The sequence below is a fragment of the Ptychodera flava genome (genome assembly GCF_041260155.1).
Source record: "Ptychodera flava strain L36383 chromosome 3 unlocalized genomic scaffold, AS_Pfla_20210202 Scaffold_27__1_contigs__length_13241970_pilon, whole genome shotgun sequence".
NCBI classification, from domain to species: Eukaryota; Metazoa; Hemichordata; class Enteropneusta; family Ptychoderidae; genus Ptychodera; species Ptychodera flava.
Window position 1 is genome coordinate 4,088,878 of NW_027248281.1, and position 72,089 is coordinate 4,160,966.

The 72,089-nt window shown below is 38.1% G+C and overlaps 3 protein-coding genes across 4 annotated transcripts; 1 reads left to right on the top strand and 2 right to left on the bottom strand.

The window, feature by feature from the left end:
• The first annotated feature begins 2,367 nt into the window (after positions 1-2,367).
• Positions 2,368-14,202, top strand: LOC139126489 (uncharacterized). Its single transcript, XM_070692545.1, has 2 exons — positions 2,368-2,685; positions 11,011-14,202. Exon 2 carries the CDS (start codon positions 11,154-11,156, stop codon positions 12,759-12,761), a length of 1,608 nt encoding a protein of 535 aa, XP_070548646.1. The 5' UTR covers positions 2,368-2,685; positions 11,011-11,153; the 3' UTR covers positions 12,762-14,202.
• A 2,263-nt stretch (positions 14,203-16,465) lies between these two features.
• Positions 16,466-40,610, bottom strand: LOC139126251 (poly(3-hydroxybutyrate) depolymerase-like). The gene is made up of 11 exons (XM_070692295.1): positions 40,397-40,610; positions 39,733-39,855; positions 38,862-39,059; positions 38,124-38,215; positions 19,773-19,886; positions 19,483-19,518; positions 18,857-18,962; positions 18,566-18,608; positions 18,035-18,160; positions 17,239-17,264; positions 16,466-16,722 (listed from the first exon to the last, which is right to left on the bottom strand). Exons 1-11 carry the CDS (start codon positions 40,500-40,502, stop codon positions 16,568-16,570), a joined length of 1,125 nt encoding a protein of 374 aa, XP_070548396.1. The 5' UTR covers positions 40,503-40,610; the 3' UTR covers positions 16,466-16,567.
• Positions 40,611-46,660: 6,050 nt separating this feature from the next.
• Positions 46,661-53,237, bottom strand: LOC139126165 (poly(3-hydroxybutyrate) depolymerase-like). 2 transcript variants are annotated; one of them, XM_070692213.1, is made up of 11 exons: positions 53,067-53,235; positions 52,464-52,586; positions 51,842-52,039; positions 51,448-51,539; positions 50,612-50,725; positions 48,643-48,675; positions 48,248-48,353; positions 47,876-47,918; positions 47,567-47,692; positions 47,343-47,368; positions 46,661-46,895 (listed from the first exon to the last, which is right to left on the bottom strand). In XM_070692213.1, the coding sequence occupies exons 1-11, from the start codon at positions 53,161-53,163 to the stop codon at positions 46,723-46,725; spliced, it is 1,131 nt and encodes a 376-aa protein (XP_070548314.1). In that variant the 5' UTR covers positions 53,164-53,235; the 3' UTR covers positions 46,661-46,722. The 2 variants fall into 2 exon arrangements, with proteins under 2 accessions (XP_070548314.1, XP_070548315.1); XM_070692214.1 differs by lacking the exon at positions 47,343-47,368 and having other exon boundaries at positions 53,067-53,237.
• Positions 53,238-72,089: the final 18,852 nt, after the last annotated feature.

A 72,089-nucleotide genomic window follows, 5' to 3' on the forward strand; every position in this document is an offset into this window, starting at 1 on the left:
GTGAGCAACATTCCGGTCACCTCACAGTGGACGTTGGGCACCTCCACTTTACTGACATCAGCGCCGCGTACCTATGAGGGGTGACTTGAAGGTTGTTCATGCCTTATGTTTTGGCGACGTGTCTTCTGAATTCGGCCGAATATCACACGAAAATTCATACCTGATACTCATCTGCTTACAAAATGCTCATTTCCTGTGATTTTCGGCCGAGTTCGAGAGACACCTGGCCAAAACATAAGCGTGAGCAACATTCCAGTCATCCCTCATGGGTAGGCGGCGCCAACGTCAGTAAAGTGGAGGTACCCAAGAGGTGACCGGAATGTTGCTCACCCCCAGGTTTGGCGAGGTGTCCGTCGAATTCGGCCGAAAATCACACGAAACGAGCGTTTTTGAATCAGATAAAGTATCAGGTATGAAATTTTAGAATGATAGGAACGATCGACGGTTGCATGATAGATGAACTTGCTAATTTTCACAGTGAAATCGGACACGGAATGTGACATGGCGTGGTTTTTATAGCCATTCTGTTTCCAGACTTGGGGTATTTCTCGCTTCTGTACTCTCGTCTATGGGGCGAATAGTCCCAGCGCTGAATAGCTCTCCAAACGACTGTGCACAGTCCCTCGTGGGCTATTCAGCTCTGGGAATATTCGCCCCACAGACGAGTGTACAGAAGCGAGAAACAACCAAAGTCAGGAAGGGTCACCAAGGCTAGGCCTTTAGGCTTGCCTAGCGAGATCCTGTGACTGCTTGTACCCTGTTATCAGGGTTATACACAATAGTTGATACTCCCTGCGTCGCGTCCTGTGCCGTGCCGATTTTATCCCTTGCCGATTTCGTCCCCGCACATGCGCAGACTATCCAACATGGTTTCTATTCATAAAACGGCCCCAGACATGTAGCCCCGAATCTAAAGCCACTTTCTTCTATGTCAGCCGTTTCGACTTTTTGTTGAGAAGCATTCTTATCATAGCCTGTCAAATCATATACTTGTACCGAAATTCCTGCAGATGAAACAGTATGGTCGATAATGGGGCGCAAACTGGCAAGATCGCGTACGCATCCGAGATTGTACGAAAGAAATTTTAGCGTGAACTTGGATTTTCAGTCGAGGGTCGAAATCGGCAACTGCAGAACCGAAATCGGCAGCTATAGCAGTTCTATGTTTCAAGTAAATAACATCGATTAATGCACTTCCCCAAACTTATAATACATCTTTAACTAATTTAGACACATAAAATTGACCACCGGATAGATTGTACGAAAGAATTTTGGCGTGAACTTGGATTTTGAGTCGAGGGTCGAAATCGGCAACTGCAGAACCGAAATCGGCAGCTATAGCAGTTCTATGTTCATAGTAAATTCCCGGAGTAAATTACACCGATTGATGCACCAAACTTATAATACATTTTCAACTTATTTAGACACATAAAATTGACCACCGGATTGATTGTACGAAAGAATTTTAGCGTGAACTTGGATTTTCAGTCGAGGGTCGAAATCGGCAACTGCAGAACCGAAATCGGCAGCTATAGCAGTTCTATGTTTCAAGTAAATAACATCGATTGATGCACTTCCCCAAACTTATAATACATTTTCAACTAATTTAGACACATAAAATTGACCACCGGATAGATTGTACGAAAGAATTTTAGCGTGAACTTCAAGTTGATTTTGAGTCGAGGGTCGAAATCGGCAACTGCAGAACCGAAATCGGCAGCTATAGCAGTTCTATGTTTCAAGTAAATTACACCGATTGATGCACTTCCCCAAACTTATAATACATTTTCAACTAATGTAGACACATAAAAATGACCACCGCATAGATTATATACGAAAGAAATTTTAGCGTGAACTTCGTTTTTCAGTCGAGGGTCGAAATCGGCAACTCGGCAGCTATAGCAGTTCTATGTTCCAAGTAGGCCTAAATTCCCGGAGTAAATTACACCGATTGATCCATAGACTTTCCGTTTTTAAGGTCTATGATTGATCCAAACTTATTTACATTTTCAACTTATTTAGACACATAAAAGTGACCACCGGATTGATTTATACGGAAGAAATTTAGCGTGAACTTGGATTTTGAGTCGAGAGTCAAAATTGGCAACTGCAGGACCGAAATCGGCAGAAATTTTAGCGTGAACTTGAATTTTGCGTCGAGGGTCGAAATCGGCAACCAGAACCGAAATCGGCAGCTATAGCTGCCGATCTTATCCCAGTGAAGCCCTGTTGGATAGTCTGCGCATGCGCGGGGACAAAATCGGCAAGGGATAAAATCGGCACGGCACCGGCGCGTCATGGCACTGGGCATGCAGGATCGAAGTGCCTACGGCGCAAAGTATTGTGGGAAAGTGCCACAGGCAGGTCATCGTTTCCGGGTCATACAAGGTCATATTAGCAAGCAGACAAGGAAGTGCAACAACTGTAAATTTGGGATGGCTTCACCTCACGGGATGTGTTATTTGTGATGAAGTGATGGTACATCTTATCAAACATGTGAGTGGAAGAAGTCAAAACCGTTACATAAATGTGACTGTATAATCACCACGAAAACGACGAAGGCGGACAAGTTAAACGTGATCAAACTCTTGATCGCAAAGATTGATTGCGGAAGTGAAAAAAAATGTTTTGTCAGAATCACCAAATCCAGCTGCAAGTATAACATGCACCGTTAACTAGCTAAAGGTAAGTATCATGGTGACTTATTCATGTAATTAGCAAAGTGAGGATGACATCCACAACGTAGTCTTGGCAGGTATATGTTTGCCCTCCGTACGATGCTGTGTGTTCGATGTTCCCAACATTGTACGGCCACCACAGAGGCCGTACAACGCCGGGAACATACAGCATCGTACGCGGGGCTTGGTCTATGCATAGACATTAATGTCTATGGTCTATGGTTCTAGCCTAGCTGCATGCACACTTTTAGCCCTACGATGAGGCGGGCCATGCTTTTTAGGTGAGAGAGGTCCCAAAACCAAAAACTAAAACCATGGAACACCTCACCGTAGGGCTACAAGTTTACAGCCAATGGGAGCCTAGTCCATAGGTACTGCCAGTAGTAGTATACTAGTAAACGTTTTCAGATTTAGCACTGGACATGCATTTGGTCTGTATTTGTTTGTAGCATCGCATGAGCCAGCAGTCTCAGTCTGCATGTGGTCAGATCCTGGAGGGGACATGACAGCTTTTTGCCATACAAATTTCTGCAAGAGCTTTTGCCAGCCTAATGAGTTAGTGGGTGTGTGTGTCAATATGTACTGACTGATAACAATGAATTTTAAATTTGACGCCTAAACCAAGCATGGCCAGTGATAGGACAGAAACGCCGTTCCACTTATCATGAACAACCCCACCAAGTGTAACAATTTGTTTATCGGGTCATAAACGTTATTTTCGGCAGATCGTCCAACTTCAGATAGATGTAAGCTGAGCACAATCACCTTAGTTTTCTAGACAAAGCAAAACGAAAATTTTCAATGGCGCTTTACACAGTGTCGCATGACGATGCTTTCTCAAACAAGCAGGTCTTTGATGCTGAATGATTATGACTAGAAAGTCTATTCACAAGGAAGCAGCGGCATTCATCTGTGTAGTCGTAGCTCTCGTTTTTTCCCGGACGAATATGGATTGCAACGGGAAACTCCGAATCGTACAACAGAAAAAAGGAGTTTTTCCGTCGCAACGTACGAGAGCTATGGCTGCTGCTACGGCTACATATTAGAGAGAACGATCGTCATAATTTGAGTCTTGTTGGTTGAGTTTTAAGAGAAACTTCGTCACTTGAACGGAGAGATCTGAATTCTAGTTTATGAAATCGAAAACTTTAGTGTATCCACAGTCCACTCACAACAAGACTGGTTTGTAATAGTGTAATACTGTTAGTAAAATCATCTTGGGGTTATTGGAGGAGAACAGACAAAATTGAGACATGATTCTTGAAGTTGGCGTGCAATGTTGTGAGCGCTAGGGAAAAGGATTCGCTTTCATAGCCTGTACCCGGGCCGTACCTTGATCCCAGCTTTGTACTTAGCTGGCGGTTAACTGTTTTTATCTTTTCTCTAATGTAAGCCTAGTATATCCATGTGAGATATATATGTGGTCCTATTTTGATATATTGTAGTCTAATTTGCTCACGTGTTGACACACGTGGGCATATGTTGCAGCGATGTCTGTCTGTCTGTGTGTCTGTGTGTCTGTCTGTCTGTCTGTCTGTCTGTGTGCTCAATATCTCAAAAACGGCTCATCAGATCAGAATCAAATCCAGCACATACATTCAGTTGCAAATGGCAAGAAATGATTAGTTTTTGGTGGGTGTGGCTTGCTTACTTTTTGCTCATTTGCATAATTAATGATTTTAGAAAAAACGGCTATACATTAAGAACGACTGCACACAATTTGATGAGATTTGCTACAAATGTTAATCACATCAAGATATATCAGCTGTGCAAGTTATTAAGGGATGGACGTGAAAGATAATTACTAATTTGCATATTTGATGAAATCTACTAATTAGGCATATATATCTGAATTACTTGATCAAAATTGACGAAACTTGGTATGCATATTGAGGATACTATGATTTAACATTACTGAATGTCAATAAGCATTTTTACTTCATCCAAATCCTAATTTGCATATTTAATGGCCTTTTGAAATTAAGGATATATATTTGAATTTACATGACCAAAATTGATGAAACTTGCTATGTACATTATAGATGCTATGATAGAACATTATTAAATGTCATTAAGCATTTTACTTCAGCCAATTCCTAATTTGCATATTTTATTAACTTTCTTAATTAGGGGTATTTATCTGAATTGACGAGACCAAAGTTGATGAAACTTGCTATGTACATTAACCCTTTTCCTGCCAGACAGTAATAACTGTATCACTTCCCCATCAGCCAAGTCAGTAAAAAGCGGTATTGAGCCAAAACATGACGTATTTTCACCCACTTGGTTTGGTAGTTATAGCATCTTTTGTCCAAAAAAAATCAACTTTAACAGTATTATGTTTTCAACAAGCCTTCAGATGTACAGTATTATGTTAAAATACATCATATGGAATACGTTGTGTTTCATTAATTTTAACCATCTTGACCTGATGGTGAAATATGGACTTGGCAGGAAAGGGTTTTAAAGATACTATGATAGAACTTTATTGAAAGTCATTAAGCATTTGAACATTAGCCAATTCCTTATTTGCATATTTAATGAACTTTCATAATTTGGGATATTTATCTGTATTGACTAGACCAAAGTTGACGAAACTTGCTTTTTACATAAATATACTATGATACGACGTTACTGAAAGTCATAAGCATTTTTACTTCATGCAGCTCCTAATTTGCATATTTAATGAATTTTTGAAATTAGGGATATATATTTGAATTTACATGACCAAAATTGATAAAACTTGCTATGTACATTAAAGATACTATTATGTAGGCTAACATTATTGAAAGGCATTAAGCATTTTTGCTTCAGCCAATTCCTAATTTGTATATTAATGAACTTTCCTAATTAGGGATATATACTTGGATTTATTTGATCAAAGTTGGCATAACATGCTATGTACATTGATGATTATACCAGGTTATACCAATATTGATAGTCATTTCACACTTAAGTTTTCGTGTCAGCTAATTTATAGTTTGCATATCTAATGAGCTTTCAAAGTTTGGAATATATAGTTTGAAGGACTTGACCAAAGGCATGCAATTACACTTGCTATATAAAGTGGTGATACAACAGTCAAAGAAATTAACTATTTCTATTTCAGCTAATTGCGTATTTGAATACTTAATGGCCTATAAAGTTAATCTACGGTGAATATTGTTCATTATGTTGATCATAATACTTTCAATGAAGTTGCAAACATGTGGCAAAGGTTCAAATTTACACATAACTTCAATATATAATGAAACACGTGAGCATTTACAGTTCATATCTGGTTTTAATATGCTGACTAACTCATTATATTGAATCACAGACAAACAGAAAAAATGCTACCAGTACATGCTGGCTACGCCGCGAACACATGGAAGCTGTACGCAACTCATGACATTCAAGTCACTTGAACTGGACCATTGAGACTTGTCATACCGTCGCAACGATCGACATGAATGCAAGTGTAGCACTTGTCGCTGACGCGTACTGCATACCATACAATGTCAGCACAGAGCATACGGACATAAGCGAGCGCGTTCATGTACGGCCGTGGTTTGAGGGACTGTGGGGCTTAAAATACACGAAATTATCATGTGTGGCAAGGCATTTCTTTTCATTTTCCACCAAAATTGGTGACTTTGGTATTTTACAACATAACATGTACTTTAATAGTTTGCTAGTATCCGTTTAAACTAATATCGTTTGGTGTCTCTGTTCTCAGCTACCGACAATCCAGTCGTTGTGGACTGACCTGGTGGGAGTGCAGAGAAATACTTAGAAGAGCCAAGTGTAGAATTAGGAATAAAGTCGAGATAATTTGTTTGCGTTCCTGCCAGCCTTATCCGAAGCATTCTTTGTAGTTTTATCGCCCTCGTTCACGCTGAATATTCATAGACGTGGGCACTATCCGGTTCTCAGGGCCTGACCGGATAGTGCCCACGTCAAAATTTGTATGGCCAAAAGCTGGAATGGAGCAATCCTATGGTAGGAGTATATACCACAGGTTTAATCCTCTTTTGCCTCATGTAGACTATTTACTTTTGATGAAATATAGACCTTTACCCTTATTTTTTACTCTAGCGTGACTATTGCGATTTTTTAGTCATCATAGCGTTTTTGACATTGGTGTATAGCCTAAATAGTAAATAGGCCAAAGGCCTAGGCCAAAATGTGGACTTTTGACACCCCTCCCCATTGAAAGACCACTTGTGTTCATCACGGTAGTAGTTTGAAGTGACTGGATACACCTGTACCAAATTCAGAGCAAAGGTGCACCTGCCAGGGTGAGATGGTAGCGCAACACGGTTGATACCCTTATGGAAGTAAAAAAAATACAGGTTAACACAGACATGTGTTACAGAGCTTTTGTGTGATTATGCAGTGTGGAATAGAGTATTCTTCTGGCTCTTAATAAAGGCCTGTCTTGTAGAGGAACACCACTAATGCCCTACACTAGTACACATAGTGGGTTGAGGGATTTTTTTTGCCAAAATACTGATGTTATTTGTAATTTCAATGTCCTTCTTTACTTTACAAAAAAATTCGAAAAAATTCGAAGTGATTAGAATGCAAGTTCTAATACACATCTTTTTGTAAGTTTTGCTCTGTTAAAAGTCACATAATATTATCGTTCAGCTACTGTAAACCAAGGTTACATTTAGGACAGATAAATAAGGCAATCAGTCACAAAATTTTCCCTAACAGTACTAATAGTTGCATCTGTAAACGACAAACAAAGGTGAAGAAAGGTTGGGTCACAATTAGGACCAACAGTAGCGTCAAGGTCAAAGTAGTGGCATAGAAGGGTCAGTCGAAGTAATGGCATAGAAGGGTCACAGTCAAAGTAATGGCACATTGTACGAGATACATTGTAATGGCTGAGTTTAACCCTATCCTGCCAACTTCATACCGGTATATCAACAACATTTGCTGATTAAAACCAGTGAGACATAATATATAGGGCTCATTTGTTGCATTTCAGCCAGATATAAACGTTTGAAGGCCCTTGAAAACAAAGATACTGTAAATGCGATTTTTATTGACACTAAATGTTCCTGTTAGATACCACATGCCAAGTAGGTCAGAACAGACATACATGATGATGATACTGATATAGGTTTTGACTCAATACCACTTTTTACTGGCTTTGCAGATGATAGGCCTGGCACAAGAGCATCAAGGAAGTATTTTCCGCTGTTAATAATGTCTCTGAAACAGACATTATTGAATTTTGTATTCAAATCTCATGAATCACATTTCTGGTGTATTTTTATTTTTAAACATACATTAGCGAATAAACTATGATGATGATGATGATGAAATGATACATTAATTAACAGGACAATGTAATTATCAGTATATTTATTTGCACTTTTAACATGATGGCATTCATTTATTGGCGTTCAGGTACTACAAGTCCTAAAGCTAGGGAACTAGGTGAGTTGATATGTCAATACTAAACATGTCAAGTCCTCTGTAATGGCCAAGTTGTAGTAATAATAATGTAATAAGTTGTAAAACCATCACTGACTAATATTCGAGCATAGAGTATAGGTAGACTCTCTCAAAGTCCAGCAGGTTGCTTGCTTGCAATATCCATCTGGCTGTACTGAGCTGTGTAGAGGTCAGCTTAGGTGATCCATGTAGCCCATAGCAGTGATCCAGTGTAGCCCATAGCTCAGTGAGCTGGTGTAGCTCACAGCTCAGTGATCCGGTGTAGCCCATAGCTCAGTGATTTGGTGTAACCCTGGCTCAGTGATCCAGTGTAGCCCATTGCTCAGTGATCCGGTCTAGCCCACATCTCAGTGATCCGGTGTAGCCCATAGCTCAGTGATCCGGTCTAGCCCATAGCTCAGTGACCCGGTGTAGCCCACAGCTTAGTGATCCAGTCTAGCCCATAGGTCAGTGATTTGGTGTAGCACACAGCTCAGTGATCCAGTGTAGACCACAGCTCAGTGATCCAGTGTAGCCCATTGCTCAGTGATCCGGTGTAGCGCACAGCTTAGTGATCCAGTGTAGTGCACAGCTCAGTGATCCAGTGTAGCCCATAGCTCAGTGATTTGGTGTAGCCCTCAAACTTACAAAAAATAATCAAAAGTGACAGTGACTGGCCCTAAACAGCTTGGCTTGACAGAGATAAATATTTAACAACATGGTATTAATCATTTTACATTCTGCATGGCAATATTAATTAACATGTATTCTAATCTGAATCAAATACTGTATCAGAATTTGGTCAAAAGATATTGGCGTTTAGTCTTAATGTTAAAGTGTTACAGTTAATAAAGAAAGACAAAACTCTAATTGTGCACATCTACTCCAATGCTAGCATATTATTTCATATCATAATTCTTGTTGACCTACTTCTCCTTTTTGAAACGACATTTTGAAAGAAATAGATAAGAAACATAACTAGACAAGACAGGTTGGAGTACATTGTCGTCTTTGTGATACAGCTGACAAACACTCTCATTATCTACCTCAATAAGTGTGCAAAGATTCGAGTAGCAAAAATACAGAACAGATTTGCTTTATTCACATTTTGTGCTTCATGCCCAATAGAAAAGGGAATCAAATTTCTTTTTCTGCTAGACTTCTTTTATTGTTGTAAATCACTGTAAAAACAGGCAAATAAAATTCAAATCAGTCACTTTGTGATTGTTACATTGAGGTATTTACTAGGATTTGATGCACTTCAGATCAATATTGGGTAGTTCACCTGTGAATCTATACACATTGTCTTTGTATGTTTACCTTGTCAGTTACAATGCAGTGATCAAAGAGCCTTTCTGTGCATTTCAATGCATTGACGTATTGCACAACTGTACAACGCTTGACAGTGCATCTTGTAAAGAGAAAAATATGCGCAGTTAAGTGATGTCGCTGTTTTTGCTGTGATTTTTTTTAAGAAAGATAAATAGCGTTGGAATTTCTGCATCAGTTTTGTTGAATTCATGATACAATTAACATCTTGATATTACACAATAAGGAGCTCTAGCATAACCACAGGTACTAACTTTACAGGCTGCATGAGTTTGATTTCCTGTGAAATGTTTTGAAAGATGTTTTCTCATTTGGTCACAATACAAGTAGTCAGTTCATTTTTTACAATTATTGTAGCTATTATACAAACACGATTGGAACTAATTTGGGATAATTGGATCTTCATGTTTTTCAAATTTCTCAAAAGTGTTAGGTGCCCTATAGCTGAATGTTGCTATATTACAAATTAGTTATAAAGACAAGTGTGTAACTTAGAAAGAAAAGGAAATGAGCTTACATTTGCAGATTAAACAGACATTACTTCACCATCCAAGTACCCCAAATTAGTTCCAATCATGTTTACAGAAGTGTGAGTGAAAACAACTGACAAAGTTTGAATGAGAAAGATGTTTTCAGACACAAACTCCTTCATAATTGTTAGAGTTTTATTGACCAGCATTTCAATTTAAAATGGCAGCATAGCTTTGATTTGACCATGACCAAAGTTTTCTGTCTTCACAAAGTCTTAGTAGAAACCACCAATGGTTTCCTGGTAAAATAATTGTATGTAGTCAGAAAAAATTTGGACATGCACAAGTGATAGCATAATATATTTTGTAATGTCGTATAGTCTAGCCTCCTTAGCAATTTCCCATTAGAAAATCTTTGGAACTCTCTACCCTTGGGACATAAAAAACTCTCCAGTGTCAGTCAACACTTTTAAAAGTTGCTTATTATAAACATTTTAAGCATTTCCATTCTCCTCATTATGCAAATTTTGACTCAGCATTGTTTAAATTTGATATTAGGCTCTTTATAAATTTCCAAGATAGATAGATACACGGACAGACAGTACCAAGTATATCTAGTACCAAAAAGACACAAAAAAATTGTCAGAGATTTGTGAAAAGAAAGACATCTCATCATCAACACTCAGTGTAGATACACTGATTCATCAAAACAATGACGTGTTGTTGTGGTCAGCACAGTCCATACTGTGGGTCATGTTATGGTTCTCTGAAATGTATTCTTACTGAAATACCTGGAAAATAATCAAGTGTCATGTTTACTAACACTCACCATTATACAAGTGTTCTATTTTTACTTGAGTAAGTGTCATTAATGTTAATAGCCTGCCATAGTGAACAATTGTAAACAGTCATCCCAATGTAGTGTACAATGCACATGTGATGCACAAACAAAGACTAGCTCATTACATGGTGCATTAAGTCATCCTGTGACTTGCAACCTGCTTGTTTACAACTAGGGTATCTTGCCACTTTGTAATGTACTAGCATGGTAATCAGAGTGTCATAGGTGACGGCTTTCACTGATATTGTTGTTTTCATTACAGATGTAAAAGCTGCCGTGTCAACTACCGGTACAGGGGAGCATTTCAAGTTCATTTCCAATGTGATGAAATCTCGTCAGCTAGGACTTCCATCAATGCATCATCACCTTGTCTAACAATAGAAAGATTATACGCTGCACAGAACCATGGCGTCTTTTACCGAAACAATGAAGAAAGTGTCATCATTTTTCCGACGTGCCTCTGTGACATGTATGAAGGTATTGCTAATTGTTTGTATCAGATTGTTCATAGTGATGCCTGTACGTGCACTGCATCATCTGCAAAGACTGCTTCTTGATGACAACAAACATCTCAACGTTGGAACACGATTCATACAGCATTGCTGTTTTGTTGGTCTCCTACAAAGTACCTTTGGAGTTACAGCATTACTCAGTGGTGGACTACTTCTCCGCTTTGTGAATCATCTGCTTGGCATCTTAGTCATTCTATGGCAATATCAAGTCATGATAAACAAAGAAGTCAAGTTTCATCCCGTGTCCATGTATGCAATGAGAAGAAACCAACTACTTCGTTGTTGTTTCTACCTCACTATGACAGTTTGGTATTTACCGAGTGAGATAAGCATATCAACTCCATTGTATATCATTTTGGCAGTGTTTGTTGTTGCTGTCATCGAAGACCAAGTTCAAGGAAAGCTGCAGAGTTTAGTTGAAGATCATTTTGATGAAATGTTTGACACTATCAGACATGAATTTAATTTCATCCCTCCGTCTGTCAGAAGTCCTAAGTCTGTTTCCAGTAGTATATGGTTTAATTTACATAACTTGAATGGATTTGAAGAATACCAAGTCATTATATGGCAACAATGTATTATAGTGATGATGTCATTGTTTCTCATTATCTTGAAAATCTTTCAATGGATGCAAGGTTATGACCCAGATTTTTACTTAACAAGTCCAATTACATGGGTGAACACAATCACTGTATGCATTGCAAATTTGTATATTCCTTGTTTTAAAGTCAAAATTGCTCAATTAGAGATGTTTAATGGAATGAGAAGAACTCTTGATATCGCCAAGGCAACAGATGAACAGCTGATGGATCATGATGATGACTGTCCAGTCTGTTTGCTGCCACTTAAGAAAGGCAGAATCACCAGGTGTGGACATGTTTTTCATGCAAAGTGCCTTGCAAGACACCTGGAGTTCCGTGGTAACTGTCCAATGTGTCTGCAGCCGTTATTTCAACCAGAGTCACAGATCAGACAGGCTGTCAATGATGTCATGCTACAAGCTAACCTTCAAGCTGATGGAGGTGATGCCAATGATGATGATGATGATGATGATGATGATAATGGCAATCAAGCCATTGGAGGAGACCAGGAAGAGGATGTCAGGCCGGATATAATACATGACATACATATACCTGAAATGGCTGTGGATTTCTTTGAACTTGAACCTGATCTTGAAGGTGATGATGATGTTTCTGATGACAGTGATGATGATGATGATGATGATGGTGGTGATGATGATGAGCAAGATGGAGGTATTGATGACAATGATAGTTCCCATGGTGACAGAGGTGGTGACAGTAATAATGATGATGATAAGAATGATGATGATGAAGTTTATGATGATGATGACGATGACAACAGTTGTCATGGTACAGGGGATGATCATAGTGAATATGATACTGGTGGTGATGGTGATGTAGATGATGATGAGGATGATGATGAAGCCACTGATGATGATGATGATGATGAAGATATCTATGATGATGACAATGATGATTAGAATGATACTGATAGATACTGAAATGATATTGATAGTAAAATCACATGTGTGATCAAACATACTGTAAATGCTGAGACAAGGCACAGACTACTTACTCACAAAGACTCACCTGGAATTCCTTGTTTCTTTTTCTCAAGGAATCAAACATTGATATCACATGTACTCAGTTACTCCGATGCATTCTTACATGTACCGGTACATCTGTCACTTCATGTTTAGAAGTGGAGAAGATATCATCCAAGTACAACATATTTGCGTTAAAATTATCAATTTATTGATGATACTTCCATGCTGTGTACGACATTGAAATGTCCAAAGTTTGTACAACATCTCAGCTGGAATGACAGTATACCTGTATCTGCTACCATGCCCTGTTTCCTTTTGGAGTTGAAAAGTTTCAATGAACTTGTTTTTAAGACATGAACATGTCCCTTTGTAATTGATTCATGATAAGTTACAACTGTCAGTAAAGACACACTACCACTGAATTGAGAAGAGATTTCATATTTACAAACATTTTGATCAGTTTGGTCCAAACTTTCAATAGATGTACTTTGCACATTGTGACGGGACACTCAGAGAGTGTTGTACCGTATTGTGTCACCTTAGAACAGCTTAAGATTTTGTGAGCAGCTTTGTGGAATGCTTAAAATATTTTCAAATATATGGAAAGATATTCAATTTTTGTACTAATCAGGAATATCTTTGACAGATGTTTTTGCAATGTAATGTATACACTTTGAAATACTCAGCTTCAAACACTGCTTTAATGGCCATCCTCAGTTTGTTTGCTGTGAAACTTTTCACACAGTTGTATAGACTAGCATGTACTGGTATACTAGGTCAATGTCAGATGATTTTTGTTTTCAACACTAAGGCCAATAGCACCCTTATGCTGCAGAAATAGTAACGTATTTTGGATGATATCAGTTTGTAGTTGTTTATCCAGCCTTTGTCAAAACAATGGATATGCCTAGGAATGCATTCACTTATATACAAATGTAAAATTTATAATATACAATCTACAGCATTTTTATACAATAAAACCCAGATTTACATGAAAAAGATGATTGCAATATAAATTGTCCTTAAAGTGATAGTGAATGCCTTGTTGCCATAAATATTATTTCTAATTGTGACTTTTGGAACTTTTTTCTCTTCGCCAGCAAGACCATGTTGACTCAACTTGTTGTACTATAGAACCAACAGAATATATGAGCCTACATACTTGTAGATACCACAGATAAATAGTGATTATTTTGAAAAGAAATTTGTATTCAACTTTATTAAGTTATAAGTGATATTTTATATACACAGAGTGACATGGTCAATGCTACAAGGATATAGCTGTAGTTCTTTGCCCATTCATGTTGTATGATGACAAATTAATTGTTCCAACAGAATTGTTAAGTCAGCAATAAATGAACTGCAACAACAGAAAGCCTTGTGTAATCTGTTGTGTGTATTATTTATAGAGAATTGTCCACATAGTCAGTCAGCTTGGAAAGCACACACTACAACACACTCCTCAAGGTTATACAATAGGAATGGCTCCGATATTGAACTGATTTCAGGTTTAGGGGAGTGGGCTAAAGGAAGTCTTTGCACATCTACAACAGTGATACACAGCTTCTGTGACTGTGTGGTCTTCAATTCCCTCCAGAGTCTGACAGTTTTAATGTTTCTGTATGAATGGCACAGATACAGTCATTTCCTATGACCAATACTCATGATATATTGGAATAATTTTGGATAAAGAAAGAGTAAAACAATCAAAGATGGTTTACATCTAAAGTTGCAAGGGTTGTGAATGTTTTCAAGAAGAAAGTACAAACTTTAAAAACTGTAGCTGGCATAGTACTAGTGTAATTACTGTCTGATTTCAAACTAAAAGAACATCCAATAGACTCCCTATGTGTTTCAAATCAAGCTATGAAAGAACATTTTGAAATCACCAAAGCCAGACCTTGCATCATCATTTCTACACAATGAGTACAATTCATATTTCTGGAGAATAAAACAAAGCAAATACATTTCCACTGTGTTCTGAGTATCATACATACATTCTAAACTTCTCCAGTTTTATTTTCACTTCAACACATGAAGTTGACGATGTCAACAAACCAAATCAATTCATCAAGCATTTCAAGACACCCTTCACACCATTTCCAAGAAATAAACAAACTAAGGAGTATTTTGGTTTTGTTTCCCCTCACCACCTTGACATGCTCCTTGTAGTAAAGATAAACACAAAGATTAAATGTTTGAGGTGTTGGTTTCAAGTTTTGTCAATTTCTTTGTCGATGGTTTGCATGTCAATGAAGGTACTAGAATACAGCATGATCATCAGATTACAGAGATCATTTCAGATTCTGTTATGCAGGAGTTTCACTCTTGAAGTGATCCCCTTTGAGTCACATATGTTTATTTCCCATGATGCCTTGTCCCTCTGAGTTGAAATTCTGTGACAGGAAGTATTTGTGATGAAAACATAATTTTGGTGTAGTTGTGTGGTTTCTGCGTGTCTGTATGTGAATAGGTGTGTCTCCAGTGATAATAGCCTCATCAGAGAATTGTTACAAATTACAATTGTTCACAAGTCAGTGATATACTGCCCTCTATCTGATCTCAGCAAAAACAAATCTGTCATTGCTCTACAGAGCAATCCTATCACAATAACATGTTGTATGTATGATCCATTTACAGTAGTGGGTGACTGCTCATTGTAGTGCAAGTTTCACTCTTTATTGTAATTCTCAATCAACAATATCTAACAGTTTAACTTCATTTTTTTTGAGAAAATAGAATAAGAGTTTTCATGAAGCACAGCCAATTTCCCAGCAACTGTCACTACTTCAACCACTCAATGAGCAAGAGTACCCTCCTACAGCGTAAAGTCAATTCCACATGAAATGATATAGAGCATCAAATTCAAAATGTGAACTTTTCGATACGTTTGATTTTTGACAAGTGAACTTTGACCTCAAAGGGAACTGTAATACATGTATGTGCTGTTGATACTGAATCCGATAAAACATACTGAATTGTCGCAGTGCGGTAACACAACATTCTGTTACCATGGTGAAGTGTGAAAAATATCTGCCATGTCTTTGAGTGAATAATAGATTCTTTAGAGGCACCAGAGAAAAAATAAACTGCCACAAAAACATCTTCCACGCTCACCCTATGACATGGTCCACTGAACACTTAAGACCATTGGTTGTAATGCTGCAGGACAGCGTTTGTGTCAATATTTTTTGGGTTGGCTCGACACGGATTATCACAGTAATTTGAAAAAAATATACCAGGCCTCCAGTTATGAAATATACAAGATACACTCGCTTTTTAAAATTTTCAAAGTAGGGCGGACCAGCTTGTTTTACAATTTGGAAAAGGAGAGGGTCACATTTTAGAAAGCGGAATGGGGAGGGTCATTTTGCTTAATAGACAGCCCCCATTTCCGCCCTCCCCAAATCACTGAAGACTCCATTTGATACCATGAAGTGTAATAAGGAATCTTGGAAGTGATGTGCCTCCTTGATAAACAGGTTTACAATTTAGCAAAATATGTTTTTTGTGACAATCTAAACAGTCACCAACTTGTCATGATGGAATAGCCAGTAACTACGACCAAATAATACCATGTATAATTTAAGACAGATCCTGTAGTAACTATCGGAATGACAATAAGGAAACGAACAAACTTATAACATTTTACTGAAATTTAACTTTAATTGGTGAAATTCACAACTTTTTCAGAGACGCAACTGAACAGTGATTTCAAAGATTATTCATAGTAATAAGACTCAACACTGTGGTGGTGGTTGAGGGGCTTGTGTCGTTGGTAGAATACATTGCTTCTTAAACATCTTGGATCTCACAGCACCACAAGCGTGATGTTCACTTGTAACACGATCGATTATATTCTTGACAAACCTCATCTGGACACCATCTTTGAGATCTTTTAAGAAAAGAATAAGACATTGGTAGAGATTTCTTTGAGTTGACTTAATGGTAGACATACTCAGTCGTGAAATATTCCCCGGCATGTTAAGTTTCTATAAAATAGTTAGAGGTGGGCAACTTTCGAGTCACAAAATCATATCTCTCCCGTTTGTCCTTTAATTTGCTATAATATGTTCAGTGGAATATATTTTGACTAAAAAGAGGCATTTTTTATTAATGTTATGCGATCACAACTTAAACTATAGTGCACCATGCACATCCAAACGCAATGTCGCACATATTTTTCATCTGCACTAGTATTGAGTCAGACTAGCTGTCGTTTACAATAATACGGTATTAACCTCAGTATGCAGGCATTTCGACAGCAGCAGCTCATTACAGACCACGGTTTCATGTGATGTTTGTGAACTGCAAAGTTCTAACGGTTAACTGACTTTTTTCTAATGCCATGTTGTATGTATGAATTACTCATTTTGAAGTAACTCATTAAGTTTGAATTGAATGTTCTTACCGTATTTCTGGTCAGTGTAACCCCACCTGTGAAAAATGTAAGATTGCCGATGAGCTATTACCCCAAGCCTCGCAACAATTACAGTTTACTACAGGGTACATCATGTAAAGGCAAAGTGATGGTTATTACATGTTCAAAATAGAGAATATACGGATGACTGTAAGAAAGAAGATGATAGTTTGTCATATGTAGATATGACTGGTGTTGCATAACATGAGCGAGACTACAAGAACAAGGTGTTTTCAGAGCAACTTTCATCAATGCGGCAGCTGTCTTAATATTCACTGTATTTTTCCACTCATCAGAACGTTTGCAGGACTTAGAATGATGTTAATGACGGAAAGCGGAAATCCCGCTCTTGTTTGAAGAACGTGTTTGTATTATGGCTAGCATCACATTCCCCGTAGAGTGACTTAGCTAACATGTGCATGTCACTTATCTACTTGATTCGACAAACACAGAAAAGAATACCGTGCGACCGTTTAAATTAAGTCGACGAAGACAACCAACTGTTTATAACTTCTCACATCATAACTTTAGATAAGATGACCAAAGTTCTATTCACTGATTAATTAATAGATACCAACATGAAGAGAAACAAACTGTCTTACTCTCTTTACCATTGTTTTACCAACATTCTAAAAATTACGGTTCAGAAAATTAGCTTATGATGCACATCTTTTCGAACCACTAGGTTCAAGTTTCGTTAATTTGTCAATAAGACAAAATTTCCAGCAAGTTCAGCAACATCGCCAATGACTTTGATTTATTAAGATTTGATATTTGACATACTTACCAATCCCAGCATGCATTTGTGTTTCCCATCGACGAAACAACTTGAGGATGTATGATAATGATGTTATTCAGTTCACCGACTTCATTGTAACCAGTGTAGAGAACGTATTCTTCATCAAGATTGCCCCTGGAATAGATTATACCAAGCATTTGAAAGAATCAAATTGTTTCTTTCGTTTCAAAAACAACGTCACCCGGGCAACATTACCCCTTGTACAATTTCCTCAGTGCTGGTTTATCATTGAGGGCGGGCTTTCATCTACATTTCACGACTGTCAAGTCAGTCTATCGCCCCGATCTGATAAGAGGCGACAGCAAGAGAACACCGCGGAAGTATAAACGTCGCCGTTCTCTACATCTTATTAATCAGATTGTCTATCGCCCCAATCCTCGCAATTTGTTTCACTTACCGATGAAGACTCTCCGCTACTGTGCCGTGACAACACGTCATTTATCAAAACATGTAGCTCAATACTAACTTTAAATTATTCTAATAAATATAAGTCACGCTTGCTTCTTAGAAAAGACCTACCTGCCTTGAAGACATCCATGGAATTGAATGTGAACTTTACAACCTATTGTTGGATAGAAAATGAACGAATTACAAAGTATACTCTGAAAGAATGGTGATTGTACTGAAAGAATGGTGATTGTACTGAAAGAATGGTGATTGTACCGAACAGGTGAAATCCAATCATTGCATGTAATACAGATCCCGTATGTGCCGTAATGTATTATTTGAATTTCGAAAGCAGGTTTCAATAATTTCCAAATGATTTCAAATGATCAGATCAATAGTTTGTACAGCATTGAAAGTACTTACCTGGATGGTTTCTGCATCCTGACGGTATGTAAATAAATCCTACGGTATCCAGACTTGTCTGACCGCTATAGGCTGGCTCAAGTTCAGTCTGATCGAACGCCAAAATCTACATGAACACAACAAGTGAATTATTTAACTTCAGTCACCAAATACGATCTACTCAGTGACTGATTGATTCAGAGTGTTCTTGATCGATCATGATTCAATATCATGTAAGCCTTCATGCAGAGAGGAGACTTTGTTTCATCCTAGAGATAAACCTAGATGTCACAATTACATTGGGATTCGTGAAATCAACTCGATGACTCCAAATTTTGACACGAGGAATCGGTAGTCAAACCAGTCAACGTTTATTATGAGAATCAACAATGCAACGCGCTCCTTGCAATATCTCAGTCTCTATTATCATTGAACATCAAACGAGTTGGCTCGCCGCCATTGTGGAAACTCATAATTGCAAATCGACAGTATCATATTCTTCTTCCGCATAACACTGTAATTTCATCCTATTTACCAAGGATATCCAACGCATCTCCACCATGGATTTTTCCACAAACAAGTTTACGACAAAATAGGGCACAAATGCGTCGAAATTACCAATGAAAATCAGAGAACGAATAACTTACATCTCCCGGCAGTTCAACGCCATATGTATCCGGTTTCTGTGAATGAAAAGCGTATATCAAAGTGAATGATGTACGTGAACGTGTGGCGACGATTCCCTCACCATTCTTGTATAACTGATCTTAAAAATGCTAAAAAGAGTAATATCACATTCTTTGAATGAATCTGTCTATGGCGTAGATCAAACTGTCATTAAGGTAGAGAAATGAATGCAATTTATGGAAACAAAGCGAGACTCAGTCATCACAGTACTTAGATGAATGTGTTAAAGGTATATGTGAATTAAACTAACCTGCAATGTACCGCCATATATGTGATTCATCATAAGGTAGGCAAGTGGATGGTTGCAATTGTTGATGTATGGCATTCTTTGTTGTGAACAGGCGTTACCATACGATTGTGTTATCTATGAAAAAATGTTGTAGTGTCATTCTCTGCAATGAAGATTGCTGCTAACAAATAATTCATCCATCCATCCATCCATCCATCCATCCATCCATCCATCCATCCATTCATTCATCCATCCATCCATCCATCCATTCATCCGTTCATTCGTTCGTCCATCCATCCATCCGTCTTCCATCCATCCGTCCGTTCGTCCATCCATCCATCCATCCATTCATTCATTCATTCATTCATTCATTCATTCATTCATTCATTCATTCATTCATTCATTCATTCATTCATTCATTCATCCATCCATCATCCATCCATCCATCCATCCATCCATACATCCATCCATCACTCATTCATTCATTCCGTATTTGTCAGTTCGAAGAGAGACAGAGGGTACAGTAGAGATTGAATGACAAGGCATTTGTGTATTATTCTTACGAAGTAGTAAAGAAAACGTGGGCAACTGGGATGAAGTAAGAATTTTACACCCCATTTTATTCATTTATCTACATGAAGCGAAGGAAAAATTAACCATCCATGTAACTAAAGTATAACCCTGACCTATATACGAACTCACGCACGCGCAACAGTGCATTGTCCTGAACTAAGCGGGGAAATTCCCTGCTGAGTCATTCACATTCCAAATGGAACTTGCGCAATACAGTAGCTATGACTCACCCCACTGGGCAAAACAGAACGACATTCTATTCTCTCTCTCATTTGTTAGATAGATTCTGACTGAGCCGTACCGGAGCTGGTCTGCTCTTCAACCCGTACCGGAACAGTTCCGAAGGTGCGGGTCTCGTTTCTGGATGTGAATTTTATCTGCTGGCTGGTCCATTTTCACTATGTTGGAGTCGTCGGAACGAGCGGAACCATAGGGATGTTGCGCAATACCCCTATCAGAAAACTGTTGTGCAATACCCCTATCGGGACGTTTCCAGTAGGGACTTTCGCAATACCGCTTTCGCAATACCGGGCTTCGAATGTTGCTTAGTAACTTGTGATGTCATGTTCAATGTCTGTCATTCTACAGTTTTCAGAAAATCGTTCCGATAGGTTTCTGTGGAATTTTTTCTGAACGACTCTAGTTAACTTGTTCACCCGATAGATAAAATTTTAGTAATTTCCTCTGAACTTAAAATATGACGAAAGACCATTACTTCAAACAAAATGAGTCGTTTCAGATGAATGGTACTGATATCTAAAGTGTTCACTCTTTTATCTTTACGTACAAATGTAGTTCCTAAGTCGTTCTCTATTCTATTCCCGCCAACAAAACATTCAATACTCATTTCATTGCGATCTTTATCAATACTTATGATAATATCACAAGTTGTTCTGTTATCTGTTTTCATAGCATAATATCCAACCAAATCGTCAAATTCATCTCCAGTAGCTAACTTTACACATCTAATGAGAACTGTACCATGTTGAAGTATTTTCATATTATCTGTCATCTGTTGATTTACTGTCTGTAAAGTTAATTCAGCTGCCTCATCACCGACACTTTTAAGACCCAGTTTCTTTAAAGTTGTGTCCCAAAATAATCTAACTGGAACTCCGCTAGCTGTATACGAGCAATAATTCTCCCCCTCGTTTATCCACCTTCTTAGTGTATTATCTGCCTTCATTATTGTATTAAGAGGACTAATTTTAAGGTGAATCGGTATACCAAGAAGTGCAATGTATGGATTCGTAGGAGTAAGCCAACTACGAAAATCTAGCAACTTGTATTTGTTAACATTGCTATCAAAATAAATCACATTCGGAGTTCCTGGTGTTCAGCAACACCTCCTGCAATTTCACTATCCAATATATCTAAGATGTTACGCGGCACATTATAAGGCATGAATTTCTGACTAGCTGAATCCCATGTCAGAGCAAAAGGAGTAGAATCATTCGAAGCCTTTGTGGCGTCAATTACAGTTTCATCAATGTCTTTAAGTTCGGAAAATTCTACAGCATGTTCGTGGGGTGGCGCCGCGGCATTGGCTAAAACGAAATATTTTCGCGGTCTTTATAACGAAGGACGTAATCCTTATTATGATTAGCAGCCATCTTAGTATTATTGTTAACTTTAACATCACTCAGATCTTCAAGCTCAAGATTTTGCATACGAATTGTACCTAGACCGAAGCCACTTGGATCAGACATACTCCGTAGGGACCTATATACAGTGAAAATTAAAATAATGCCTTGTAATATACACAATCATGGCTTCAGCTATAGGAATGACAGTTCTCGGTGCTGTATTAAATGCAACGGCATTCACAGGAGGAAATATTATCGGACAAAAGCTTTCTGGTAATGGTGATGCTCTTATTGAAGAGAAAGTCCGACATGATAAAGCATTAGAAAAATTTGAACATGATCGCAACGTCTGGTCAGAAAAAAGATTACTACAGGCTGACTGGGAAAGAGAAAATCAGGCAAAGGACGCACATGCTGCGGCAGAATTAAGAGATACAGATGCAGAAATCCTGGAAGAAGCAGAAGCGGTGCAAAGCCGTTCCGAAGGGGCAGTTCAATTCTCAGATTATTATCAGCCCAGTCCTGAGCAAAAGAAATATGAAATGATTTATATTGCTGGAGGATTGGTCGTGGGATGGTTTATGTTACACCGGTAGGCGGAACGACTACAATAATTCAATACAAAAGCTAATTGGCCAGTTATTGAAATCGATCATGTTCCCATCCTGATCTGTTATCCAGATACGCATTGAATTCATGTAATCTCCCCTTTTCTCAATGGCATAGAAATTGCTCCGTTTTAAAATCGTAAGTAACCTTTTCACTTATTTCTCTCGTATCCCGGATGGGAAGTATTTGTAAACAGTTCGATACTTTCCCCTGTATGTATCCTCCGGAGGCACCCGAACCAATGAAACATAATTTCCAGTAACATCGACTACATCTGAATGAACTATATATTTAGTGACTGTTAAGAAATCCACTTTCTTCGGACTCATAGTACTTTTTATAACTGGGTTGTTCTCAGGTTTATCTGAAAAGCCGACGACGTTGGCGAAGCTACCTGTGGCATTGAAATAGACTTTAATATCTTTAACCAAAGTTAGATAAACATGGTTTGTCGGCAGATGTTTTTCAAAATTAATTTTTTGCTTCAACCCGATTGCTTTGTTTAACGTATCGATATTGTAGTTACCTGGACGTATTGATTTAGTCTTCTTCGGTTGGTCACCTTCTTGATATTTTATTACATTATTCGTCGATGTTATGTTATGCCATGAATTATATAGTCCACACTCTAGCAGTCTTATCTTCGTAAACTGCGTCGTGTCAATGCAAGGGTAAAAATTAACAGTGACTGGTTCACCTGTTTGGCTTTCAATCCAAATGATCATTGTTGTACGTTGTATATATTACTAAGTATAAGTGTTCGATGAATATTATTATTATTCCGAAGGTGCCCATTACACAGTATAAGGTTCTGCAGGAATAATATTTTTCTGTTCAAGGAGATCTTTGGTCGCAACCGCGGCAGCAGTCGCACCGCCTAATTTTGCCAAGCGAGTTAAATTTGGTCGACTTGGATCGCCAACCTCTATTTTCAGAAATTTGCTGGAGATCATTAGATATCCCATCGTAAGTCCTGCGATTACAATACCATCGTACATTGTGTTACAACTGTTTTAATATCCATGATTGCTGACTAGTATATAAAATAAAAATAAAAATAAAAAATATGGGGAGTTAATCCATCTATACAATGTAGAGGAGCTGGCCCCCGGAGCCGCTACTGGCTCTGTTTTTTCCGCTTTCTTATTTTGGGGAGGATCTTTCCGATCTGGACTCGATCGATTAACGGGACAAATATGCCGAGCACGCCCCCAATATAGCCCTAATGCAGTCAATGAAACTCCCACAATTCCTAAAACAAGATAACATTTATTATACCAGCGTGAATTATTATCACACTGTTCTTTCATTGTAGGCGGTAGGTCTGCTTCAGTCGCTACCGCATCGCTCCCCCCATTCCCCTCCATTGCTTTTAGTTTCTTCTCCCTGTTTTGCCTGTTCCATTCCGCTAATTTCTTGCCCGCAGCAACTCTCCCTGGATGCTTCGGCGGTAACGTCATTTTCTCTATGTTGCGCTGTGTCGGAGGTGTCGGTGTTGGTGGTAGGATCGTCCCTGACGGAGTCCCTGGCGGAGCCGTTTGCTGAGTCGGTGAAGTTGAATCCATTTATTTCAGGTACTATATTAAACCCGATTTTTTTAAAATTTAAATGTTTACCCGTAATTAAACCGGTGGAAATTAGAGCAATCAGGGGCCCCCACGTGTAAGCTATCCGTCCTGATAATCGTTTTATTTCACTGTTTAGAATAAATCCTTTTAAGATCAGTGGCATAGTTATCTCGATCATCGATTGGAACTACCTGACTTATTGCACGGGCTCCTAGATCTATGAAACTTTGAGTGATGGTATCACTTATAAGAGAACTGTATTTCGCTTCATAGACTTTAAAGGCTCGTGTTATGAATTCATCTTTCCACGTTTCCACTTCTCTAACTGTAAACTCCTTACCAAAAAATAACTTACTTTGACCACTTGCGATGACACAGAGTATTTTTTCACGTTTTGTCTCTATTATGGATTGAGCGTCCGAAGGCACCGAAGGCGCCGAAGCCCCTTCGGAATGCGCTGCCATATTTGCCGCTGCTGATGACTTTATTAAATTCTCCATTGTTTGCAGTATGTTATCTATTCTTACTAAAAAATAAAAAATTCGTTTAAACCTGAATCCGAAATAAAGTATTAACATAGTCTGGAATGTTAGTACCCCTAACGTTCCGATAGGGATTCCGACAGGGATTCCGGGAAAATTCTCCTCCATTTAAATCTATATGTATATAGAAACACGAATAATGAGTACAGACTTATTCCCAGTTGCTTTTCAATTGAATAAGACGAGCATACCAACAGTACAGCATGCTGATATTCCTTCCAAACCGGACGGGGGAATAAAACCTATTCTCATGGACTTAGAAATATATGTAACGCCGACAGAAAAATTTACTTTTCATCCTCGGGATGTGTTCAAAGATAACGTAATCACTCATCGATCAGCTAAAGAAAGTAATGTCTGGCTGGGCAGCCCAAAGATGAAATACTGGGACCAGCAACTGAATTTCGCTGTATGGTGTAGCACTACTGGTTGTGGTATATCATTCGCCCATCTCTTTGATAAGAAATTTCCGCCCCAAATACGATCATTCTGCCGTTTCCATGTATATTTTACAATACGTCGTATCCTTCACGAAATGGGAGTTGCACTTCCAGACGATACCCCCACCTTCAAAGCGGGCGACAATTCGTACAATCTCATCCAATATGAACTTCTATGTACTGAATTTGGAAATATAAGTCCAACGAAGTCCGACTTTCGTTATCGAAAAGGTCAAAATAAGGTCTTGGTTATGGATATGATATTACACTAATCTGTTAGAAAAGTACCTTGGTGCCTCCCGCTTTGTTTTTTTTTTTTTTTTTTTTTTTTTTTGTTTTTTTTTTTTTTTTTTTTTCTTGGTTATGGATATGAATATTACACTAATCGTGGGCCTGTTCGACAGCCAAAAGCGATATACAACGGTCGGACTTTTTCCTCTCCGCCGACGGAGGCGTTTTCTATACACATACAATTTTTGGAAAGAAAAAACATGTACTGTCCGACAAAGACCGACCGCACTACTATTTCTTCCGAAATGATGGATCGGAGGGACAATATAATAGTTTCATTCCTCTGACAGGAGACTCGGGACTAACAAAGGCCGGTCTCGCTCGCCTCAATGAAAGCCTTGAAGCCTACGTATATTGCATACTTGGTGCACAAGCAAATATTCGCAGTACCATAGTGGGCGATACTGGCAGTGCAGAGCAAGTCCGAAAAGAATTCGGCGTTCTCCTCGAAGATGAAATTCGCAATACCGACAAAGTAATTAGTTATAGGCGATATCAAGACACAATAATGAATACTGGTGTCAAACTTGATATGGCAGTTTCCCCAATTTACTTCTCTTACCGTCTGAGATGGTCATTCTTTCGGGCCCGGCAATCTCAGGTTATAATAATGAATTGCAATACGCAACAGAATCTATGTCCTTCGGGGTGAATGGTGATATAAACACGGAAGTTCGAGAAAGTGCTGTACACGAGATGGAAGGAGGAGGAGGGGAGATCCTGTGAAGTGGCAGGACGAGCCCGGAGAGTCACCACCACTCACAATGACACGACTCGGGGCCCTCCCCTCCCCTCCCCGGAACGGGCAGCATCTGCAGACCCTATTCACGAATATGGTAAAATTGGTTTGTTATCTTTAGCAATATTCATTACTATTGTAGGTACTGGAATAAAGTCACTAACTATATAGTTCATTCAGATGCTGTCGATGTGACTGGGTTTCATCTAACTCGAACCAGTAACTTAAAAGAACTAGAAGAGATTCATTAATTTACAGTATATAGATCCAGAGGAAATGTCAATATACGTAACCCCACCATTCAACATGATTATAACTGGACCGACATATTCTGGCAAAACAGAATTTATGTTGGACCTCCTCACCGGTCCGTACTTAAGGAAATTCGAATATGTGATATTCATTTGCCCAACATTCATGAATAATAAAGCGTATAATAGAAGATTCATTTTCACCGATGATAATGTGTTTATATTTCAGTCGGACTCGATGCAGTGGATGATACATTAACCTACGTGCATAAAGAATGGGCTGGAACGAACACTTTAATAATCCTCGATGACTGCGCCTCGTCCAAAGATATGAAGAAGCGCAGTAACGTTTTAGTCCAACTTGGTTTCAGCGCAAGGACATGACGGATTATCTGTCTGGGTTCTGACTCAACAATATACTAGTATTAGTAAACCATTTAGGGAAAACATACAGATGTTAGTACTATTTTACACACCGAACAAGATAGACAACAAAACTATTATAAAAGAATATGGAATGGAGGTGTCAGAACGGGAAGCCGTGGGCCTAATCAAGCAATTGAAAAGTAGGCCATTCAGTAATGTAAACTAGTATTTCGTTTACGGAATCCGTACGACATAAAATTATTCGTATAATATAGCAATTATGGAAGCTGAAGCGAAGGTACTCTTAGAGAATTATATTACAACCCGAAAACTGGTTTTGGAGGTGTACAAAAATTGTATGACGCAGCACGGGCCAGCGGACTGAAAGTGACCAAGAAAGAGGTGCAGGAGTGGTTAAAAACTCAGCTAACTTATAATCTACATAAACCGGTACCTCGTTCTCATGCTACGGGCGGCCGTCGCGTTTTTGTAACATCGATAGACTCTCAATGGCAAGCGGATCTCGTGGAATTCCCTCCCCCGTTCGCAAAAGAGAACCGTAACATTCGATACATGCTAACAGTAATCGATGTACTCAGTAAATATGCCTGGGCTAGGCCAATACAGTCAAAAACGGCAGATGATACGTTGCAGGCACTACAAGACGTGATTAAGAAATCCGGGAGAAGGCCCGACAAACTTCAGACAGATGAGGGGCGGGAATTTACTAATCGAAAAATGCAGGGGTGGTTGGAGGAGGTGGGAATTCACTGGTTTCACACCTACAGTGACAAAAAAGCTAGCGTCGTTGAACGTTTTAATCGGACTCTTAAGACGATGATGTGGAAATACTTTACATATAAACAGACACGTGAATGGCTTTCTATTCTACCAGAACTTCTCGAGAATTACAATAACACCGTTCACGGAAGTATCAAAATGAAACCCAGGGACGTAACAGAGGAGAACGATTGGCAGGCATTTTATACACTATTCGGTCCTGAGTTGGCAGCCGGGGGAGTTAACCCTGAATTCAAGCCGGAGAACGGGTCCGAATTACAAAATACAAGACCACTTTAAGAAAGGTATTTACCAAATTGGACAGAGGAGATTTTCGTGGTTTCAAAAGTTGTGTACGCAGCTGGACTGGGAACGCCACCAGTTTACAAAATAAAAGATCTGAATGGAGAGGAAATACTCGGCACTTTCTATCCGATGAACTTCAGAGCGCCCTTTCAGCGACGAGCTGTACAGAGTAGAACGAATTTTGAAGACGAAAAAAATTAGAGGAAAGAAATATTATCTGATAAAATGAAAGGTTATCCAGAAAGTTTCAATAGTTGGGAGCCAGAGGAAAATGTTATTAGAACTTCGTAAGTTCCTGTCCATGGTACTTGTCAAGTACTACGTAAGTCCTGTCCATGGTACTTGTCAAGTACTACGTAAGTACTAACGTAAGTATTTACGAAAGTTATTCAATAAGTACCATGGAAAAAGTCTTAATTTCTTGAAAGCCGAAAGTGTCAGTTTACCACCCACTTCCACCCCCCACCTGGCCAAGTATTTATCATGTACTGTCGTAAGTAATGTTCACTTACTGCATCTTTTTCGGCCGTATGTGGATGAGGTGGTAACTCGGTTCCTGAACATATTAAGTTTGCAAGATCTTCAAAACGACTTCTCATGTTGCCATAGTCCGTTCTTTCGAGTCCCCCTTTTTCAGCTTTATCTATAAGTTCTGGTTGAAGTATAATGTACACAACTGACATGAGCCATAGACAAGTAACTTCAAAGTCCCTTTCAGAACCGTAGGGTTTCATAATGTCAAGTGCTCGTAGGTCAAACGAAGCATTATAAGCACACACAGATTCACAAGCGTTAAGAAGTTTGTGTAGGTTCTTTAGTGAGACTCGAGGTTGTTCTAGTTGTTCTTGACCAGGTGGGAAGTACGCTTTTTCAAGTTCCTCCTCCTTGAAAACGTCTATTAAAAATCCCTGGCTGCCGCCGCTCCATGCAATTCCAAAGTCAAAAGCTCGTGGATATTCTACTGGTCCGACTGTCTCGGTATCAATTGTTGGATTAAGTATATTCTTGAGAACGAGGGGGGTAAGAGCGTTCCGAATTACCAAACATGGAAGTCTGTAGTCGTGGCAAATTTCTAAGAAAGTCTGTTTGAACTTGTTGTGAATCTCTTCTAGTTCTTCTAAGGCGCCTATTTCGTACGACCTGGCTCGAGTCAACACATTCCGCCTGCAATAATCCCAAGGCATATCTTTGAATATGATAATGAAACTGGGTAAATGGTCAAATGCTCTAGAAACAATCTTTTTTTCCTTCCGTTGCCACGCCCGGATTCGAGAAAAAGTCAGATGTTGAATTATGGAAGAGTCACAAATAATGTATTGTTCTGAAGGGAGTAACCTCCCTCCTCCTCCCAGCCTGACATTGTAAACTAAGAGTATGTTCTATAAACTGTTCTGAAAATCGGCAATCGAAACGTGGCGCCCATTATAAAGTCGGCAATGTTGCTGGAAAAACTAGTGTCAAATTCTGGTACGTGATACGGATCCAAATTTACTGCATCGTAACTCTTACCACTTCCAGTTGGTCCATTTATGAATATGTATGACATTTTGGATACTATATCATAGAAAAATTTTTTAAATTATTTTTATTAAGATATATACGATAAGACAATGACAATCCTTTCTATTTCAACTGCAATAAAAATACTTGAAACCGGAGAAGAGAATATTCAAATCAGTGACGGCAAACTCATATTTGGTGAATCATTGGTAGATCCTATATATATGTAGACAGTGAGCTAGAAGTGGTTTTCAACATCGGACCTAAATATGGATCCAACGATCCTGCTACATGCGATGAAATGTGTGTCCGTTGGCAACCGAGTCTTCAAAAGTTTACTGATTTAATAATATTCCGTACCCTAGGTGAAAGTTTCGATGCAAGCACTGCTAAAAGTTATGCTGCAAGCCTGGCCGCTCACTCCAAGAATACTACCGGATTTTACAATCCATCTAAAGTGTATCAGAAGCGAGGGAGCGAGGGGCCTCAGCCAGTGGCGTATTTTAAATTTCAGTTTAAAAGAGGGAGAGGGAGAAATCACGATTTCGCTACATGTATTGATATGGTTCAAGAAATTGACTGCGTTTTAAAACAGTGAGTCCTTACTACCAGTCCGAGAAAATCCTGCTATTGTACCTCGTAATATCAGGAAAGGTAGTAAGATAGAATTCTTAGCATTTAAACCGCGCTTAAGTAAGCGTGCTCTTTCTTTCACTGTTGAGAGGTTATTTTGTGCTGCGCCTAATAAACCAGAAATTCAAGATGCGGAAGAACTAGTCGACTTAGAAAGATTAGGCGAGATATATAAACAAATAAATGCTGCCAAAAATATTATAGTGGATTTTGATGACCTATCATAGAATAATTATTTTTCATTTTAAAATTTTAGGATAGTATATATCATAAAGATTATTATGGCCCGTCGATTACATACAGCATTCAAGGGAGCAGTTTTACGAAAAGAATTTCCTGAAGTCAAGCGAGTCAAGGATATCGGGGAGCTGGTGGATATTGAAGGTATGGTCAAAGAACGAAAGATGTACTCTGTTTATACCGAAATGGAAGTCAAATTATCGGATCCGAAAACTGGTAATACACAACCGCGTTCATTGTATGTTAAATTAAATGATACATACACAAAAGATGTAAGAGGATCGGGATCGGATGTGGGGCAACAATTAATAGATCGCTACGATCGTATGCTTGATACAATTGAAAATGTTGAGGGTTCTGGTCTCGTTCTCGAGGAGATACTTAATTTTGAAGTAATTCTAGTAGAAGTTTTACTCGGGGCTGGCCCGGCTGGAGTCCAACTTCCCAGATGGTTAAAAAATAAGCATTGTGTTAGCGATCTGGTGCTACCTTCGGGCAGCGAGAACTGTTTTCAATACGCCATCGTAGCAAGTTTAAAGTTGGCCGACCCCGAGTTTCGTGAAAAGAAATGTGGTCAGGTAAGGAGAAAATGGAATACGTACGCCCCATTTATGGCTGACTACTGTTGGGAAGGTATTCCCTTTCCTACGCCCGCCGATCTGACTGTATTCAGGCGCTTCGAGCAGCAAAATCCAGCATCAAACTTCAAGTATTTCAGATCTACGAAAATGATCCCGCTCCCCCGTCCGACATAACTGTGTTATATAGTGCCCATTCCGAAGGTGAAGCCGATAGGAATCAAATAGCAATATCTTACTGATAGTTGGCGAAGACGGCGGCCGTTCTCACTTCGTACCAATTACTGCGGAAAATCGCCTTCGTAATTCTCGTACTAATCGAAAGAATGAGCGCAGACGGAAGTGTATTTGTATGGTTTGTAAAAGAGGTTTTAAGTCAACAGAAGAATTAGAAAAACATCAGGTATACTGTGGAACAGACACTGCCCAGCCAGATTTTCCTAAGGAAGTGTGTCAATTTGAAGGACATCGGAAGAAGGTTCCTTCTCCCTACGTCGTCTATGCAGATACTGAGGCAATTATTGAGAAGGGGACCGGCCGGCACATTCCAATTTGTCTTTCGTATGTTATGGTGGAACGGGGGTGGGGGACCTTCGGAACGAGGCCCGGGCCGACCCACTGTTTATGGTAAAAGAACATTCACAGGTCTCTCCTGTGTTACAGACTTTCTAAAGGATATGAAAGAACGGGCCGAGTATTATTCTAAATCGTATTATTGGAAAATAATACCGATGAGGGATCCTTCTAATTACCGGCGCGACGGATGTGATCCAGTCTGTATTGCATGTGGAGAGCCGGCAGGATACCGAGTAGTGAAGGAGGAGGCGACCTTCTATTGCGAAGGATGCCGGCCGTCGAGAACCATTCCTATCTACTTTCACAACCTCAAGGGATACGATGGTTCTTTTATTTTGAAAGAATTACATGAAATCGTTACCGAAGGAGATGATGGGGTTCCGGACCAGAGCCTAAAATCATAGCTAAGACGAGCAATGGAGGAATTATGGGTCTCTCGAAAACATTTATTTTTCACGCCTCAATTGTTGTTGCCGGAGGGAAGAGGGAGATAAAGAGACGTTTCTTTTCTATAAAGTTTATGGACAGTGCTCAGCTGATGATGGGGTCATTGGCGAAGTTGGCAAAAACTGTGCCGGAGGATGGGTGGACGGCGGCGCCACTTTCGTACCCGGACATTCAAAGGGCGAAAGGTTTCTTCCCCTACGAATATTTAGACTCGGTTGACAGACTGGGAGAGGACGAGCTCCCGGAGAGGGGGAATTTTATAGCGAATTGACGGAAGAGGGATTTCGGAGTCTGATTACGAACATGCATTAAGAGTATGGGACGAAGTTGGATGTAAGACGATTCGTGATTATATGGAATTCTATTGTGAGACGGATGTTCTCCTTCTTGCAATATATTCGAAAATTTTCGCGACACATGTTTAGAAGCATATAAGTTAGATCCGGCCCATTACATGTCAGCGCCTGGCTTGACATGGGATGCTATGTTACTTTACACGGGTAATAAGTTTAAACTCATTCAAGATGCTGAGCAGATGACTTTCGTACAACGGGGAATCGAGGCGGTATCAGCCAGTGTAATATTCATTATTTACAGACAAATCATCCGGCTTACGGGAATTACGATCCAGAAGAAGCCGGTGACCGAAATAAAATATCTCGATGCAAACAATCTCTACGGCTGGGCAATGAGTCAGGCAATGCCTACGGGCGGACTTCATTGGATGACGATGGAAGAGTGGGAGGAATGGACCGCGGCGGAGCGGGGCGGAGCTGGCGGAGCGTGGGGACCTGGTTCCACCTTTCCACCAAGTTTTCTAGAAGTAGACTTAGAATACCCAGCCGAATTACATGAAGAACACAGCGATTTGCCATTAGCACCGCATCACTATGAATTTCCGAGGCAGGGCGGTCGACTGATTACAAGTGTGATGGATAGAGAGAGATACGTCTTACACTACAAGTTGCTGGAATTCTATCTTCGGATGGGAATGAGATTGAAAAGATTTTCGGGTGAGATTGAAAAGATTATCGGGTGCTTGCTTTCGATGAAGCTCCATGTCTCGCGAAATATATCGACTTTAACACTAAATGAGGGCAAACGGGAAGACAGATTTTGAAAAGAATTTCTATAAGCTGATGAATAATGCAATGTTCGGTAAGACAATAGAGGATGTTCGAAAGTACAGAGACTTTAAATTTGTTTCGGACTGGAACGGCACGGATAGTGGACGTAAAAAGATTCAGAAGTATAATCCAAAGATGAAACATATAACTTTCATAACTTCCGAAGAGGATGGCGATTCCTGCGACAGTGCCCTACTGGAACTGAAAACGGATGAGCATAGATATGTAAAACCAGTTTTCATCGGCGCCGCAGTACTGGAACTTTCTAAGCTGCTTATGTATGAGACGCATTACAATTACTTTCAGGCCCAGTTCCCTGGAATACGATTAGCCTACATGGATACTGACAGTTTTGTTTACAGTGTACCGATCCCGGACCCGGACGTAACTTTCAATGATATAGTCCGAGAAGATGTTGAAAAGAATGGTGAGAAGTCTATATATGATACTAGTGGGATGAGCGGCCCCGCCCCCAACTTTCCGAAGATTAATAAAAAAGTGATAGGTAAATTTAAAGATGAGTTGAATGGTGAACCTATTCTTGATTTTGTCGGCATACGCTCGAAAGTGTATGCTTTTCGAACTCCAACTTCGGAGACGAAAAAAAATAAAGGGGTGAAAGATGTTTGTGTTAGAAAACATTTGAACTTTGAAGATTATAAAGATCTGTTTTAAACTGGGAAGAAGCCGGAGCCGGCACAGTTTGTACAGTTTGTACGGAAAAAGGCTGGAGAAATCCGTAGTGAAAAGCGTAGTAAAATCATGATGGCACCAAATGATATCAAACGTGTACAGTTATAATCCAGACACAGGCGAATGGCTGGCAGAAACATGGCCGATAGGACGGACGACGGGTCATGGTTAATATTGTAAAGACATTAATCTACTATTTTCAATAGAGACCAGGGCATCACTGATAACATAAATGTGGGCAAATATATTATCATTGTGAGCGTCATCGCCAACCCACGCGGTATCTTTCTTCAGGAACTCAAGTTGAATTCCGTCCTTTGTGTTCATTACTTTTAAACCATTTCCATGAAACTCAATATCTTTAAAGCTATGCAGATCGATAAATAGACAGAATTTATTCTTCAAATAATCGGCCTCATCTATATCAATTTCACACCAATCTTTATCTTCAGCAAAATACCGTCGTGTTTCTTTCCAAAATTGTCTTGGTATCATCTTCTGAGCGTACACTTTATTTGCAATGCCTTCGATTGATACAGACACAGATTCAATGGATGGTTAAAGAAAAGTTCACTGTTCATTTCTGCCTGATTCTGATTTTTAGTGAAGAGTATAGCGATACCTCTAATGCTACGTCGTGGTACATTTATATTTTCATTGATAACCGTGTCCGATTCTTTGAATGGGATTGTTCTAAAATAATGTATATGCTCGTAAAGGTAACTTTTTCCACCGTTGTAATAACCAGCAGTTGACCTCGCGAGATCGAGGTCAGAAATTGTCTCGTATTCCATTTGAATGTTTTTTAATTTATAATTGGTTGTAACAACCTGATTACTGACAAGTAATTGGGGGGCGGGTGCCAACGTAATTTCCCATTCAATATGACTCCCTAACGCTTTTGGATATGCAACTCCATGACCTGTTATTAGGGGGGTGAGTGAGACGAATAGCATATTTTGTTTATATGTGTCGAAAAGTAACTTATCGCCCACGACGTTTTGATCTGCATCGGTAGAACCGCTTCTCAATTTTCTTAGATTTTCGTTCTGAATTCCGTACAGTGTCATGTTAGTTCTCTCCTTTTTATGTTTGAAGAGATCGCGATAACATTCAATAAGGTTATATTTATTCAAATCGAAAAGTGTCTGACCCTCAAATGTGAGTTTCATACGCTCCACCAAATTTTTTGCAACATTTTGTACTACTCGGTTATATTCATCTCCCATTACTTCGAGATCAAAAACCAGGTCGAAAGTATCTGGAACTAAGAGTACTCCGCTTTCTAACTTCGGACATCGTATGATAAGTGTCTGGCCTGGATCTGCCTCACTTGGATTATGAGCAATCACATGATGAGTTCTTTCTGACTTCGTTCCATTCGGTATTCGGTTGGTGAAAGTCGGTGATAATGTTCTATCGTACCCCATTTTCGTGTAATGTATATAGTAGAAGAAAAAAAGAAAATTAATCACATCTTAAGTTTCACTTCGTGTATATAATGACTTAGAAGAAAAAATCACATCTTTACGTAAATATTTCCGTCTGCCTGAAAGATAAATCGATTGCCTGTGTCGCGAATCAATCGAAGAACCCAATATTCTTGTAAATGTTGGACTTCCATTTCATCATTGTCAATCTCCTGAAAGACGTTTATGAATTCTAGTCGCTTAAAGAAGTTAGTCTTTTGACATTCCTTCACGAAAGCTAATATGTTATGATAAAGATTATCATCTTTGAGTCGGACACCTGGATTTGCTCGAAGGATATGTCGATTTACCCGCCGGAGTTTGCACCATTCCAATTCGACAGAGAAACCAAACAGGTCTTTATTTTTAGAAAGAAACTTTGCAATATTCTTTTCACCAAACATGTCGATGCCGTAGGGGTGTCATATATTAATACATAATTTTATTTATAATGACTAATGTTAATCCAGTTAAAAATATCCATAGCTGTTCTCCGACAAATCCGACAACCGATCCTGCTGTTTTTAATAGAAAACTGACAAGGGAGCCGATTAAACCTGGTATTGCAGCAGCACTTTTTGCGGCCAGGTTTTTAACCATTCGCCAAATTGCTTTACAATTTCTTTAGCTTTTGTGTATACTTGGGCGGACCTGAACTCCTGCGTTTGCTCCTCCTCCCCCTGCTCCCGCTCCTCCCCCTCCTCCTCCTCTAGTCACACCCAGAGCAATTGTTGATATTGTCATTCCAAGGGCAGTCAGTATTGCAGCGATTGTAATACCATTTCGTTTAAATAACTCTGTTAGCTTCAGCCTGAGTGACAATTCTGGATCGGAAATTACATCACGAAGAGACCTAGTCGTAGCCAGACTTTCACGTGCCTCACTGATCTTACCATGTTCGTATTCAATTCGATTGTCAACTTTAGCTTCTCTTGTTATGAGTTCAGCTAGTAGTTTCTTGGCTTTTTCTTTTCCTTGGTGTGATCTTCAGGAATTTCCTTTAACTGTTTTTCAGCTTCTCTTTTCAATAGCCTTATTTTAACTTTTTCTGTGTTAAGGTCGCTAATACGCATATTCGCAATCCTTAATTCATCATTAATAGCTCTATATTCTGGGTTTAGATTGTTCCATTGTTCGATTTTATTTTCAAAAGCTTGTATTTTGTCTGCATTACCAGACGCATCTTGTCGTAACTCTGTCAGTTTATCTTTGTATATACCCATGTCTTTTGGCGTCATCTTCTCAGCCGGTATTTTATCGTTTTCCACATCTACAGAATACAATGTATAACTCACATTTTCGGGCTCACTATATTTATATACTTTATTTACAAATTCAGAACCTCCTACCTTCTTTTTTAATGTGGATTTCTCTAAAAATCTACTTCCTTTATCTGTTGTAACTCTGATGTTTTTATAATACAGATCATTACCAATAATATCAGCATTTATAATCAATTCGTTTCGTGCATACTGATTAGTAATATTATATTTGTCTAAGAGTTGTTCAGCCATATCTTGTGTAAGTTCTCTTCTCTGTTTAATTAAAATATCCACCTGTGGGCTATCCCGGTAAGGATCGACTTCTGCAAGGACATTATCATCTTCTATAAAGAATGTTTCAGCAGTAGCGTCATCATCATCATTTAAATTTGCATCATCGAAATCCTGGAGTGGTATATCTTCTCCTCCTTCTGCCATATTGTCTTTCTATATTACTACAATTATTTTTTATCATCCCTTACATATACAGTAAAAAAATGCACATCTCAGTTGTTGAAAGCGTTGAACAATTGGCTGATTACATAGAAAGAACAAGTGCTGCATATCGACGAAGTTATAAATTAATGGGTCGAATTGATATGGCTCTCAATATTACTAAGGGAATTCTGTAAGCTCTGCTGTAATAGCAGCAATTCCAACAGTTCCGGTACTGTTAGCCTTAACTCCTATACCAGGTGTTATTATTGATGTGATACAAGGGAAAACTGGTGTAGCAAAGAGACGAGAGAAATATAAACATTATTACGTTCAATATAAACAGCTGCTTACACAAATACAAGAAAAAGGCGCAACAACAGAGGCTCCGGGGTCAGAACTTATTCAGAACATATTTCATCAGGCATTAGAAATACAAAAACAAGAAGGATTTAGTCCGCCGCTGGAGCGATATCTACGATATTAGGATTGAATGGATATGAAAGTTAGGTTCAGAAAAAATTCCACAGAAAATTTTGTCTGAAAACTGTAGAATAACAGACATTGAACATGACATCATAAGTTGCTAAGCAACTGGAAGGGTATTGCGAAAGCGGTATTGCGAAATTCCCTACTGGAAAGTCCCTGCCTGAAAACGTTCCGTTAGGGGTATTGCGCAACAGTGTTCCGGTAGGGGAAAATCTCGTTCCGACGACTCCAAACATAGTGAAAAGGGACCAGCCAGCAGATAAAATTCACATCCAGAAACGAGACCCGCAGCTCCGATACGGGTCTTTGTAAGAGCTCCGGTACGGCTCAGTCAGAATCTATCTAACAAATGAGAGAGAGAATAGAATGTCGTTCTGTTTTGCTCAGTGGGGGTGAGTCATAGCTACTGTATTGCGCAAGTTCCATTTGGAATGTGAATGACTCAGCAGGGAATTTCCCCGCTTAGTTCAGGACAATGCACTGTTGCGCGTGCGTGAGTTCGTATATAGGTCAGGGTTATACTTTAGTTACATGGATGGTTAATTTTTCCTTCGCTTCATGTAGATAAATGAATAAAATGGGGTGTAAAATTCTTACTTCATCCCAGTTGCCCACGTTTTCTTTACTACTTACGATCGATGGGTCTAACATTTGATCGACATTTCGTCTGAAATTAGACCTCACAATTATACTAATTTTACTGTAGAGGAGACTATAATACGTATACATTATATGCTTGTAACCGTACTTGTAGAAGTATGACGCGAACACCAACCAATACATCAGTAAAATGACAAACCAATAAGACCTGAGACTCGAAATGAATATGTAATCATTATAAATTGCAGCAAAATGGAAGACACGTGTCTCACCATGGCATGGCCAGCAGCTATGTTGTAGTCAGTTGTTATATCTTGGTCTGCCATAAAATTCCTTGTGTAATCTTCACATTTAAACATGACACCTACGAGAGAAATGTATGATTCGAATCGGAAAAGTTCGATAATCTCCATGTTGTGAACACAAATACCAAGGTAAACGGCAAATTCACCGGTGCTGAAAGACCAAAGCAGCAGTTTGTAACTTTCACTGTATTTATCACGCCAGACAAATTAATGTCAATTTTCGGCTTTCCAATAAGCTATGAAAATACAGTAAAATCGAGTTGAAATCGCGCTTTATGGATATCAAAGAAATTTAATTTTGATTTGAAATTAGACATCGTTTTTCCAAGATGATGGCAATTTCGTCATTGTCGGTCAACAAGTTTGTATATTGGAATTCAGGAAACGTTATCAGCTAATTGTTTAAATCATTCATTCAAAGATCTAGACACATCTGAACCAACATAGGTCATGTAGATTCTTACGCCGATAACACTCTTTGGGAATTCATTTCTTCACAATGGTGGGTTTAACGATACAAAAAGACGTTGTATGAACAACTTTTTTCGGTGTACTTATCTGTTAACTAAATTTGTGTTCAGTATTTGTGAATTTTTTGTTTGAAGTTATTCTCTGAAACTCTCTTTTATTAAGAGATTGATTCTCAATATAAAATGACAATAATAGAGAAATGATGTAGTATGTCACCATTATTTATCTACCTACCCGGATCAACAGTTGTATCTTGCGACCCAGAAAACAGATAAGTTTTTCCATTTTCGAAGAAGGAGACCGGATCAATTTCACCGCTCTGCGCCTTTTCATGCGTGAAATCAACTAGTTGTTGTACGTTGATGTTATTTGGAGCATTCATACAATCCTGCAAGGCTCTTAGTGTACTACCCTGGGCGCAATGGTATGGTCCTGTGAAGTGAAATACATCGAGTCAAACAACTCGAAGGGACGGTAATGAAAAATGAAGAATGAATGAAACGAACTGTACTTAAATTAGTCCCATCACCATCATCGTCGTTGTGGTCATTATCGTCACTATCATGTCGCTGTTTTCATCGCTGTCAGTGACAAAAGAACATCACAATTTATTTGTCGCATAAATCTCTTAATGTTATCAAACTTGTCATTTACAATTATAATTTTCAAGTTCACTTTTAATAGTTAATTCGTAGTAAATTGTTCTTATACATTTTTCACGAGCTGAGATCAAAATCAACAACCATTGCAGTTTGTAATGCATGAACTTGAATCTTTGAAATAGTTGTTTCTGTGCATGTTAATGTTATATTACTGATACTGCAAATAAAGAAGCAGCTTTGTGTTTGTCGTGGACAGATTCCCAGTCGTTTGGTTTTCCCCATGCTGTATATCTTTGCTTGCTGGCCGAGCTGGCGATCACCTCATATACGAGACAGTCTGCCAAAGTATATTACTCCATCAATTTCGAAATCCCCTCACCATCAACGCGACAGTCTGCTGAAGTTTATTTCTACAATTTACTCTGCATGGATAATTATATGTCCACAGACTTGAGGCAAGTCTATCTTTATGAGTGAACTCAGAACTGTGTGTGTAAACTCACCAGCGGCAACGATACCAGATCCCATAATGCTCGCTGAATAAGCTACATGTACCTGTGTTGCCATATATCCACCAGACGACACACCACTTACTGATATTTGGTCTTTGTCGGCGCCATAACCCTCTGCCAACAATGAAATTTAATAAGAGTTGCGTAAGACAGTGTTAGCTTATGCTGAATCAATGGATTAAAATTTCAAAAATGCTGAATTGAATATACATAGCGATGTACGAATGTAGACCTTAATTTGAAAGAGCATAAGAACGCTAACATAGTCTATAGCCATTAATATTTGTACTCACAATGAGATCAGACTCAGAAGATTGCCAGATGGATGAAACTTAAGTAACAAATTTAATTACTTTGTACTTGAAGTAATTTGTTAATTTGATTTATTTATGACGCTTTGCTTCACCATCGAGCACTGTTATTTCCCACAAGGACATATGTAATTAATATATATATATATATATATATATATATATATATATATATATATATATATATATATATATATATATATATATAATATATATCGCTGATACATTTTAAATGTGCAAACAACAACAACAACAACAACAACTTCGACTTGCTTGAACTCGAAGGGGAACAAGTCCGTGGACTTGTCCTCTGTGACTTGGATTTCAGTTTAAGTTTAACTTACCTAGCGGTGGTGGGTCCTCAGAAGGTTGGCACCACCAGTACGGGCAGCCTTGGACAAAACAGACAAGCAGTGAAGCAAGACAAACTCCCAGAACAAAACGTTCCATTCTTTGTACTGTTAGCAGCTCTTAGAGTTACATACGATGGGGACTTTTTGAAGACAATCAGACATACAGCCACATCGCACTGACAGCTGCCGAAAACATCAACATATCTGTTTTCTTATCTATTCCGAATCAATTGTAGTGTGACACAATTTGAGGTCGGTCGGATTTTTTCCCATTATCTGATTACTTTAAGCATGACATGTCCCGGATGGAAAAAGATAAAAACATCATGGCTCTGCAACAAATATACTCCGACGTGTGGAACAATCTAAACCTAAATGTCATCTTAAAACAGCAACACAATAAATCCAAAAATTATAGGACGATGTCAAAATTTGTAACGATGATAAATTACACGAAATCTTGTGAACGATGTCTGGTGAAGAGCGACACGTTTCCCAGCGATGTGTATGGTATGTTTTGTGGATATTTAACTGCCAGAAATCTTCTTTTAGAGAGAAAGGGGCAAGTACAGAGATTGAGCATCTCGTAAATGATATCTCGTCTCATCATGGACATCTCCGATCGACGCATGCAGACAGACATTGAGAGAGACAGAAAGAGACAGTGGCAAAAAGAGTGATTTAGTGAGTAAGGGATGTAAATTGAGTGGTTGAGTTTATAGATAGTTCTGGCTGTACTAATGTTACATGTATTACGACTATCTTGTAATGCGAATGTATGTTTATAAATGTGGAAGGCGAGGTGACGAACAGTAAAAAAAAACGGAGACAACACGTACGTTTGAAATACTGCAATATGGTAGAGTAAGATATCCTTGGGAATTTACACATATGACAGTGATAGCAGTAAAGATATAATATATTGATATATTTATCGAATCATCCCTTCATAAATATCATCTAAGTGACACTCTTTCAGATCAACTGATATCCCCTATCGGCTCAGTTGCTGGTTTGAGTAAACCGGCTAGGCTGCTAGCTTATTGCATGCCCATAGTCTGACAACACAAGTGAGTCAACATTGTCGGGGGTCGGCCATGCAGTGGACGAACGGGGCGCAGTGCTCTGCCCGGCAGATGCGTCGGCGCCGCCGCCCAGCTGCCTTGCAATGGCCTCTGTCGCCGGGGAGAGGCATGGCTCAAAACTTGTATTATTGTCGGGGTTCGGCCATGCAGTGGACGAACGGGGCGCAGTGCTCTGCCCGGCAGATGCGTCGGCGGCCCCGCCGAGCTACCTTGCCAAAGCCGCTGGCACCGGGGAGATCACAGAGAAAGGTTCTATCGATCGGAAAAGCAAAATATAGAGAAATTAAGAGTGGCCGTCAAAACAAATCTTGTGACTTACAATAATCAAATATACTCTAGTTTATGTTTTCGTCACATGGATGAAAACTGATGACGAAGTGGAAATGATGACGAATCCTTACAGAAAAATCAGCTTGATCCGTTCTAGAAATTTCACATCATATGGAAATCATTGCAATACCTGCACTGTCTGACGTCATTTTCACCCTATTAACATGGTGTACACCGGTTTTGAAATTTGAATGTCCGCAATGTCTGTTCTAGGACTTTGATTGGTTGTGACGTAACAATATGGTATCCAATAAGTTGTCATTTAAGTCACCGTCTTAATGGCGAACACTCTTTCTCAGAGATGGTGCGTTTTTTGTCGCTTAAGCTACCATAATATCACAATCAAACACAATCTGTCATAAACATTTTTGAATGTGATTCTCTTGTAAATGAAATATAATCACTTCGTCGAAAATAGGCTTTTTGTAAGCGTATTCACAGTATATGTAACTTGGAATGAATGCGCATGCGTATCACCATCATCGGAGCGTGTAACGTTCAGCGAGGCAGATCTTCATTAGAGCTCACATGTCAACAACTTACAAACTCCCGTTGTTATGATGGTTATACATCTGAACTGACGTGTTTGAAACATGCAAATGTTGTATAACAGCCAACAGGTCTGTCACATACGAATGACTGTCCTATTTACGAACCGTGTCCCTTATAACATTATAAGAAAATTCGCTCTTGATTCTGAAATCAATCTTCGGAAAAAGATGAACACTAAGCTTATTAAAAGTAGAATTCGCTCCAGAGACAAATCTTTTGACGCCGATTTTGCTTACAATACTTTGATAGTCTGATGTGTCGGTCGTTTTAAAACCAAGAGTGAATAACGTTTTCACAGTCTCGTTTGTGTTAAGAGAGGAACTGTAATTTTCTCAACCTTATCACTGACAGTGTATAATGTAAAAAGACAAAGAAAAATTGTCTGTGGTTAAAAGGCAGATTTTACAAGAGAGTCGCGTTACTGTACCTGCAGCAAAATTACTGATCCATGATGCCTGAGGAGTAGGCAACGTACATTTGACTTGAGTTTGATCCGCTCCATACAAAGCTGAAATTGTCATGAAATGTTTGTCAAAGTTGTGACTTTTGATCTGATATTGTCGGTATCGTTGTTTTGTGTGAGGGTCAATGTATTATTCTAAATCGCGTATAATTTCAAGACTTGAATCTCTTCATTGAGCGGTTTGATACGAGTGACATAATTAAATAATATAAAATGGCAATTTTTATTTGTTGTTGCCAATCACAAAAAGGCTGTGTGCCTTGATTGATTACGTATACGTTAAGGAATTCAGGAATCTGATTATTTCAGTGTGAGAAACCTTCTTCAGCCAATTTTATGTAAATCAATGATGCGCACACAGTTTTCTACGCTGATCATTTGATCAAAACCCCTCAGAACAGATCTAGTTTTATATGTATTATGACTCTTAAATCATGAATTTTTATGCAACGAAATTCCTGGCTGTGTTTTCTCAGGGTCTGATATCAATGCAAATCTGTTTTCCACCGGTTTACACCAATCTCTGAAATCATCGATTATAGAGTCTGACGTAACTTTCCGATTGTATATGTGTCGTAAAAATAATTTCCCTGACGTCATATCTCTAAGCCTCGCATTCTATGTTGATTTCTGGTCCAAATGATTTCTTTTGCCAATTTGTGTCAAAGTATTATAGTCTGACTAGAGAAAATGGAGAAATGTTAACTTGGTAACGCGATGATGCGTATGACGCGTCACCGAGAAATGAGTTAGGTGGGCCGTGTTTCCCCTCGCCTTGGAATACTTCAGACACAAATCATATAATAATATTTTGTCGTCAAGATCATGGCGTTTGCCTTGTTTTACAAGTCACCAGGAAAGCTCTTTCAAGTTGAAAATAGCTGCAGTTTGACTGCATGACGTGGTAACGGACATTCTTCTGTCGTCCAGCATTATTTGCCACGAATGACTACTTTCCTACAAAGCTCCATTAGTTTTACTTTTAAAGTATCGTCATACTATCGTACACCTATCGCTTCAACCTGTGGACTTCGCATCATAGAGTATTGTACGATATATTCTCGACAAGATGCATCAAATAAGGGCGCATGCACGGAAATGTTTTATGTTACTTTATATTCGATATATTATACCCAATGTAAACGCATACGTAAATTTACGTTTAAATACTTGTCACTGACCTATGCAAAGGTGAGTCTCAGCCAAGCTGGAACCGATAACTGATATCAGATAATTAAACGCTGCGCGTGGCTTCACTATGGTGTAGAGATGTACCTGAATGTACATCGTCATTTGTCAAATGAACTCTTTAAACACAAGAATATTCTTCAAACTTTGTGAAATAACTCGACTGCAATCCATGTCATACTTTTACAAGCAAAACTTAATTTCAAAAAGTCCACCCCTGGGGGATAAACAAATTTCAATATTTCAATAAATAAAATGTTTTTGTTTTTGTATGGAAACTAATGGAATATTGTTTTTGGGGAAAATGAAACTTAGAAAAAAGACAACACAAGAACAAACTCCTTTGAAAGTTTTTTTCATAAAATATAAATGGTAGTATTATTTCATGTACAGATACCGACCATAAATCAATCGCTGTAGATCTGTCGAAACGATCATCTTGCATCGTTTTGTCATCTGTTGTAACTATGACTATAGAGATTACCTGCAGTTGTATCGGCTACCTTCAAACTAGCACAGGTAAAATAACACGTTTTGCTGCAAAAAGTCCGTCGGGGCCGTCCTTTATCTGACAAAGACATACTTCATTCTCATTTAGTCAACTCTGATGAGCTGAACTGTCTAATAAGTTACTAATGTCGATGTGTATCTCCTCTATTCTCATACTTATTTACAATAGTTGGTCCAGTTCTCACGTCAAAATGACACTGTCATACATTCAGTGACATCACAGGCGACCCCAAGTATTACTGAGTTTTTCGCACTGTTTTCTATACCATTTTCTCTTCTTTCTTCATGCTCCGAATGATCGGAATAAATAAAATAAATGGTTTATATAACCTAACCTAACCTAACCTAACCTGTGACTCTTTATTTATTTTACACTCCATTGAAAGGACGTATATCTCTCATACACACATGCTGTAATTAATTAGTCAACACAACTAATTATGCTAATCCGTGGACTTATCAGGGATTTTACGGGTTGGTCAACATCGCGAAAGATAGGAATGGTTACTAACATCACTATCTTTCCGATGTGACCAACCTCTGATAAGTCCACGGATTAGCATAATTAGTTGTGTTGACTAATTAATTACAGCATGTGTGTATGAGAGATATACGTCCTTGCAATGGAGTGTAAAATAAATAAAGAGTCACAGGTTAGGTTAGGTTAGGTTATATAAACCATTTATTTTATTTATTCCGATCATTCAGAGCATGAAGAAAGAAGAGAAAATGATAGAGAAAACAGTGTGAAAAACTCAGTAATACTTGGGTCGCCTGTGGTGAAATTTGACTCTCGGTTCTGTGACGTTTCAGACGTTAATGTGTTTCTGTGTTTGGGAATGTACGGGATGTGTCTGACTATACGGGTACGTGTCTTGGATGTGAACATGTATGTGTTATCGATATGCATTAATGGATATCTTAGCAAAATCGGATGTTTGCCCAATTCAAAGAATCTTGATCAAAACCCATATGATAAACTTAGGACTTAGCACAAAGATTGTTTTAATGTTTAGTATTTATGTCTTCTCAGCATCAAAACAACCTTACTTAAAAGCTTTATTGAAGTTATACTAGACAACTAACCGTGATCACTTCTCGATTCCAAAGTTGCAAGATGTAAGACTTTGCCAAGGCTTATTGGATATACACGTTTTGAGAGGTGACAAGGACAATTAACATCTGTAGTTTTCAAGAGATACATATTTACATGTGATGACTGGAGATAACATCTCTATGGAATTTCGATGCCTGTTGTTGTTGCGTGATAACAGTGCAAAATTATAAGAGGTCGATTATGTAAAAACTTTTGTAAAATTTTGAGTTGAAATATCTGCTGATAGAAACATTTCATTATGGAGAACAGCCGAAGATCTAAAGGATACTGACTTGTAGTACGGTGTAGACCAACCTCTTCGAATATCCAGCATTTATTGTTCGTGTCCTTATTAGCCATTAGAAACGCTCTTGCAATAATCCAAATCATACACGTTTTCGTTTTGATTTCCAGAGGTAGAGTGCCCCTCTGGGACAGATATACGGACTCTCAAATATTTACAATATTTCTCTAATGTACCGCTTGTGTGGAATAATTATTTAAGCTGTTTGGCTGAATGAAGTTGTCAGTGTCTTGATGCTTTTATAGAAATGGAAAATATTATTTTTACACCCATTGAGTTAAAGCAGGGATGGCGGCCATGTTAAATTCTAAAACATCGATAAATTTAAGGTAATTGTTTCCCTAGTTTGCATGGTGACCCCCACGATTTTTATTTTTATGTTTAAAGTTAGAGTATGATTGAAAGATTTCGAGAGGAAAGCTTGAACAAAAGCGTAATTATGTCATCTATAGGCACATACTACCTTCACTTGACATGATCAATCCAAAACCACATGTCCTAATATATTCCAAAATCAGATTTATATGTGGCCTCGAGTTGCTGACCACACTGACCATGATATCCATCGTGACTGTTTCGCCAGAAAGTCCGCCATTAAACGAGAAAGAACAGCACAAGTGTTCTGTTTTATAGCGATATGAAGGGTAAGAAACATGCTACTGATCTGTTTCATTCTTATCGTATTTTAAAACTGCAACTGCCACATATAAATACTTCAAAGATAAAATGCCGGTTAATCTGATGACTTTATTTCCCAAAATTATGAATTATAAGACAATAAAAGTCAAATTAATAAACGGGAGGACAAGTTGTACTGGGAAGCAACACCGTTGGGTCAGGAGGTGCTGGTACACACTGGTATCTGGAGAACATGTTTTCCATTACGGCACAAACTTCCATATCTGACGTCACTCGGTCGATTATATTTTTGACGAACTGCATCTGCACTCCGGACTTCAGGTCTGCAAGCAAAAACAGTAAGGAAATAAAAAACACAATATAATGATGTGCAACTTGACCTCTGTGAACCTAAGAGTAACCTACTTTATAATTTAAATGAATCCATTACAGATGATTCGTCTAGTTATCGTTTAGCACTGTGATATAACAAGTTAAATTGAAATTCTCTGTTAAAAGCAAAGCACGGGGATTTCTGTAAACTTTGTCATCGAGAAAATACAATGTAGCCATGTCTGTGAATTTCTTTGGGGTATTTTTGTCCAGTATGTTTGATCTTATCTCATTAAGTGAAACGTTGTGGTCAAGTGATGGGAGATGGTTTGACAGAAACTGTCTTTAATGGAATAAAATATCTCCTAACTAGTATTTTTGTAAAACTGTTTCTTTTTTTATATTTTGCCTGAAAAGTTACCAAAGCTGTAGTCATATTCAATTGTCAATTGTCTTACCGTATGAGTTGTTTGTGTAACCCCACCTGAGAAGAAATAAACGTGGTATCGAAAATGTTATTCACAAACATAGTTTTACAGTGCAAAATCTATTTTAAGGCTGATTTGTGATTGTTAATTATTGTAGGACAACAAATGTTTTAACGACGACCTCACTCAGGCATTCACAACTTTAGTCTCACCAAACTGTAATCATTTAAGTTGTTTGCATAAAAAACCCTCACCAATCAAAACATCCATTGGTGTTTCCGGCGCTGCTTGTTGCCTGGGGATACACGATGATGATGTCATTGAGTTCGCCAACTTCGTTGTATCCTGAATTCAAAACAAATTCTTCTTCCAGTGTGTTTCTGTAAAAATATCGAATCATGATGAGACATTACTGCTTCCAGTAGGAATGTGTGGAGGATAAAACAGCTACGTATTGGTTGTTATTTAAGTTAATTTCTCACCCAACCAATATTACTGAAAAGATAAATATTATTGAGAAGGATATCTCTCGTTTAACGAGTTCAAAGCAAATTTTATCTTACCTTCCCTGACTACAGCCGTGCAAAACGATGTGCAACTTGCAACCTGTGTGCGGCGAATGAAAGAACGTAACAAAGAGGTAAGATGGACAACATTGTTGTGGAGTGACTGTGAATACTAAATCTCTCACCAAATGTTAGGATGATCTCTCCGTTGACAATATTCGTAATTCCAGTCTCAGTCAGTCATACACTCAAGGGACATGTCAATGTCTTCGGAAGATATTGTCGTTTGGTTGTTGTGAAAGAAATTTGACTTTCACAGGACAAAAGTCCATGTTTTCGTTAACAAGTTTTACTAACATATCAATTTGTGGTAACTGTTCAGTCTGTTGCAAATTCACCGTGGTTTTATGAATATCTAAACCAATTTACCTGGTTTATGAGCGCAGCCTGTCGGTACGTATATGTAGCCAACACTGTCAAGGCTGGTACCACCAATGACAGAAGGCTCCAGTTCGGTCTGATCAAATGATAGCAACTATAACAAGAAGCAAAATGTATGTATAATTTACTCTTTCATTCATCTAAGTCTGATCGACAGCGTGTATCTTATTTTAATATTATCTCCCATCCTAGCTTCGCTGGATTTTGTGCTGTTGCGCGAACATACTTTTTTTGTAAGTTGTGTAAAGTTTTCTCGAAAAAAAATCGAATTTATAGTCTTCGAAGACAACCATACTTAAGTCGTGTGATTTAATCAGATATTTTCGTGTGTCATGCTGTATTGCTCAAAATTTTAAAATTTGCAATTCTTCTACAAAACTTACGTCACCGCCAGGTGCAGCCGTGTAGGAGGGTCTCTGTAAAAAACAAAGAAAACTATAAGAAAGCACGCGAAAAATGTTTTGCGGCGAAGATGAAAACTTCAGCTAAACGCACATTAAGGTACACTCCCTCTGCCAGTTCTCGGCCACTTGAATGAAAACCGATATTAACGATCGGCCGCAAGCGGCAGTTGCCAGTCTAACGTGTTTTGAATGTAGGCAAGAGTTATGCCTTCACAACCAATCACAAACATAGGTCAAAGGGCAAAAGGTTAAAGAGCAACAACAACAAATGTGCGCTCTATCGCTCTTCCCGTTATCGGCCACTTCGCCCCATTTCCATCCACAGTGTTGACCTGGCGTTTGTAGCGTGACTGTGGCCAAATATAGAGCGATTTCACACATGCTTATGAAGATTTGTTATCTTAAAATGTTTAAGGGCTGAACTGATCACAGAAACAGTGAAACCGCACTTAAATCCCGTAAAAATAACAGTTTGCAGAGGTAGCTTAGTCCTGGGTCTGCGCTGTGGTTGAATTAGTTCATGCTGACATGGTGCTGTGTATTATAACAACGGTGGGATACAGGAGTTCGCGTTCAAATCAACCATTATTTGTCTGATTTCTCATAGCATTTATTATTAATATCTGCCCAGATTTATATCAAATGTTAATATATATTGACTAAATAAATAAAAATGATGTGATATATAAAAAAGACAGCAAAACATAAACTACGCAGTGACTGGATATCGCCAACAATATAACCGGGGTAGACGTCAAGGCAAATCCCGGAGGCAAATCCACAAGGTTATATAAAACTACTTGATCGTATACATACAAATGTAAATATGAACTAAGATATGAACGATGTGTTGCCTTGAGTTGCTTTCCCTTTATTGAATACAAGAATATATTCGTATGTACACACGAACAATTCAATGCAAAGCATCAGGCAGACCGATTGCAAAATGTGAATGAACCTGTCAGCGTGAAGTATGGCCGATTTCAGGCAAATTACAATTTTTTTCAACCATGTACATCGGTACGAAATTCTTCAATGATAGACAAATAACACACATCGTAACATAGACATACTACCAGAGAACATTTATGAGTATTTGGTGGTTAAAAAATTCTTTTCGACTTCCAAAAATGTAGTGAGAAAAACTGGTCAAAATCGTAGCGACCATAAAATGCGCAGTAACAGTGAGAATCGACATGAGCATCTCTTCTTTTTATACCTGATATCGACTTGCTGATTCGTAATGGAATCCTAAAATTTGGTGCCGAGATTGTTGATTACATCAATAATCCTTAGGACCACGGAACTGACGAAAAATATCATAACAACGACTTACGGAACTCTTTTTCATGCCCTGGCCGAGAATAGGTGCTGGCCGAGAACAGGCGGAGGGAGTGTAGCAAATACTATCATATAAAGAATACTTGCTCGGTTTTATTCAAAATTACCAGTGTAGTGGCTGTGAAGATTACTCTTGCCAGAAGATCATAAATGTGAGTTGTTGCATTTCCAAAAATCTATGAATCTAAATTCTCAAGTATGCTCCAGATTATTTTATTATGCTAAATTTGCCGAATACATTTATTCTGCTCTGTCACTTAGTGCGTTATGTATTCGTTCTTGATGATATGAGGGAAATGAATTGCATGCATGGTAAAAAGAGTATCATCCTCGGCACTGCACTTGATTTTTGAATACTACAGCAAATATCAAGCTTATGTATTGAAACGTCGTAAGTAAATAAAAAGTTATTTACTACAAATTCTCCATAAATCACGTAAATTTGTCACAAATTTGCGATAAGACCTATACCAAGTTTACGTTTTGTGTAGACTTACACGACGCGTAAAATATGCTATGACATGTCAGATACCATGTCGCGCTGTAAAAAGCTTATTCAATGACACTTGATTTCAGGTTGTAGAAAGTTGTTGAGATCAGTCTGTACCTGCAAATTACCTCCATATATGTGATTCATCAGATGAAATGCAGCAGGATAGTTACAGTTGTTAATGTAGGGTCTCCGACTTGTTGTACAACCGTTACCATAGTGTTCAGTGATCTGAAGATGAATGTAATCTACATTACTTTCAAAGCATGGCCACAGGGACTGGTACGAATTTCACACAATCCTTTGTATCTTTGATAATGACTGACTTATTTAATCCCAAGATAACCTCAACACGGTAGCTTATTAGGCAGTGTTCAGAGACAAACAGCAGTGTGTGGTGAAGTGATCGGGGGGTCCGATTAAAGTGTTATTAAAGTAAGAGGAGACCATTGGTAAAAAAATACAGTTCTTCTTTGGAAATATATATGAATATCTTGGTTTTCGTGCAGGTCCCTGTGGTAGTGCTTGTATCTCTCCTAGACATCCAGTCTTGCAAATGTCATTGTAGTCATTGTGTAAAAGTATTGCATCTATATTGATGGATTATTTTCATGGCATGAATCGATTCATTCACAGTAAATCATATTATATGACGTTAAAAACTGAGGAAATTATCACTTTTGACTTCATTTGTACATAGAAGGGGTTCGTATACAGTCTCTGAAAACTTTGAAATTATTGCAATTGTTTCTCAGTAGCTGCATGGAAACATATCAACTTTGCCATGCCAGTCTTACTAGATGATGCATTGTCAGCGTTAAGAAACCCTGGTAACTGTACAGGGTAACATCCATCTACGAGATCTGAATATGAAAAGACTGATAGATCATGTCGTACCCTTAGCCATTTCATTGGCATAGTGTCGTTTCCATTTCATTTCCGACTGTACCTACCATAGCAAAGTTTGCATTGGTGCCATACTCCGTCATGATTTGAGTCGGATTAATGAATTCTTTATAGTAGCTTTCCAATTCCAATACCACACCTGTTTCCCAATGTACAAAACAAAATTAATTTGAAATCCCGTTATTTACATCTCTGTGCTTCAAAATGTGTTTGGATGCGTCAGTCCAATTGTATTTTTTTAAAATTAATGTTGTCAAGGCAACGAGCGAAGTATAAATTTCATGTACTCTTACAATAGCTTTCTGTACGCTCAACGTCTATACGTTCTGTCATTGTTTTTGAGTCTTTGCTTCGTAACTTATGACATCTACATATTCGTATATGTGAACAGAACTGAACTTGTCAGTGTTTGAAGATCACAGCCCCAATGGACATTCTTACCGGGTACAACTGTTGTGTCTGAAGTTCCACTGAACAAATAAACTTTATCATCAGCAATTCCTCTCACGGGGTCAATGTCTCCAGAACCTTCAGCAGAGTATGTGAAATCAATCAATCTGATGACGTCAATGTCTTGAGGTGAATCAGAACATGCGCCAAGTGCCCTAAGCGTACTGCCTTCTGCGCAGTGATATGGTCCTTGCAAGGAAGAAAATAAATAAGACGATAAAAAGTTCATTCTAAGACTAGGAGTCCATATAATTGAAGAAAATAATTTTGTAATTCGCTGAGATGATCTAGCTGAGATGTATCCAGTTAAACAACAATTCCACTGTGGCCGGAGTCAAAGTTTCATGGCATTCAGTTCAGAGATTATTTTGCGACGAAAGATACTCGTAGGTGCCTATGGTTAATGAGATATCATAAACATTGACTGACTGGGCAAATGTGCTGAAAGAAATAGCAATTTGTCAACATGAAATATTCTGTAAAATCCACGAAAGGGTTAGAACTTTACAACATTTGGTTGGAAGAGCCAGAAGAGCTGGAGGAAAAAATATTTTGTCAAAGCCAGGGTGTTATCTCCTGCCCCTATGGATGCAGTAATTAATGTCACGCTTACCTGCAGCCAAAGTTCCACATCCCATAATACTATTTGAATATGCCACTTGTACTTGTACAGCCATGTAACCTCCCGATCCAATACCACTGACCGATATCTGGCTTGGATCTGCACCATAACCAACTTATAACGACAAATATTAAAATCGAGGTGTGAATATGCACAGTGTAGTCGATATTGACGACCTAAAATAATACATATTAAGTTTTTATACAACAAAAGTTATAATGCATTTCCCAGGATATTCCTATTCTTCAAGCCAGCGACATTGAAAAAGTTTCAAATTTGACAGTGGTAGAAAGGAATATGTTAAGAATGATGCTGAGGTAAGATACGCTGATGGGAGAAGAATTCCATCAAACTCCTGTAGAGTCGATTATCCTTTGCCTAATCTCACAGATGCCTGTGTCATTTTTGACAGAATGACATTTTATCGTACTAACAAGTTGTTAACGGTAAACTACCATCCAAGATTCAATTCAGTTCCAAATGTATGCCATCCTTGCTTGCAAGCATTGGTAAAATATCTCTTGTATATTTCCATCGTTCCTGGCGGAAAATAATACGCCATGTCGTAGTTGGAAAGAATCGAATAAAACTTACGGAGTGGATCTGGATCAGGGTCTGGTACCCATAGAACACACTGACTTACAGTAGCTAAGGACAACAGTGTAGAGACTAACCATATTGCAGTCGCCATCTTGAAATTTCCTTACAGACAAACAGAAATGGATGACGCTTCGTTAAACCTATTTGTCGCACGAATACCCGGCCCATTTATCTGAGTAAAGTAAGTCTTTATTATCAAAGGGATACATGTGTCCTGGGACGACATCCTGACCTCTTTGTCTGAGGTGATAGCATATCAGTGTACAGAGTCGTGGGAAGAGAAACCTGCTTTGTGAAGATGATAAAGACGACTGTTGGTATACCTGGTGTAATGCAAATATCGGAGATAGAAAAATCATGTTATCAAATCAATAATTTGTCAATTTGTAAGATTGCTAGCACGCAAGAGTGTTCATCATTTTCTATAGAATCGTAATGTAATCGTTAACCCAGGTACAGTTGTAATGATTTCGGGTCAACTAATTGTTTAACACACCTATTCTTCCTTGCGGCTTTCTCGTAGCGTTACAATAATGATACAACACACCGTCAATCACATTATTATCACTACCAAATGCACTGTATAGTGTTAATTAGTCATTTTCAAGCAATTCGTCTTTCTTTATAAACCTAAACTGTGCTTTTACTAGTTCCAGTTCCTTTCTTTGCAAACGTTTAATCCATTCTTCCGCTTCGTCGTGTATGGCCTAACTCAAGGTCATTACTCTTCCTGCGTCTGCGAATTTCGACACGTCTTTGGAAAACGCATATCATTTATTCTCACCGTGGTTTTAGTACATTTCCTTTGCAATTTGACTATCTTAGTCCGATTATTCCGATGCCAAATCCGTAGCCGAGTTGTTTTTTTTTGATAATCGACAATTGAATAGCGCTCACTAAAGAGATCAGAATTACAGCACACCTCATCATATTTCCTATGCGATAAACCGTCAACGCTAGTAATGGTTTTTCCTGGCTTCTGAACGATTTCAAAATCATAACCCTGAACTTAAAGAATCCCCCCTGGCGATCCTACCTGATTGTTTGCATGGTCAATAACGATCTTAAATTTAGTAGAACGATCTTCCCCTCTACTGTCTATGGTAGAACGCAGATGGAGGTCGCACTGAGATAAAACATTAAATACCACTATAGCTTTGCGTGCATGCGTTTTGTGGTAGTGTATAGCTGCTGAGCTGGGAAAAGAAGTCCTCCGAACGCATTTTGTTTCTCAATCCCATGTCAAAATAAAAATAGAGGAATGAGTAGACAAAGTAAACGGTCCATCAAAACGTAGGTATTCCAAACTAGGATGTAGACACCAAAACCTGATTTAAGATATCGAAGGCCTGTTGACGCTTGGCCTCCCGAATTTTACGAATAAATTGTACTTCTTCCTTCAATAAATCGTGCAAAGGCCTAGGAATCTTCGCATAGTCTCTGATAAAGGGAAATACAGTTCAGCTATCTCAAACAAGGCACAGACACTAGATTCTAGCTGAGGGAAAATTCTTAATCACTCTTATCTTCTATGGATCAATCCACTTTCAATCTAGCTTCTTTAAGACGTGACAACACAATGTTAAGACGCTGTAGATGTTTACTAAATGTCTTCCAAATTTCTGTCTTTCCGTATCCAAATTATGAATAATTGTCTCATCTTTAACTGAAGGAAACACTATTATGCACGCACTCTCATCACCAGAATTTAATAGCCTGAGTTGAATGAAGCCCCTCTTGTTTTATTTTGACATTGCAAAATGCAAGTTGTAAATGTTGCTGTAACATTTCAAACTAGAATACTATCAGTTAGTAAGCAGAATCTTTCCAATCAGTTTAATCATGGGACTTCCAAAAGCAAAACAATCATCACAGAATGTATACTAAATTCTGGAAGTACATGCATTGGTGTGTATTGGCTTGTCACAGATTGAGAAACGAACACAGACCAATGACAGTCTTGAATTTTTGACATTAAATTTGACTCTCACTACTAACTATGAAATGATTGACAGTAGTTCAAGTTTTACCATTGACAAATAATGTTCTGCCTGGCAAATTTATGTTATAATTTTAAGAAGTTGGTACACGGTTTGCTACAAAAATGAATCAGGTGACATATGGATTTCTTATCTCAACTGTATGAATCACAGGTTTGGGGACCGTTTACTGTATATACATATTCAAAGGCAAACTTAAAGCCTCAACAGAAGTGGTATTTGTGAAAAAAAATCAGTCTTTCTGTCCAACAATTTCCCTGTCTGACTGCATTAGCTCATAAATCCAGCCCATAGTATATTCCACCTTCAGCTTGTACATGTACGTCAAAATTCTGAAAGTTCAAGAACGCGAACCTGCACATTGGCGACAAAACTAAATCAAAGCGACTTAAGGTTTTCCAGGTAGATATATTTTGTCAGATTTTAATAATTTTAGCTGATTTTTACGAAACGGACTGAATTTCAAAGTCGGTCCAGCTGGTCGCGTCAGAATAAATAGTATTCATTGTCGGGAGAGGACAAACTTGTCTTATGCATGTGATAGAAGATGTTACAGAGAATTTTATTGTACCATTATGTATCTAGGTCTTTCGGTTCCTAGTAGGATAGTTACAACGTTTGATATCATGAAGGTTTGCTAAGAATATATAATTCGTGGTCGGTGACTTGTTTGTTGAACGGAAGAGACTTTAGATGGCTGATTTTCAGAACATGAAAATATTACAGAAACCATTACTGTTTTACTATGACTATTGTCAGTATTAGTTAGTCTACGATATCATATCTTAAACACTCATAATACGAAAGATCCCTTCCTGGGGAATTGTCGACGCATACATTTTGCTTACTATTATATGTCGATAACATTCTTACTTAGGCGTGAGAAGTTTTGATGATTACCATAAATCTTTAGGAGAGGTATATACTTTTTTAAGGAGTTAATGTTGGAAATGTAAGACGATTAAATGTTTTTATAGAAATGTAAACTGTGGCCAACTTTACGAAAAAGAATTCAGAGAAAATGAAAAACTTGTTGAAAGTTGCCTGAATTTTTCACTTTGGTGATTCAAGGAACGATCTTCAATCACTAGAAGTCTTGTAGCAGGGAGCAAAATGTGAACTGGATTTTGACAGGAGATCGTTGTTTGTTGACAAATTTCTCTGTTGAATCAAGATTGCGATGACTCAGCTCACATAAATGTCGTATTTACGTTGTTGGAAAAACCATGTATACCTATGCCCTATGGTTTCAAATTCTCGAGTCCATATACAAACTACTCCTCGGATCTAGAATCCCGGCGAGAGCGTCTCAATGTTTGACCTCCGTTCAAGCAAGGACAACTTACATTCCAAATCGACGGAATCGTTGAAAGTTCTGATCACTTTCAAATAGCATTATTCTAATATCTTTATTTTCTGGAGATGTCAGTGTTATAGGCGACGATATCATTGGTGGATATTTAATGACGGTAGTCTAAGAGTGAATATGTGCCAAAAGTAATACAGACCGCGTTTTGATGTCCGGAAAAAAACACAACTCGTCAATGGTATTTATTTTGGATATAACAGGTTATATTTACGTTTGTATTTGTGCGATTAATCATACTTGAATGACAGAAATATGCCGGCAACCATTTTGATCATGCCTTGTCTAGCCCACCCTCACCGGGCAATACGGTTTTTCTACGTTTTTTACGTACTCGTTCAATATGCATGAAAATATATATCACTTTGTAAAGAGAGTAGGCAAAATTAAATATGTTTCATGCTCGTCGTGAACATTGCTGGAAGTTTAAAGCAGACTGTTCATTGTCTATTGTATGCAAAAATTGGGTATTGTATTTGAGAGGTTAGTCACTAAGAATTGAACTGGTCCAATCTGATTAATATCAGATGTAGAGTACGGCGACGTCTACTAACGCGTATACGCGGTATTATGCAGTGTCTTGGACGCTTCTTTTCAACAATACTCTTCTTGTACAGAGACAGCGTCCAAAGGTATACTCAATGAGAAAGCAGCTATAAATTTTGATTATTTTTTCTATTTTTGTAATAACAACATGGTGTAGAATGTGCACTGGCAATATTGTTATTACTGAGGAAACTGAAAAATGCAGTATATCGTCATGACTCCTAAATCAATTGTTTGTAGATTTTGACGATGAGAAGATTTGATTCGGCATTTCGCTGTGAGAAACTAGACGAATTGCTCTTGTTTTAAATTGAATGACACGGGCAATGATATCAAGAAATCGGTGAATATTCGATTGGTACCCCAGCCATTTTAATCCCAGTAATGTATACAAACCAATAAAATATCAAAATTAGAAAGATGGAGATTTCATACATATCAACGTGTCACACTTTCTGATGGTATAAAAAGCTGCAAAGTGATCCATGCAGTGCTCCAATGTTACCTCAAGTAATTTGTAAGAAGCGCAAAAATGCGCATGAGCTGCTCTATAAGTTGCACCATTGCGGATTTTGAGAGAGAGAAAAAAAGTAAAGTGCGTGTGTGGCACTTAAAAACGCCAAGCCTACTAGCTCCTCTAAAGGCTCCATTTTGTGATTGCGTGTAGAAGTCATGCTGTCATGAAGTCGTGATTCTTCGTAGGTCACATGACGCACTAAAATAAGAAAGTAAGTAAGTACTTCTTCTGTCTGATGACTGCAGGATGCATGAAACTTAAGTAACAGATATCATTACTTGGTAGTTGAAGTAATTTTGTGTCTTGTCATAATATGATAACTAGTGTCCACAAAGCGATAATCTTTCAGTTTTGAAAGTCCTATAAATATTATGTCCCTTTTCCTCAGGCATAGGAAAGAGATTGTCCACGAAACAAGTCCAAATTCTTGACCATAATGCGTACCAGGGACGTTCAGTTCATGATGGTTTCACATACAAAGTTGCCAGAAGACTGAGAAGATTGACTTCACTCACACTATTCTAAGAAATAGAGTCGTGCATATTGCAGATGGAAAAAAACTATTGTCAATAAACACGATATTTACGGAGAAATCCAGCAATTCTTCGTTCGTTTGGTGTACTGTCTGTCTCAGGAATGTCGAATCCGAAAAGTCCCCGTTTTATATATAACAATGTCACACTTTACTATCATGAAGCAAGTGTGGACGCTTTTAACTCTTCCTTCACGAGTGTTGTTATATCGTTATTACCTTCAGTGTTTGCATTGCCTTGCATCATAAAACGTTGATATCTTCAAATATTAGTAAGACAGAAGGTAATGATATAAACTTGACTCCAAGACTTCTTAAAATAGGTGCAGCTAGCATTGCTGATTCGGTACCAGCATCTTCAACATGTCAGTATCCAAGGGTTCTTTTCAAAATTGTTTTAATTGCACTCGACTCGTTCTGATCCATAATGTTATCAGTAAATACACGTGTATTTCCCTTCTACCAGTTACATCTAAAATTCTCGAGAAGAGGTATCTCAAGACAGCAATGGCATTGTTACCTCCCCTGGCTCTAAACAGTTTCACTTATTCCTTACCGTACTTCTTAAGCTTAAAGACAACTTTCGAGAATTATCCATAATGGTCTCTACATTGTTATTATTTGTAGATCTTCGTAACGTAATAAATCTTGTGAATAGCGATCTACTTATTAGAAAGCGTTCAAACAGCCCATCTTTACCGTGGTTTTGATCTTATCTAATAGGTCAAAAGTGAAAGGTGAAAACTCTAGGGTCTGATGTCCACAATTTTCGATTTTTGAAAAACTGAGACGATGAATTTCTTCTAACCCCTATAGCTTTAAAATGAGCCCCAACAAGTGGTAGATCAGAAAAGACTTGTAAAAATTTGTTGAGACAAAGTCATGGACAATATAGCTTCAAGGTTATGTAGAAGTGGCTTTCGAAGTCCCTCGTTAGTAATGAGTGTGAACTACATCCATGACTTTTATTATGTCTTGGATCAGTTTATAGATAAGTGTGATACAACTGATACAGGACAGATAAGTGTGATACAACTGATACAGGATAGATAAGTGTGATACAACTGATACAGGACAGATAAGTGTGATACAACTGATACAGGATAGATAAGTGTGATACAACTGATACAGGATAGATAAGTGTGATACAACTGATACAGGACAGATAAGTGTGATACAACTGATACAGGACAGATAAGTGTGATACAATTGATATAGTGCCTCTATTGCCTTATTTGACTTTTATATGGACGCTCAAGTCCGAAATAAAGATATAATAGTAATAAATAATAATAATAGGATAGATAAGTGTGATACAACTGATACAATATAGATAAGTGTGATACAACTAATTCAGGATATAAAAGTCATTTATTCTTATTACTAACTTCGGACTTCAAAGCCATTTCTACTTAACCTTTAATACACATGCTGAAGCTATATTTTCTGTGACTTTGTCTCAAAACGTACTAATTACATCACAGATCAGTTTCTCCGTGTTGCACTGTGTTTAGGTACAGCAGCCGGATGAGAGCCTCGCTGAGTAGTCTTGTAAACTGACAGAGAGATATGACAAAAAACAATAAACAAAGACATGAAAGTATAAAATTAAAATTTTTAATGTTTGAAGTCTCAGCCAGTATGGCATAAAGGGAGTACTGTACAGTGATTGATTTTACACTGGTAGTTGAAAAGTGAGAGAGGATTCCCTAGGGGAATGTACAAAGCCATGACTATAGCTCCCTAGCTGCATATAAATATGTGTATGACAATGGTATAGGAAGCTAGCTGAGAGAAACTGTGAGAAGAGGAGTGTACACTGAAAATCAGTGACAGATATGGTATTATCCATCCTTAGAGTCGATCCATTTTGGTGACAATTTGATAAGACCAGTGTGTGGTTGCTCAATGCTTTCTTCGCTGGAATGAATTTTACAGACACCACTGACTTGAAAATGGTTGATTCTATGGTCAGATTGGTGAAATAGTTCAGCTGAAGGAGATATTATAGATACATGCATATCTTGAACTTAGTCTCACCAATGTACAGGTGCTGTGTTTGATATGGCTGGTAACATAAATGGGATACCATGTGTTTCAGGTGATGTTACTAATCATTTTGTACATTTTCTGAGTGGCTAGGGGGTTATTGTATGGAATTCAGAAACAAAGTTACATTGGTGACAAAAGCTACAATGTTTGGTGTTACCAGAACTTGGTGGATTAGTTTTTAAATGAATCTTAGGTGGTGCAAGATAATATTGTCTAATGTCAGATGGGTAGATAACGGGCAGTAATTTGCATATCAGTGATGGCTTTACAAATATTTAATCTTTGACAATCCTAACCTAATGTTTAATTAGAATATCAGATATTTTTGGGAAGGCAGGAACACAACAGTAAAAACCTTTAGAAATGTATACAAACCGCGTCAGTGCGAGTGTAAAAGACATGATAATTACAATATTTGAAAAATGGTGGATAAAAACACTGGGTGTAAAGGATTAAAAACAGATGTTTCAGGGTCAACCCTTCTGGTATTGCAATTTAATGTCTTTTGAGGAATGCAATATTGTCATTTGTAACATTAATGGGATGTGAGTTGTATTAAGATTGTGTCTGTCAAGGGATTTAGCTTTGTTGGCTTGTTTTCAATATCATTGGGTCATATCCACTGTTACTAGTAAAACGCCTTTTCAGTTCAAACATCTTCCATTATATCAACTGGTCTAACTCTAATATTGATAATTCATTCCCTTTGTCTTATCCATCATCATCATCTTGAAAACAAATCTTAAGGCAGGCAATAAATCATGATATTACCCCTGCCACATATATTACTAGTTTGATTACAAACTGAACACAGATCTTAAGGCCGGCAATAAATCATGATATTACCCTTGCCACATATATTACTAGTTAATTACAAATTGAACACAAATCTTAAGGCAGGCAATAAATCATGATATTACCCTTGCCACATATATTACTAGTTTGATTACACCAAACAAACATTTTGTATCTGAACCTTATGACAACGTCAGTTACTCAGAATATTGCTTTGAACAAACAGAGATTTAGAATTTGCATTTTAGTCTGTCTCTCACACCTACCAAATTTTCAACATTTATTCACTTGAAATTTGTATAATGATCATGTTAACATACAAAAATTCATTCATACTCAGTTCACTATCACACAAGGGAATACATAATGATCGTTAACATTCTAATGATGAAAAGCAATTACGGTTACTCGTAGTGACCTTTCATTCTCAGTTTTACTTTTAGCATTCCATCGATTTGTTCAGAGATGAATATGAGGATATGTCACCAATTAGAAATTTATAATACTGTAAGAATTAAAATGAAATCTTACAGTCTGTTAGTGAAACAAACAAAATTTGCCAATCCTGGGTATGGATACTTCTAAAGAACTGATAGGAATGTGAATGCAAGCCAAATATATTTTCCTTTCACGTAAGCTACACTCTAAAGTCTAGTGCATATAGGATAGAACCTTCCCATGATAAATCAACATTTTGGTCGCTACTTGCAATACCGGTGATGGACGGTCGGCCGAGTGACGAAAGGACCATGTTATTCATAGCGGATACAATAATTCAAACAGAATTGCTAATAATTTCATACAATTATCAAAATGACATTATTTTGTCCTTTCACTGTCGTTTATGTGGAACTTCGTATTGTACCTGTACTAATTCTGAGTCATTTAATTTTATTTATATTGAATACGTGAAAATACCAAAACTGAAAGATTCCGGCGCAAGGTACTTTTCACCATTGTTTCTTTTCCTGAGAAATAACTGCTATACTTTGTTAAGTCATGTGACTATAATTAACAGTCCTCAGACTTTTTACCGAACGGTAATACTAATGAGAAGAAAGGAAAAACTGCAATTACTGTTTTTTGAGTTGTCTTTCTTGATTTGCAGTCCTGGAAAAACTTCTAAATATGGAGCGTAGGAATGCTTATGTAGACGTGTATTAGAGTAAATATCATTGACATTATCGTCGTGACTGGTTTAGAGTATTACTCGTATACAATGTATTCGGAAGTGTGCATTCGATATTCCTGAGTGGAATGTGCAAGGCAAATAAAATATTTTAATCACGGATCGTACTTATTCAGCGCAATAAAGTCTTTTCAACATGGATCGTAAGATGTAGATAAAACAGCAAAGGTTTGAATTTACCTGAAAATTCCCCGTTCGATTTCAGTATACTTCTGTATTTACCAACACCAATTACGATTAAACTCGGTGAACCTCGACCTTTCCATCTAAACTTCCGGTGTTACACTTGTCGAGAAAAATTGCACGTGCATTGTTATATAGGCTCCTATGATCTGCAAAGGTAACAATCAGTTTTAAAAATTTTGTCGACTGAGTTTGCGCTTAAAATAAAAATTTCGAAAGTCTTTTCTAACAATGTTTTTCAGAATAATTTTACTCATATTGTTGCTAGTTAAAATTGACATAAAGCGATATTGAATATTGTACTTCTACTCAGCATCCATTAGTATTAAAATAACACGAGTATGCCCTGATTTGACTCACGGTTAGAAAGGAAAATCGAACTGTTCTCATTCGGCAGTAGGCTTATTGTAAAACTCCATTTACCCAACCGTAAACACCGCATTCACCAACAACCTAGTCCGTTATTTGAAATGAACTTTTACTATTTCTTAGCTATGGATTGACACTTCCCAAAAAATTATGTTTAACTGAAAACGGAAACGTCAAAAGTACCACTACCAAGGTTGTAGAAGTGACGGACATCCAACAAATCCTTGCCAATCTTTTCAAACAGTTGTGGTCTATTATCATAAATAATATTGCAAAAATCCACCAGATTTAATTTGCATTGAAATTTTTAGAGGAGAATATGAGGATGTTTCACCGATTATATGTATGTCATAGGGTGATTTTTTATGTTTACGCTTAATATTAATGCAAAATATGGTGGCTTTCAATACAAGGCGAAAAATGGCTGATCGATGAGAACATTTTTAGGTTTACAACACTTTAACTATCAATTCAGAATATAACATATTATGGTAAGGGAGCATTCATGTTTTTACGGGGGGAGGTCCGGTGGAACGCAGGCTACAAATGGAATGCAAAAAGCGACCCCTTCCAAATTATATTTTACAATATAACCCCATCAATTGTGAGATGTGACCCCAATTATTATCAAGTGTAAATTAAATTTCAACAGTTTGAGCGGTTGCTCATTGCATAAAAACTGAAAAAAGTAAGTATATGGCGAAGAGACGTTCTTGAAGAGAATAATTTCCTTGGCAGACATTTCCTCGATATTCATTTTGGAAAACAGTTGAGTATTTTGAAAAAGTACTACGACATGCAAGCTGATGAAATTTGTCTATCTGTTCAATAATATTAACTTACAATGATCACAAAACAATTTTGATAGAAATAAATATGTATTGAATATCGCAGGCGTGTTTATGTCCACAATAAAAGCGTTGATCTTACAGTAGAAAGTATTATACACTGCTGTGCCAAACAGTCTGTGATAATTCACTTCTCATATATCCACATGATCGTTTTCGTAAACATTCTAAAATACACGGATACACCTGGAATGGCGTTGTCTAGCTAGAAATACAAACAATTGGTGTTCGTTGACTGATGGCTTAGTAATTATATTCAACCTTCTATATGCATATGGTTTGATCACCTTGTCAAAGGCAAGACTGGTGGTACTTGTTGTGGGGACAATCACGTGAAACCACATGTAATCATCTTGAGGAACAATAGCACCCTGGGTGTATCGGAAATCGGATGTTTTCAAAGTTAAATTTTACGTTCATAGAAATAAAGTTCACATCTCCAAAGACCAAATTGTCTTCTCGTTTGATAGAGTCGCCTTCGCTGTACTCATGTACGTAACACGATCGCAGTTTGAGCCATTCAGCGTTCGTGTTATAAAAGTTGGAAAAGGGATTATTGGAATTGTAAAAGTTTACTGTTTCAGTTATTTGAAAATTCTTACCGGGCCATTATCCGGGAAGCATCGGGAAATAGTCCATTCCCTCGGCCATGTGATAAGTGTTGCTAAACTCACATGTCACTTCCACTGACTCAGGTGTGTAGCTCGTAGAATTGTATTGCGTGGTAGAGAACGCCAATTTTCAGCGTCCATGCCATGAATAGATGAGCAAAAGTTGTCAAATAATAACACAAAGTTTCAGTTCCTCAGTGTCCACGGAGCAGCGTTTAGGCTGAGTGTAGGGAGGTTCTGGAGAGACTCACGTGCGAAAACCAACACATGTTACAGTGAGCAGAGCTAGTAAACCAGTGAATGGAATGTGGTTCATTCCAGGCAACCACAGAATGGCTGTACATACAGTCCCCTCGAGATTTTGTATTTGGAGTGGGGGACTGTGATTGGGCCTTTGAAATGGATAAGGATTATCGTTTTCGGTCAATGTGTTCTTCGACCGATCACAGTCCACAAATATCCACCTGGCAACATCAATTGGTCAAAATATGATTCATCTACACTGCGATAGTAAATTAGTCTCGCTCGTTTGAGTGACTTCTTTTACATACGTACATATAAACGTATTTTTTCCATCGTGTATTGAAGTAACTGCTTATAATCTGACAAGTGCATGCTAGTGTGATTTACCCTAATAAGAGTCAGTTTTCACATCAAACATTACGATTTCCCATATTTCTGACATTTCAATCGTAGAAAAACCATAGTTTAACCATAAATACCTTTTTATTCATCCTTACGAATACTGCATACAAGCCGTAATATTACCTTTGCTGCAGCATGCACCGCAGATCATCCAGAACTTTACAATATTTCGTAAAGCTGCAGAAAACCGACGTGTTCAAGGGACGTCCTCTAATTGAAAACATTGCTAGCCGTAAAAAACCAAAAAGGTAAAATAATGATAGAAGCTCTTATGAAAACGAGTGATTAAACATTGACTTCGTGGTGACAGAGGCAATCCCAAGATAGATTATCAATATGAGTGAAAAAAGTTGACCAAATGTTACACCTCACATTCAGATCTGTATATAGTCGCCCGAAATATCTATTGTCTCAAAGACAAGTCTACCAACATGGATGACATAGACTACAAAGAAACGAAAAGACAGGAGGAAAATGACTGACAAGTGAAAAGTTTAAACTGCGAATGTGATCGGTTTTAAAAATTGTACATAGCGCGGAATCACATTTAAATGCATCGTCCGCTCGCACGGGTCCGTTACTTCGATTGCAGTCTCCCACTAACTACCTCTGATTTCGGGGAGCACCCAGCTGCCGGACAACAGACCCTGGTAAGCGAAGATGATTGAAAATACGATTGTATGAATGTTTCAAAATGTCACAAGAGGCATCCTGCTTGCTGATAGAGCTCTGCTGTGATATTGGCATACGATATCCATGGTTACTATTAATAACTGTTTGTGATCAAGCTAGAGGCGAATATTAAGAACCGATGAATGATAAAAATCAATTTTCGAAGACTTATATATTAATGTATGAATGAGTCAATAATATGAGATAACATGGATTTTCAGTTATAATTTCCTACAGAGAATGAATGTACCCACGTGAATTCAACTCTATCAGCTTTTTTTGAACCCCTTAAATACAACCTTACTGAATGCTGTATGACAATGGTTTCCATGAAAATGGCAGAGCAAACCCCTAAAATACAACCTTACTTAATGCTGTATGACAATGGTTTCCATGAAAATGGCAGAGCAAACCCCTAAAATACAACCTTACTGAATGCTGTATGACAATGGTTTCCATGAAAATGGCAGAGCAATTTTGCAAAATTTTAGATTAATTTCTTTGACAGTCACCTTTACTACATCGTATCACAGTTCCTCCATGTGGTAAAAACCTCAGCACAATTTTAATTTTCGTCTAACCAAACTTTCAAAATTTTGATATTTGTAAAGTGACATTTCAGATTGAAACTACAAAGGAACTTATTGGATAGAAGAACCTTTCTGCAAACTGATAATTATTTTGTAAAATTGAGAGAGAATTGTGGTTATATCCCTTGGAGTGCATGACATGGCCCCTCAGTACAATTTATCTGCCTCTCAGCACCACATATCTGTATCTATGCATGTATCTGTATGTAGATTGCAAGAAACAGCTGGCATATTATCGAAGAGAAGGAAATTGAATCGCATCACATGCAGAGCTACTATAAAGTAATTTATACTAGGTTACAACAGCTGGTTTAACATAGATACTTTAAAGTAATTTATACTTAGGTTACAACAGCTGGTTTCACAGAGCTCTTTACAGTAATTTATACTAGGTTACAACAGCTGGTTTCACAGAGGTACTTTAAAGCCCGAATAGCTCCGATTTTTATGTATTATTTTCATGATTTTATATTCAAACAAAAGTTTGTTCGTGTAAATGCTAACTGAAGAAATGTGCTGACTCAAGAAACCAAAGGGAACGTTAAATACTGCATTGTGCAGCATTGGATAAACCCTATCCTGCCAAGTTCATATTTCATCATCAGGTCAAGTCTGTCAATTTAGTGAAGCACAATATGTCCCATTTGGTGCATTTGAACAAAAACCTGAACATTTGAAGGCGCCTGAAATCGCAGATACAGTAAACGTGTGGAAATACATATGGTTTTGGCTCAATACTGCTTTTCACTGAGTTGGCTGATGGGGAAGTGATACTGTCTGGCAGGGAAAGGGTTCAACAAGGCAATATTCATTACAGTCAACTACACTTTTTGCTAGGGCAACATTATTGCCAGGATCATGTTGATCTTTCATGCTTCTTTGAAACTGTACCAGTTTTACATCACCAAATTACAAGGTATATACTCACAAGATGATAGAATGCTCATCATGGCTATCCTTGACTCTACATATCTTGATGATGTCAAAGCAAATAATCATGATCTGGAGCTGAATTCATGCAGGCTGGAGAATATGACCCAAGGATTATGTTATGCACTTCACAATGAAAGATCCTGACCATAGCCTTGCCCGAGTATGAGTAGTGAATTACAAATGGCTAAACATTGCTGGTTTTCCCAGTTTAAACTAGTAACTTACTATTGTCTGTTTTATTTTTTTCTGCTAGGTTCTTGTTGGACCTGTCATATACAGAGTGTTGTTTTTGTGCGGTGCTTCAGATATTGGAGGAGTTCATACGAACAGAACCAAGTGACATTGATCATTACTGCACGTGTTTACAACAACATAGATCAACGTACAACTTGTGTTACGTTATTGTAGTATCATATTTTATCGATTTCATGATCCCTCAATTGCAAGTCTAATTCGGGTTGTGTACATTTTCCGGTCGTCGTTCATCTTTATGGTAACCGATGCCAAAAAGCTACACACCAAATGCACTGAGGGTTTTGCGATGACTTCTAACATTCCTAACCGTGTTTGAACTATGTGATATCAAACCAATTTATTACAAATGTCGAATTCATTCTGGCTGCAGTGTAGAGCTTGACGGCAAAACCTGAGTTTTGCTGTCCAACTCACAAACCCTGTCAAAGCCTCGAGCTACTGCTCTGCACCTGATTTATCTTTGATTGAGATGGACCAATATGTAATTTTATTGCTCTACTTTCAAGCAGTCGAGTTGCAGTTCAGACAATGTTTAGCCCCAGGAATTACGCAACATGTTCAAATATTGGTGCAGCATGTACACATGAGATATGCAGCATTGACAGTGACACACATACCTACCTCACTCCCTCCATCAGTCTGTATGTACAGTAGGTCAACCTCATTATGTTAGGATCGGGAGTATCCATATATGCAGCTTGCTTTTGAATTCTGCATGTGTAACATCATGAAAACACATACAGAGGGCTTAAGGCTGACAAAGATATGCTTCTCATATAAATTAAACCGACAAACTAATGAACAATACCAGATATTTATTTATTTATTCATTTTTATTTATTTATTTTGCACAACATGATAGCATGGATTACTCAGAAAAGTCTGAAGACTTATTTCCACTGTGGTTCAATTTTACAAAAGACCGACAGACAAAAGAAAGTAACTATTTCAATGTAAATAATTGGACCAAAAACAGTAAAAACGCCTCCAAAAGATCTGTGAAAAAGACAAAACACTCGGAAGTGTCACAATATCAAAAGTAAATTAATACCGCATTCTCTTGGCAATTATGACTGAATTTTTGTGTGTCACTTCTGACAAGTCATGTACTGTTCGTTTGCCCACGGTGTATCTTAATGGTGTTAAACTTGTTTTCGTAGAGAACAAAATGTATCTTGGTTATATATGAACAACTCACTTCAGAGACGATGCTGACATTGAACAATAGGAAAGATTGTATTACGTTTTCAGCTAACATACTTCTAAGGAAATTCTCCTCATGTTCTTTTGATGTTAAATGTACGATATTTAAGATTTATTTTCATCAATTGTATGGGGCACACCTCTGGTTCAACCATACTGCCAGTCCCCTGAGAAAGTTGAGGGTCGCCTACAATACTGCGGCTCGGATCAGCGTGTGAAATTCACCCTAAAAGGATGGCCCGAGGACAGTTTTCATGCTGGACCAGTGACTCTTGAAAGATGTCCTGCTGTCCCTAAAGACGCGAGCCAGTAACTTTCCCCATATTTAAAGAAGTTTACCCAAATGTTTTGCTAGGCTAAATACCTGACAAAATTATTCAAAGATATTAAATTTATTCTTTCAAGAGATTCGTAAACGTGTAATTCGCAAATTAAAACTGAACAGACTGATCGGTACTGCATCAAGGCGAAAAACCTTATCACACGTTTTCTCGCGAGAGTAGTGGCGAGAGAGTAGTGTTAAGCAAGTGTTAGGTTCGAGATCTCGTTGCGGTCATAAAAGTGTCATTGTTTAGCGTATCGACATGGATGTAAATGCTCGTCGTTTTTCAGTGCTAGTTCCTGAAAAGTGACCTGCAGTTTACCTCGAGTGGGAGTGCAAGTGACGCATGGCGATTGGTAAAACGCGAAGTATGTATGTGCAAGCATTTGAATAGTAAAAAGAAAAGAAACGAAGCATTGCAACTTCACACATCGGATCTGCTATTGTACGATATATCAAGTGGATCATTGCAGTTTGTGTTATTTTGTGTGAAACACAGGGCGAGACGCAACTGAATCGTACAAAAATGAGGACACGCGACATTGCACTTTTATATGATATTTGATATTTACAGCTACAAGACAACACAGTATCGAAATTAGAATTGTTTGGTCAGATATGTGAGTTGGAAATCTCTGATATACCGTTTTTGACAATTCTTGACCCCGCTGTGACGTCAGTAGGTGAATCGCACGTGAGCGAAGTGAATGAGAGATCAGACGATACAGAAGAGCGAATGATAAAGAAATTGTGTGAAAAAAAGCAGAATTAAAAGTTATGTTATTTATGTATATTGAAACTTAGACTATTGGTTTGGTGGTTGAAAATTCCGAACTTCGAAATTGTTTCACCGCGCTGTGACGCAAAAAATGACGTAAGAACCCGCAAATATCCGGATGGCCCGCGGTCGAGAACAGTATCGAAGTTGACGTCGGACTACGGAAGTCGGGCTTAGCCAGACCGCGGTGCCAGATCTGTAAGGTAGTGAAATGCCAGATATCAATCGGATATTTACCCGCGATTTGAAAGTCTAGAGTCGACTAGTATCGATATCAGAGTTCCGAAATTGCCGATTTAACATAGAGCAGACTTCAGCAGACGTGCCGAGACACAAGGCAAGTCATACCGGTATCTTTTAGTATCGATTATTAGAGTCCAAAAATCGCCGATATGTGTCAGCCTGACGTAAAATATAGCAACTTCGCAGACCCGGCGTGCTGCGACAAAAGGCAAGTCACACTAGTATCGATATTAGACTCGATATGTAGATTGTTATGTATAACAGAAATATGTTGGACGTTAAACTTCGATACTAGAAAGTAAATGTCCGATATTTAAACATTGTGCAAAGTCGCACCTTCATAGTGATTTGACCTGATGGCCATTTGCCTTGGTCACCTGTAAAGATTAAGCTTACATTTTTGTGATTCGTCTTTTAACGCGGGTCTCCGCATTTTAGTAATTTTCTCTTCATCAGTTGTCCTAATTTTTTGTATTCAATTCTTAGGATTTGATGATAGTCATCTTCCCTAAGAGGAAAAGCCAGAATCGTTTTTGAAAGAGTCATCTGTTGTTGGCTGCATTTGTGTGTGATCTGATGTTTGACAGTGGTGGTGCCAAAACTTACCAATTGATGATCGGAGTTCTACACGCTTAGCTTTTCCGTGTTGGCACATATTTCAAGCCCACGCTTTTCTTAATGTCAGAAATATTTGTTGTGAAAGGCTGTTTTAAGAAATAAAACGTTTTAATGTGTTTGTTTTTAACCTGTCACTGATTTCATATTTATTTTTGGCACTGAGACCAGTTGCCCAAACTTCTGATTTTGATTGACATCTTTACTTGCTTTCCATTAAAAGAATTAGGGCACAAAAACAGTATGATGTTAGGATGATGAAGTGGTGTTGTTTATATTTTTTCAGTCAAATGTTCTCGGCCCCTATACTGAGTTCGGATAAAAAGTCTGCATTATATTTGGATTTGACCTGAGAATCGGACCAGTTGATTTCCGTCCGGGCCATTGTTTCTTTACAGTTGCTGGCCCGCTTTGCCAGTAGAGATTTTGTGTGAGTTTCGCACACTGGCCTCGGATATTGCTAGGATTTGACAAACAGACTCAGTGCAATGTATGTTACCAATAATTTCCACAACTTCGATGCACTTCGTAGAAAACAAATGTATGGTTTTATGACACGCTTATCGAGAAGTGAAAATATGATCGTTAGGCTGGTACATGATCGTCTTTATTTCATCTCCGATATTTGTAAATTGTGGATCGATGCCCTGTACCTTTGATTTTGTCTTTCTCTATCAACACAATATTATACAAAAGAAAGTATTATATTTTTGTAATATTCTAAGAATTTTTTTACTGTGAAATCAGAATTCTATGGAATGATTTAGTCTGGAATAAAGTGAAATAAAAAAATTAAATGAGGGGAAAAAAATCACAGATTTGCCATTTTTGCGTATTCTTTCATCTGCAATCTCAAGCAAACTGAGAACTTTATTGTCATTATATGACTGTTGAATACTGTGACTCAAACACTGATATGTAAAATATGTAATAAAAATATCAATGTTCAATGTCATTTTCAAAGTTTTACCTAGTGCTAAATAAATTTACTCAAATCCATCATGGTTGGCGCGGGTGGGGGGGGGGAGAGCTACTCAATATTTTGAATTTTTCAACGAAATTCCTCCGACCCAAAGGCCTTAAATAATGACGGCTACCTAATGTTTTAGAGCACCAAACATTCTCCTTTAAATCACTCATCAGATCACAGTAAGTGTTTTCGACCGTCGTGGAAAATATATCTGGACATAATGATCATGACATTAAAGAATGTTTGGTCAAAACTAAGATTACTGAAGTTTAAATGTTAGTAACAGATCACATAGTGTGTCAAGATTTTGTTTCGTTTTCATTTACAGTATTCAGAGAACGAATTATCATGACAGCAACGTGTGCCATTGAACGGCGCCCCATGGCCTTTAAAAGATGTATGGTCGAAAAGGTTGCCAATTCGCATCCATTTAGGTGATATAGGCCTTTCAGGACTATTGAAGGCCCTCCTCAAAACTAATACGAAATGTCAAAAAAATTAATCGCTGTAGTAGCACATATTAATTCACTTTAAAAAATCACCCTGCTCCACGATAAACAGGTAAACGGGGTAACGGCCCGCACCAAAATTTAACACACTTTTAAGATTTATTTTTCCCGGATCACTGTGATCGACTTTGAAGACGTTTTTTCTGTAAAAATGCAAATTCAACCACAGGGAAACAATGACAGCTCCTTCGGTGAATTGCAGTTGTAGTCAGATTGACTGCACGTGTCATGTATAACAGAAAAACAAGAAAATCTAAATTTGGTCATCACAGAG

What these genes read in the sequence shown, in the direction of transcription:
- LOC139126489 (XM_070692545.1), top strand. Translation starts at nt 11,154, where the DNA reads ATGGCGTCTTTTACCGAAACAATGAAGAAAGTGTCATCATTTTTCCGA.
- LOC139126251 (XM_070692295.1), bottom strand. Translation starts at nt 40,502, where the DNA reads ATGGAACGTTTTGTTCTGGGAGTTTGTCTTGCTTCACTGCTTGTCTGT. An exon ending in ATCTGGTATCGTTGCCGCTG is followed by an intron (nt 39,060 to 39,732) that starts GTGAGTTTACAC and finishes TTCACTTCACAG; the next exon opens with GACCATACCATTGCGCCCAG. An exon ending in TATATGGCGGTACATTGCAG is followed by an intron (nt 19,519 to 19,772) that starts GTTAGTTTAATT and finishes TTTCATTCACAG; the next exon opens with AAACCGGATACATATGGCGT.
- LOC139126165 (XM_070692213.1), bottom strand. Translation starts at nt 53,163, where the DNA reads ATGGCGACTGCAATATGGTTAGTCTCTACACTGTTGTCCTTAGCTACT. An exon ending in CCCTGATCCAGATCCACTCC is followed by an intron (nt 52,587 to 53,066) that starts GTAAGTTTTATT and finishes TGTCGTTATAAG; the next exon opens with TTGGTTATGGTGCAGATCCA. An exon ending in TATATGGAGGTAATTTGCAG is followed by an intron (nt 48,676 to 50,611) that starts GTACAGACTGAT and finishes TGTTTTTTACAG; the next exon opens with AGACCCTCCTACACGGCTGC.